This window comes from Cyprinus carpio, chromosome A4 (assembly GCF_018340385.1).
Source record: "Cyprinus carpio isolate SPL01 chromosome A4, ASM1834038v1, whole genome shotgun sequence".
NCBI lineage: Eukaryota > Metazoa > Chordata > Actinopteri > Cypriniformes > Cyprinidae > Cyprinus > Cyprinus carpio.
Genome location: NC_056575.1, coordinates 17,813,475 through 17,885,563, shown reverse-complemented (window position 1 = coordinate 17,885,563; position 72,089 = coordinate 17,813,475). Strand labels below are relative to the sequence as shown.

Genomic DNA, 72,089 nt, shown 5'->3' with positions numbered 1-72,089 from the left:
ATTTTATTGTATTATTATAAGATGATAATGTCATAAAATTTTTATAATTGCAGTAGGGATATGGTCCGGTATCAAATTTTCCTGGTTGCGATTAATTACTCATGTCTTTTGTCACGGTATAAGGTATTATCACGGTATTCAAATTTAGTGTTTAAAAATAGTGTCATCATAATACAGTATAACAGGTTAAATACTTTTTTCTCTTATAACAAAAATAACTTAACATTTAAATACAATAAAGCAATACAGAAAAATATATAAAGTTAAAAAGTTTTTTAATTTAAGTTCATGTTAGCTCATTAAATACACAGCTGCAACTTTAGATTTTTACGTGTTATTATATATTGGAATACCTAAGATTAATGAATGTTTAGAATTTTTTCATTGGCAGTTTATGTTAACAAATGATTAACTAATGAAGCCCTAACTTAAAGTATGAATTAACAAAAAATCAAAACACTTTCAAACAATATCTAGGGCATGTTGTAGTCCAGATTAAAATAAAAAGTTTGAAAATAAATAGCTATTAAGTTTAAATACTTAAGTATTTGATCTGAATGGCTATTTAAAATTATTTTAAATGTGTTTTAGAAAGTAGCGCAGCTGTTTTATTTATGGGGTTTTCCAGGCAGCATTTTCTACAGTTTAACGTGATCTGCTGTCAGAGAGTGAATGTGCTTTCATTCAGCAGGTCTCTCATGTGTTCCTCCCATGTGCTTCTCATGGCGTGCTTGTTTACATCAGAGCACACAGTCTTTCAAGCAGCATACAGCTGTGTTGTGCATTTTGAGCAGTTGATGGGAATAGTATTCTTAAAATGCATTTTAAAAGCTAAGTAATACCTTTACTTTTATAATAATTGTTATAATAGATATATATTTATATATAATAGCCATATATATATAATCTCTGAATTTGTGCTATTGCAGTTATCATATTGCACTGTAAAATAAAAATGCCAGTGTTTAATAATAATAATAATCAAATAATAATTAATTTATATTGTTTTATTATGACAATAATGTTATGATTTGCTGTAATCTTACCATACTGTACAAATAAAAAAGTGAGTGTTTATAATAACCAAATATTAAATTATGTTTATATTTTTTCTTATTTTCAATTATAAAAATATTACAATAATCAAAATATTACAATAATAAATTACAATAATCCTGTTGCACTGTACAATTAAAAAGTCAGTATTTATTATTATTTTGATCTTCTATTTACAGTACAATATGATTATTGTAACCATTTTTAATGATTTTGTTTAATTTATATAGTTACAGTTTTTTAAAATGCTTACAATGGCTCCATTTCTCAAAACTCTAACACACAAAACCACAAAATACACACACACACAACATGCAAAACATCACATATATCTTGCAAAAGCAAGCACGCACTAATTTAAAACTATTTTAACTCTTCTAAAATTTTTATTTTTGCATAGTAACTGTACACACACAAACATAAAATAATTAGCCACATACATGCCAAACTACACACAGATGTGAAAAATGTAAAACACTGTCTTGTGTGTCTTCTGCTTTTTTTCTTCTAGAGAAATGACAGATCAGGCTGAGTATCATATATTTGCAGCTAATGTAAGATGAGCCTTATGATAATTTACCATGGGTCAGACTAGTGATGTTTATAGGGATACCATGGTAAAGTCAAGGGATGTCAGAGTTTGCACTACAGTAGGCAGATCAGAGTAGTTAATTGACCCAGTATTATATTACTCTGATGGGGAATCACACCTGGGGTGACCGCAGAGAGGAACAGTCCTGAAACTGGAGTCTTTGTCCCGTGTGCTGCAGTGAGTCAAGCGATAGACGGCAGGCCACATACAAAGGCGCCATCTTGTCCATTACTGAGATAAATTTGACTCGTATAAATAAAGATCTTTGATATATTAAAACATCTGTGTAACATCTGGGCCAGTATTCATAAATTCTTAGTGCAAAGAGTTGCTCTAGTGACAAAATTCTAAGAAACTTCTTTAAAATGTGAGTTTCCTCTCAAGATTAAAGAAAATATCCTAGTAAAGAAGAAAGTAATTCAGAAAGCATTTAACTCTTAAAAGAGCTCTTAAGGTCCAAAATTGTTAGGAGTACTGTTGAGGCTTTTAAGAGGCTTAAGAGTTTCTTTAGCAGTGGGCAGAAGAAAATCAACGAAACATGAAGAGGGAGAAGAAATTTGAACTGTTAAACTAATATATATATATATATATATATATATATATTATATATATATATATTATTATATATATATATATATATATATATATATATAAAATGTGTGTGTGAGAGAGAGTACGATAAAACAGGAAAAATTACCTCCCTGCAATTTTCAAATTGAATAGTTATAATAAAAGTAATAAATAAAGTTATAATAAACCCTGAAGTTGCTCTTTTTTTTTTTTTTTTTTTGTTTGGACAACCAGCCAATCACATTAGGAGCTTTTTGAGAGGATTCTTGGAGGAATGCGTCAGTTCAAGGAGTCTCTGGTCACGCAGTGAACTTACAAGGCAAGTGTAAACAATACATTGAACACAAGATGGTGCTATAATCACGAAGCGTGTTCCGCTCCGAATCTTTAAGACCTAATTAAGATTAAGAAATACAAAACAAATGATAAACAAAAAAAATTGAGAACCAATTTAATAATGGAACAATAAATTAAAAAATAAAAATAACTAAAAAACAGGATATAAGAACTTCTTCACCATTAAGGTAGTCGCTTTATACTAGTCACTTTTCGGGGGAATTTCCCCACAAAAATTATTTAAATTGTGTAGATCCGAAGAGATTTTTTTTTTTTTATTGGTGGTCGGCGGGTCGGAGAGAAATTGCAAGCTCATAGACTGGAGTTCTTTTCCATGGACAACTTTTTCGCGATACATCAACAATTCTGAGGTAAGTTTGCTGCCAACGATGTAATGCTTTTAAAATGTCGCGAACTTAACCTTAAGTAAACTAGTTTTGCTAAAGTCTGGCTGCCAAATCAAGTTTAGTCTGTTTACCTTGTCAAACTTTACAAGCCTGTTAAGCTTGTTAGCACGTCCAGGGATGGGCAACTGGCAGTCCGTGGGCCTCATACAGACCACAGAGTCTTTAAAGAGTAACTGAACCCTAAAACCAACTTTTTTTAATTAAGTGATCTATAAGAATGGGGCTTTATTAGTGCTGTTCATTGATTAGAGTAACTTTTTTGACATTTGGGTATAAAGTGTTTTAATTTTACAATATATGGTGTAAAAACGTCTGAGTGGCTACTGCAGTTTTGATTTTTTCCTATTGGATGTTTGGGGGTGGTACGTGAGACGTAAGCAGTTTCCAGCTCACCACGCCCTTTGTATGAGCTACCACGCCTATGTGCAGTATAAAACCTATCTTGTTCCGTCAAAATCACTGTATCGGCTGCTTCACTAGCACCGTCGGATGCCGATCGCGATGCGGGAGTTAAGAGCCAGCGGCTCGAATTGATATGGCTCAGGCCCTGGCCCTGTGTCCACAGACACCGCCTCGACATCCTCCACTTCAAGGGGAGAAAAGTCCTCTACTTCAAAAATGAACGCTCTGTTGCAAAAGCTACTTGCGTCACTACAAGTCACTCTCCATTTTAGCGACTCTGACAGCAGCTGTCATTAATCCGTTACTGCGGGTTTCGGGTTTTGGTTTCGGGTTCATGCCCCACCCGCTCAGCCCCGCCCTCGGTTTCGTCCCCTCTATCTCCGCTGTGCTCTGCCCACTTTTCAGGATTTTTCAAATATTGCCAGTGGGTGGAGTCAGGCTCTGACAAATATGTTGGTGGATTTTGATGCCTTGTGCGACCTTAAATGGACATGTTTTGTCCTTTTCAGTTTTTTTTTTTTTTGATATAATTTTCCCAACTGCATAATGTTTTGCCACATGATGTGTATTTTTTATTGGAACTTTAATATTTAACCCTCATTTCCTTTAATGAATCTATTTTACACTAGGTAAGCAAAAAAATAGTTCCTCTCAGGACCTTAAGGACAAAAATGTTAGTAAAAATGCTATGTTTATACCCAGGGCCATTTACAACAATAAAATTATGTAATATTTGCTAATATGCTTTCATTCTATTGACAAGGCTTCAAAATTTAAAATTGTAACTTCTTTTTACTAGATGGTGCCATTTTTTTTTCAAGTTTGGCATATAAAGCAAATACTTACTTTATTCCTGTTTTTCTGCTTATGCATATAGTTTATTATAGAGTCAGTTGGATAAAATTATGCAGCTATAATTTTGTGGGTAGGTGGTATGGATGTCAGAGTGTGGGTTTGTATGTGTGTACTGAAAATTTTATGTGTGTGGATAGTTTGAAAGAAAGAAATTATAGTTGTATTGGAAATCCAAATCCCACGGCATGTATACGAGTCACAACCTTGGGAGGGTCATAGGGCCATGTGAAAACTATGAATAAGATCAAAGAACGGTTTCTGAGCTTTGAAGATTTTTTTTTTTTATTACTCAAACATCTTATCCTTGATTGCATTTTTTTTGTAAAATTGTTTTTTACAGAGATAAAAGGTGAGCTTGATTTTTGATGTAGAAGTTTCAGAAGCCCCTGAACACTATGTTTTTGTTTTTCACCACAAAAAAAAATGCTGATTGTTTTTAGTCTGGTAGATTTTAGACAAAGTCTGAGTTGTACACCTGTGTTTCTCCCAGCCAAACCTATAAATATGTGATACTTGAGGACCTGGTCATTCCATAGCTTGCAAGATAAAGAGACGATTTTCACAACAGAGGAAGGTTTGGAGCTATTTGCGCCCACTGACAGTGAGCACCTGGGTGCATAAGAAACTGACGATGAAGAGTTGAGTTCAGAGATGAAGTCAAGTTCGCACTGGAGTCTGACCCTTCCATTAGCTCTTCCTCCGATGACAGCACTGAGAGTGAGCAAACAGAGGAGACAGCACATTCTTTGGTCTTCCACTTACACTGAGACACTGCGCTACTCTCCTGACAAGGGTATGAGCACAGGTCCCACACGCTACGCCACTGCCAGCTTCACAACTGTCCAGTCCTGCTTTAAACCTCTTCATCACCGAAGACATCATTCAGCTTCTTCTGGAAAATACCAATTTACAAGGAAGGCGTTCTGTGAAAGACTGGACTGATTTCGATTCCACTGACATCCAGGAATACATTGGGCTGCTAATTCTGGCCGGCGTATATAGGTCCAGAAATGAATCATCAGGCAGCATGTGGGATGTGGAAAGTGGACAGGTCATATTTCCGAGCCACCATGTCTCACCATAAATTCAGGCTCCCCAGCTTCCCCCACAGCTGCTGCAGACAAGGCACGAGCATTCCTGTCCTCCCTCTTTGCTTTCACTAAGGTGCACACAGCGGTGTCTTATGTACCCAAACTGGGAAGAATGTGCTGCTCCTTAACAAACGAGAAAAAGAAAGAAGCCAGTGATCATCACAGACTACAGCCGCTGCAAAGGAGGTGTCGACAACCTGGACAAGGTATGTGCCGTTATGCATCAGTTATAAACACATTGATTCTTTACTCTATAGTGCTTTTATTATTTATTCAGTATTTCTAGCATTTATATAAAAACAATGTTATATTTTTTGTGAATGATGAGGAGAAAAAATATTTTGTTTATTTTATTTTTGTTTTTTTTTTTTTCTTTTGCAGGTTGTTGGCACCTACAGCTGTAGGAGAAGAACATGTCGGTGGCCAGTGGTTCACTTCTACAGGTCCATTTAAGAAAAAATTAGAATATCATGGAAAAGTTCTTTATTTTTTTTGTCATTTAATTCAAAAAAGCAAACTTTCTTATATTCTAGATTCATTGCACACAAACTGAAATATTTCAAGAGTTTTTTGTTTTCATTCTGATGGTTATGACCTACAGCTTAGGAAAATAAAAATTCAGTATCTCAAAAAATGAGAATATTCCATTTTGAGTTTAATTAGTTTGATTAATTTTGAGTATAAATACTGTGTATCTCCTGGGCTAGTTTAGAACATGCAACCACAATTATGGGAAAGACAACTGACTTGACAGTTGTCCAGAAGATGATAATCAGCACCCTCCACAAGGAGGGTAAGTCAGAAAAGGTCATTGCTGAAAGGGCTGGCTGTTCACAGAGTGCTGTAGTATAATAGTCATAGAAAGTTGACTGGAAGGAAAAAGTGTGGTAAGAAAAGGTGCACAAGCAACAGGGATGACCACAGCCTTATGAAGATTGCCAGGAAAAGCCGATTCAAGAACTTGGGAGAGCTTCATAAGGATTGGACTGAAGCCGGAGTCCGCGCGCATCAAGAGTCAACACACACTCAGACATCTTCAGGAAAAGAGCTACAGCTGTCACATTCAGAACCAAGCCACTCCTGAACCAGAAAAAACAAGTCAGAAGCATCTCACCCTGGGTTAAGAGGAAAAAGAACTGGACTGTTTGCTCAGTGGTCCAAAGTCCTCTTTTCAGATGAAAGTAAATTTAGCATTTCATTTGGAAATCAAGGTCTGGAGTCTGGAGGAAGACTGGGAGAGGCACAGAATCTAAAGTCCAGTGTGAAGTTTTCTGAATCAGTCAAGTGAATTCGTCGGGTGCCATTTCATCTGCTGGTGTTGGTCCATTGTGCTTTATCAAGTCCAAAGTCATGCATGCCATCTACCAGGAGATTTTGGAGAAACTTTATGCTTCCATCTGCTGACTAGCTTAATGGAGATGCTGATTTCATTCTGCAGCAGGACTTTTAGCACCTAGCCACAGTGACAAAAACTACTTCCAGTGGTTTGCTGACCATGATATATAAGTGACTCTTCATGGCAGACATTGATGTCTGTGAACAAGAAGCAAAGCACAGAGCAGTGAGCTAGAACGTCCGAACGGTAGCAAAGCCGGAAGCTTAGTCTGCCATGAAGAGTTAAAGACTCTTCATGGCAGACAATGATGTCTGTGAACACTGTTCTGAAAGAGCTTTTTTAGAACCTCTTTACTGGCAACACTATCTTTCTAAAATCTCGACTATATGGACCAACAGTTCATTCCTTGTTGCCCAATAATTGCATGTTTTTCTTGTACGTCTAGGTTAAATTATTTAGAAATACAAATGAAAAGTCTTCAGTTTCGTAAAAACTTACGCCCACAATTAACTCTCAGTAAAATAAGGAGTGGTCTTTCAATACACAAGAGGTCTATAGAATCAATCATGAATATACACAGAAGTATGAAAAATTATACATATAAAATTTTTATTTATATATTTTCAAACTAAGGGATACATAATGTGGTATAAATGACCTGCTATGCCAAACAACAATCTTACGATTGCGAGCGATTAAGCAAGAATGTACACAGTGTACCTTTTTGTAATAAAAAAGTATCTAAACATATAAACCTCTCATTTCTAAAGTTTTCTTAAGAAATGTTTCTATGTCTCGACTTACTAATTTGTCACTTTCAGTAGGCATCGACATCTAATGAACAGAAATCCATTTTCACAATAAAGAAAAAGTTCTTTTTTCTTATACAATAAAATTATTTCACAAAAAAAAACAATATAAACAAATATAATGTAAATATAAATTACCAAAATTTTACTGCAAGAAACACGCCAATGACATTTAAGCCTTTAATATGACATTTTGATTTGACTTAAAAACTGCAGATAGTAGGACAACACAGTGATAAGTTTTTTGAAGTTCATGTAGATATTTATTCACCCCTCCTTTTTGCCAGTGGGTTATTGATTTTACACGCTCAGGGTGGAAAAGATTCGGTTCCATAAGCTTCTTATTTCTGAAGCGATCACAAATCATAATACAAACTACAACTCTGCAAGTGCTTTCCAAAAAAATAAAAAAAAAAATAACCCCATAAATACATAGTATTTTAACCAAAGCATGCACATAACTTCTTAAATTTAAAACTGAATCCCTTTATAAATACATAGTATTTTAACCAAAGCATGCACATAACTTCTTAATATTGCATAAGTGTGCATAAATGTAAATCACATAATTCAGTTAATTCTCAGCACATAGAGACTCTTTCACCTAGATATCACACTATGGAGACTGTGTCTGTTCCCCGAACTAGAAAATACAAAAACGTCCAAACCAATTTAAGTCCTCACCAGAGGTATCAGGCTCAAAAACTCCTCCACATACTCCTCCAAAGACCTTTCCTCCTGCAGGATCTCAGACAAATGATCTTCAGCCCAGCTCATTCTGTTATGCCGTCGTTTGTTCTGTTATTGAGGTCCGGTCTTCTGTTACAACACAGATGGGTCGGAGATGGGAGATCACAGGTTGGATGGTTTATTGATACAAATAGAATGGATAGAGTACACAGGTGAGGCAAATGGCAGTGATACTGATGAGTGAGAGTTCAATGATACTGTCCTTGTAATGAGCAGAGTAAAGATCCTAGTGGCAGTAGAGGAGTGGAGACTTAGACAGGTGGAGACACACACACACTCACGATGAACACAGGAGGGAACTTGGAATCGTTGGAGACGGGTGGGTATCACAATGGAAGTCCTTGAAGTTAGCAGGTAGGTAAGTCCTAGATGCGAAAGAGACCAGACACCAGCTGTGTGTGTGTGAGTGTCTTTTATGTGCCAGTAGATTGGGGTGCTGACGAGGGGCAAGTGTGTGATGAGATGATTTGAAGGTGTACAGGTGCAGGAGATGAGTGCTTGAGTGAGGGAGTGCGCTGAGGGTGATGAACCTGACCAACTTGTGACAAGTGCATTCACGAGTATTTATGTGAAATTCCTTGTGGTGAAATGCTTATAATGCTATACATTGTGTTAGTGAATATTAACCTTATTAACGTTGTGTGTGCGCGTTATGTGACGGTTGTTGTTTGCACGTAGCGATCATCTGCTTAGTACATGTCCAGGCATGTTACCCTGCCCCTTGCTCCTTGTGCGAATAGTGCCCTCTTATGGACATTTAGAGCATAAATGCCCATGTTAAATAGTGTAATACAGCATTGTTTTGTATTGTTATATTTATATAGTGTGCTGTTCAGTGTTTTAATGTTTATTGTGGAACATTATATATTCATATCATAAAGTTTATTTCTCTTGTTTAATCCATTTCAGAAACCACACATATGTGTACCCACAAAGTCTTCAGTAAATCAAACATCAACCAACTACATTGTGTACTTCTCTTCAATTAAGAAATCATCTCACTCAGCCCTGACAGACTGCCTACAGTGTTTCACACCCCCATAATTAATACATCAACGAACCCCTACATTTCGATTACTGATCATAACCTAGATGTGCTCTGTTTGACAGAAACCTGGCTAAAACCAGATGATTACATTATTTTAAATGAGTCTACCCCCCAAGATTACTGTTATAAATATAAGCCACATCCAAAAGGTAAAGGGGGAGGTGTTGCTTCAATTTATAACAATGTTTTCAGTATTTCTCAGAGAGCAGGCTTCAAGTATAACTCATTTGAAGTATTGGTGCTTTATATAACATTATCCAGAGAAACAAATGTTAATGATATATTTCCCATGTTACAAAAACAGCATTCTTCCATCTTAAAAACATTGCCAAGCTACGAAACATGTTACCTGTTTCTGATGCAGAAAAGCTAGTTCATGCGTTCATGACCTCTAGACTGGACTATTGTAATGCACTGCTAGCTGGTTGTCCTGCATCTTCAATACACAAGAGTCCTTACCAGGTCAAGAAAATATGATCATATTACCCAAATTTTACAGTCTCTGCACTGGCTACCTATTAAGTTCTGTATCAGTTACAAAATATTATCACTTACTTATAAGACCCTTAATGGTTTAGCTCCTGGGTACCTAACTAGTCTTCTACCACGCTACAACCCATCACGCTCCCTAAGGTCACAAAACGCTGGACTTTTGATAGTACCTAGGATAGCAAAGTCCACTAAAGGAGGTAGAGCTTTTTCACATTTGGCTCCCAAACTCTGGAATAGCCTTCCTGATAATGTTCGGGGTTCAGACACACTCTGTTTAAATCTAGATTAAAAACACACTCTTTTGCCAAGCATTCAAATAATGCATCTCATAATTTTGGACTGCAGTTATATCTGATCTGATGATGATGTGCATTATTATTCTTTAGCTTGGGTTAAACTAATTAATTTTACTTGGCTGGAACAGCAGCTCCGCTAATTATGCCTCTATTTGTTTCTCTGCTTTGCCACGGGATTTACATCCCGTGGTAACTAGGATTTACACAAGCTCCAGTCTGGATCCAGAACACCTGAGAAGAGATGATGCCAACCCCTCAGAGGACCTCAGATGATGCTAACCCAGAGACAACATACAGAACTAACACATTTTGCTATAAGTTTGATTGCATAATTGCTGTTAATAGTGTTAATCTTCTGTTTGTTTACGTCTTTTATTTATTTTTCTGAACATTTCTGTCATATGCACATAAACTGACAGTCACCACTGATAAGCTACTACTAAATATTGTAGAAACTTAATTTTCTGTAAAGTTGCTTTGCAATGATTTGTATCGTAAAAAGCGCTATACAAATAAACTTGAATGATAAATCCCCTGTGATGTTTGTACTGGCTACTGTATACAGGCCACCAGGGCACCATACAGACTTTAATTAAGAGTTTGCTGACTGTCTGTGTTATTGCTGGCTGCAGATAATAATAATATTTTTTTTTTGTAATGTGCCTTTCTTAATACTCAAAGTGCATGTACAAACAAAATAAGTCAACCAAAATTACAATATCAAAAATAAAATCATAGTAATAGTCATGATTTAAAAGCTTCAGTAAAAAGGTACGTCCTAAGAAGTTTCTTAAAACAATCCAGGGAAGCAGCATTCCTAATAAACACAGGTGATGCATTCCATAACTTAGGCGCGTTACAGGAAAAAGCCCCCATCCCCCCACCCCCCATTGAGGCTGATACAAGGAAAAACAACCAGCAGAGTGGAGAGAGTGAGAAGGTGTGGAAAGAGTTACCAAGTTTACCACTGCTTTATATGTTAAAATCAGAGTTTTAAAATCAATATGTGATTGAACCGGGAGCCAGTGAAGTTCCTGGAGCACTGGGGTAATGTGATGGCGTGAGGCTGTATACGTCAAAACCCGGGCAGCTGAGTTTTGAATATATTGTAGTCTCTTAACAGAACTTGCTGGTAAACCCCCAAAGAGAGAATTGCAATAATCGAGCCGCGATGTGATGAGGCATGAATAAGCCTCTCAGCATCAGGCCTAGAAAGAAAGGGTCTAATGCAAGCTATGTTACGAAGATGGAAAAAAGCAACTTTAGTTATGTTTTTGAAGTGAGAATTTAAAGTCAACTGAGCATTAAAAATCACACCCAAATTACGGACCCAAGCAGAAGGAGATATTTGGGTATTGTCAGCTGAAAGTTTAAAATTACTAAACTTATTAACATTAGATGGAGTGCCAATTAATAAAATTTCAGTTTTAGAATAATTTAGTTTTTTGAAAGTTGTGTTTCATCCATGCCTTAATTTCCAGCAAACAGGCAGAAAGAGTTAAAGAGGAAGAAGTGGAATCAGGCTGAGTGCTAATATAAATCTGGGTATCGTCCACGTAACAGTGATGGCCCAGGCCATACTTCTGAATAATCTGCCCAAGAGGCAGCATGTAAATACTAAATAGAACAGGTCCCAAAACTGACCCCTGAGGGACACCCTGACATAAAGGCGCAGTCTGAGATCTATTAGTACCCAGTAGGGCTGTCACGATATTAGATTTTCATATCACGGTTATTGTGGCTATAATAACTCACAATATCGATATATCGTGATATCTATAGAAATCTTATAGAAACATGTTCATGTGTCCAGCTTAAGGTGGCGGCTTGCACTGCAGAACCTCCAGAGGTGGCGGTGTCTGCCTGTAAACACTCTGACTGTCCTGTCACAGCCATGGAGAACTCTCTGTGAACTCTCAATCTGTCCAACCACGACCAAAGAGGCCATTTATGAACCAGGGACAGATTAACGCACGGGCCTACTGGGCACGTACCCAGGGCACTAGACCAGGGGGGCCCAGTGAAATACTGCTCCTCCAGGAACGCGATTTCAATAGTGCCCCCTCAAGATTTAAAGCAAAGTGGATTTTGAAAGCAGCTTCCAAAAGACCAAAAATGGCTGAATAATATTTCTTATATATATTTGATACGATTAGAATGTTCAGTGCGTTACAGCATCAGCTGCCAAATTCAAATCTGCGTTCGTGCTTTAGCTGGTGCTGAGCCAGAAATGTTTTTACAGTGCTGCGTATTATAACAAGCAGTGATGGAGGTAACAAATTACAACTACTCAAGTTACTGTAATGAAGTAGTTTTTCGGGTACTTGTACTTTTTTGAGTATATTTTTAAAGCTGTACTTTTACTTGTACTTAAGTGACTTTCAGCCAATGGGGACATACTTCATTAGTTAACCCATCCGAAGTAAATCATAGTTTTATGCTGCGGCGCCCGGGGAGCATTTAACTAAGTAGTTATTGATAGTTCGTTTGAATTAAGTCCGACTCTCTAACAATTACTACACGACACCCAAGTGCACAAATTAAGCAAAATAATCTACTTCATTATTATTAAATCATAGTTAAATCATAGTTCGTTACTGAGTACGCCCATAATTTGAATTAATATTAAAACCTTTGACAGCACTTCAGTAAGCAAATAAAATAAAAGCGCTGATATCTGAACCGGGAATAGCGCCGCTGCAGCACGTGAAGAGCTGATCAGACAGTGAGGGAGTTCAGCGTAATTTATGGACTCAAAGTTTGGAGAAACAAACTACATGGTAGTGTATACTATATAATCTATACAATAACATAAATATCTATATTTTAATACCGATACTGAAATATCTGATACCGTTCCATTACTCATTTTCCACAGTATACACTGATACAAGCTGCGTCTCTCTTTCCTCTCTGACTGTGAGTTTGACACGCATCCGCCTCCCATCAATTACAGTCTGAATGTCCACGCGGTATTGCACGTATTCCGCATAGTTTTAATCATTCCCGTGCAATTGTGGCAAGTGCTTAGAAATGTTTAGGAATGGGATATTTGTATGATTTGTAGTATAAAAATATCATACTTTGTCTAAATGCATCACTACATTGTACAGTCATTACAGGTCGAAACTATCTGATGTTCATTTATCTAAACAAACAACATGGTATGGCTCTTAAAACACTGCCTATGAAAATTCTGTATTGTCATATTTCGAGTATCTCAACTGAATTGGGGTCATTTGTTTTATAATTTTACTGCTGACTGTGTACTTGTTCCTTTTTGTAAATTCAGTTCAGTTTGAAATCAAATTTGAAATCATGCTTGCTTTTGCTGTGAGCTTTTGCAACAAAGTCACCCTATTTTAAAGACACAAATACACAGAATGAGCAAATGTTTAAGACTGAGATTTTTGTAATGGTAATTGATCAATGTTTATATCAAGTACATAAAAAGGCTACATTAAAATCTGTTCATCATATAAAGCGAGCATGTCTTTTTAGAAGACCACTTAAAGCTTGATGAATGTTTGCCTTGAAAAAAAAAATGGATGAAAAAAAATTTGAGATATTAAAATATCTATATGGCAGTATACAGTATGTGGAAGCTTTGCCAATGGTATTGAAAATAATTTGTCAATCGTCATAAAAACCAAAAATGACCCTATACTTTTTTTGTGCATATTACTAGTCTTGTGGTGTACAATTAAACCGTGTAAGTCAATACACCAGAAAAAATTAAAATAAATAAAAAAAATTGTCTGACTTCCTAACCACTAATACAAAACTCAAAATAAATATTACACAATTAAATCTCTTTCCCGCTCTGATGAAATCAGTTTGATGGCTTTGGGGAGAATCCTCTTGTTAAGTCATGACGTAAGGACTGCTGTTTCTGGGTCCATGCCTCTGCTCATTTCACTTGAGAATACTATCTCAGCAGCCATTTATGAGCACTATTTAATTAATGTTACATATTTAAGCTAAGCATTTAAAAAACTGCTGTGCACACTACAGTCTCCGTGCTTACAGTGTCTCAGACACTAATATTTTAGCTGAATCACTGTCTGGCCATCTGGGATTTCAATATGAAGATAAAGGGGTTATAATTTTTCAGTATTACATGACATCGTTGGTGTATATTAGCACAGTTTGGTATTTTCTTGGGGCGTCTGGCAGAGCGTTAGGACCCAGAAGTGGTGAAGCATGATGTCAGACGTAACAACGTAGCAGATATTCTTAACCCATATCCAACTGTGATAAAAAAGCCTTGCCCTATATTCAATAATCTGTTTCACTTGGGTTAAGGCTAGAAGGGATACATATGGCCCTACTGGGCATGCTCACACTGTACAACAATAATTAATATTTTTTGCATTATTGTAAAGGGTAGGTTTAGGGTTGGGGTAGGTGTAGACATTAATAAAAAACAATCTAATAGGTAGAAAATTAAATTTCTAATAGGTAGAAAATTAGTTCCCTGTCAGAGCTTTATCCCTTCTAGTCACAATCTTTCACTTGGAAATGCATCATAACACTGAAGTCGGTTGCAACTTCCGATTCACTGGTACTTTACTATTGATATTTTTCAAGGTATTTAAGTTAGAAATGCTTTTATCATGACCACTAATTCACATAATTTGTCAATAAATTAAAAGTGGGTTTTGTCCAAAGCTATTATCCACAGATCTTTGATGTGAATGAATATTTTTTGGTAATTCATTAAATATTGCCAGCTAAAAAGTAACTAGTAACTAATACTCTGAATTAATAATATTCTGAATAGTTTTTGAGAGGAGTACTTTGTACTTTTACTTAAGTACTGTTTTGGCACCAGTACTTGTAATTGAGTATTATTTCAGCAATGTAACATTACTTTTACTTAAGTACAAATTGTCAGTACTCTTTCCACGACTAATAACAAATCACACAGGATTCTGTTGAGCTTATGAATGCAATGGCCAATCAGAGGCATTCAGATGAGTCATCGCTGAAAAGCCTGTGTTTTGTTCAGTGCGTGCGCTCGCTGACTGAATGCTGCTCTGACAAATTCTCTCATCATAAACAAAGTGCAGATGTGTGTACAGTCGTGGCCAAAAGTTTTGAGAATTACATAAATATTGGAAATTGGAAAAGTTGCTGCTTAAGTTTTTATAATAGCAATTTGCATATACTCCAGAATGTTATGAAGAGTGATCAGATGAATTGCATAGTCCTTCTTTGCCATGAAAATTAACTTAATCCCATAAAAAACCTTTCCACAGCATTTCATTGCTGTCATTAAAGGACCTGCTGAGATCATTTCAGTAATCCTCTTGTTAACTCAGGTGAGAATGTTGACGAGCACAAGGCTGGAGATCAGTATGTCAGGCTGATTGGGTTAAAATGGCAGACTTGACATGTTAAAAGGAGGGTGATGCTTGAAATCATTGTTCTTCCATCGTTAACCATGGTGACCTGCAAAGAAACGCATGCAGCCATCATTGTGTTGCATAAAAATGGCTTCACAGGCAAGGATATTGTGGCTACTAAGATTGCACCTAAATCAACAATTTATAGGTTCATCAAGAACTTCAAGGGAAGAGGTTCAATTCTTGTAAAGAAGGCTTCAGGGCGTCCAGAAAGTCCAGCAAGCGCCAGGATCGTCTCCTAAAGAGGATTCAGCTGCGGGATCGGAGTGCCACCAGTGCAGAGCTTGCTCAGGAATGGCAGCAGGCAGGTGTGAGCGCATCTGCACACACAGTGAGGCCAAGACTTGGTCTGGTGTCAAGAAGGGCAGCAAAGAAGCCACTTCTCTCCAAAAAAAAAAATAAGGGACAGATTGATCTTCTGCAGAAAGTATAGTGAATGGACTGCTGAGGACTGGGGCAAAGTCATATTCTCCGATGAAGCCCCTTTCCGATTGTTTGGGGCATCTGGAAAAAGGCTTGTCCGGAGAAGAAAAGGTGAGCGCTACCATCAGTCCTGTGTCATGCCAACAGTAAAGCATCCTGACACCATTCATGTGTGGGGTTGCTTCTCATCCAATGGAGTGGGCTCACTCACAATTCTGCCCAAAAACACAGCCATGAATAAAGAATGGTACCAAAACACCCTCCAACAGCAACTTCTTCCAACAACCCAACAACAGTTTGGTGAAGAACAATGCATTTTCCAGCACGATGGAGCACTGTGCCATAAGGCAAAAGTGATAACTAAGTGGCTCGGGGACCAGAATGTTGAAATTTTTGGTCCATGGCCTGGAAAATCCCCAGATCTTAATCCCATTGAGAACTTGTGGTCAATCCTCAAGAGGCGGGTGGACAAACAAAAACCCACTAATTCTGACAAACTCCAAGAAGTTATTATGAAAGAATGGGTTGCTATCAGTCAGGATTTGGCCCAGAAGTTGATTGAGAGCATGCCCAGTCGAATTGCAGAGGTCCTGAAGAAGAAGGGCCAACACTGCAAATACTGACTCTTTGCATAAATGTCATGTATTGTCGATAAAAGCCTTTGAAACGTTTGAAGTGCTTGTAATTATATTTAAGTACATCACAGAAACAACTGAAACAAAGATCTAAAAGCAGTTTAGCAGCAAACTTTTTGAAAACTAATATTTATGTAATTCTCAAAACTTTTGGCCACGACTGTACATATTTCCCTCTGGAAATCTGGGGGCAGCTGTAAAAAAAGTGCACACACAGGTTATATTAATTTGGCTTAGTTTCCCTTGCAATACACTACAGTCGACTCAAATGCAGCATCCATACTGCGAGCCAATCAGCACTACGTGCAGGATGCGCAAGTCAACGGTCCCGCCCACAGAACCGAGTTAGACCGATCGGGAAATCGGACAGATGCTAGCAGTACTGTAGCGATTTATCTTTGCTAAAGTTGTGTGCGTGCCTAAAAAGTGAGTAACAGTCTGTTCATCCATTGCTTTTTACATTGTTTGTGAACGTTTAACTGCTTCGAGTGTTTATAAGTTAATGTATGCGATTGAAAAAGAAGAACTAGCGTGTAAAGATGTTTGTGTGTATGTACATACTAGTTATCGCACATATATTACTGCTATGTTAAGAAGACATAATCTGTGTGCCATTTAATTATCATATGGTTTATTTAATATATATTTAATATGTATGACTCATTTCTAAGAGTTAAAGCACTCTTTTGGCGCATGCGCACTAATGTTCTAGACTGAGTGGCTCCATCTCTGTCCTCAGCGCTGAGAGGTGTCAGGTTTCAACTGTGCATTATTAGTAATTTCTAACAACGGAGCTTCCCATATAATGGCACATTTGTTTTCTTATTTGACTGTTAGATCACTGTATTTAATATATTCTCTGTGTAGATATTGTGTTGTTATTATACTTATTGTGACCACTGTTATTTGTTATTTGTATTTATACATTTTCTTATATCTTTATTTGTAGAAAACCACACACACATGCAAATTTTGTGGTGACAATAAATGGGTTAATCCCACATAAGTCTCTAACTCCGTTGTGGATCTGTTGCCAACCGGCAAATTCACTTTAAAAAAAAAGAAACACCAATAAAGAATAATTTCCACAGCATATTCAAACTCAATCACGTAAACAGACACTTCGATACAGAATAGTTTCCAGCAAATGCCTAGGACAAATCAAGTGAACTGTGCAGCAAAACAATAGTTTATTCAAAGAAAATTATGCTCTCTAAATTCCATGTTTTTTTTATTGTTGTTGTTTTCTAAAGTAAATTCTTCATTTTTTATGTGATTTATTACAGTTTTTATGTAGTGTATGTACAATCTCTAAGCAGTGAAATTTTACTTTTTGTCATTTTATATCAAAGTTTCTTGGCTGTTACACTTCTGTAAATTCTTGTGTTACGTCTTGAGACATATAGTGTGTGTGTGTGTGTGTGTGTCTTGCTTTGCTGGTCCTCTCTCAGTCTCTCTCTCTCTCAGCATTCTTTCTTTCACAGGATTGGATCTTACCAAAGTGATCTCCAGATCTGATTGGTACTGATGGGACCAAGGAGCAGCAATAAAAGGAACAGATGCTACACAACAAAAATCACTAATAAACAAGCGAATTTCCCATGTTCAATACTTCATGTGTGTGTTTGCTACAGGGTGTTGATGCTCTTAGCTTGCCTGTTGATCTGCCTATTGTGTGGATTTTGGTTTTGAGTTTATAAGGTGTTGTCAATCTCATTTTCCATTTTGTATATTTTTTAAAGTTTTGTAAATACTCTTTTCCACATGTGGAAGCTGTAGGGGGTGAGTGCCATTTTCTTTTGCAAATATTGTTTTCTCCTGTTTTTCATTAGACTGGGAGTTAGCGTAGCTATTGTGTTTTTATTTAGTTAATCTTTTCCGTTAGGAGCTGGCTTGATGTTTGTTTGTTGTTTTGGAACCAGCACACAACATAAATTCTGCTCTTACCCTGTGATTCTGTAAATAAATGTATAAAGGATCTTTGATTGTTGATTTCAGTTTATGTTTACAACTTAACCAATACATCTCCTTAACACATTTCCTAAACCAAGTTATTACTTATCAACTTATTACCCTGCTGTGTACAATTTAATGATTATTTCTCTTTCTCTGATTTCCTTAACCAGCAGCCAACATTCAGTCTGTGCTTCCTTCCAAAGCCATTAAAGTGAACCCAAAGGCTCTTTTAATTGGTAATTGTAATAGTTTTTTAATTTGTCTGCCTGATATACATTGTCTGTATTTGAAAAGTTACATACCCAAGGATTATGAAAGCAGAATGTGTAGTAGTTTTATAATAATGACAGTTAACTTACAGCATTTTCAAGCATGGCAGGCATAGTTGAACCCCAAAAAAATATGGTACATATACTGTAACGTTTATAAGATGTCAAAAATTAGGGTAAAAAGGCAGAAAAATAAATCAAAAAAATAAATTGTCATATAAGATCAAAAAGAAAACCAAGATTTTTATAAAATGCAATAAAAACATGATTTCTCTTAATTTTATTCTAGCATTCTTTAATTATGAGAGCTCTCAGGGAGAAACAAACGTAACAACCATTTTAAGTACAGTCAGAGATAATTCCTTTACAGCATTCATAAAACATTTATTTCACATCCATTACAGCTATCCTTTATCAGCTCTATCAGAGAAAACCTCCCTCACCAACAGAAACAAACCTGGAACAAAATTCCCTCCAAACAGCAAAACAAGATAATCAGCACAAAAGCCATTTCAGATGTTAGATATCAATAAGGTAAAAATTAGTCAAATGATTATCTAAAATACACCACAAACAATATATTATGAGTAATCAAGAATATGAATAAATGAATGAATCAAAAGATGAACAAAAGAATACCATAGTTTGGATCCACACGTTTATATGAATAAAGAAAATAAATGTCAAGAAAGTCAATAATAAATAGATTATAACACAAGCCTATGTGTGCTCTTTGAAGTTCTGCTTTCCTGGCATGAGCCAGACTGACAATCAGCTCTCAGATAAGATACATACGTGCACTGATTTAGGCTTTACAATGTAATATCCCTTAATTCCCAGCAATCAAACATCATTTCTAAAAAGTGTGTTTTACAATACATTATATTTTGACTAGAGCTGTTCTTCTCTCTTTCTATGTCCAGCATGCATTGGCTGTAAACACTATGGTTGCCCGGCAAAATGTTTCTGCAAATAATTTCTCAAATTGCAACACTGTTGGGGATTTTGTCTGGGGACAAATAGCAATAATGCAATGTTAATTTCTCATTCCGGCTCTTGATGATGTTGGTCACCTCATCTAGATTGTGCTGGAAAGTCTTTATGGCTTCCTTCGCTGGTTGCTCTGTGAAGTACATATCTGGATACGTACCCAAGTACAGCTGGGAAAAAAAGGAAAGTCTTCAGAAAACAGAACAATATCTTTCTTTCTTTTTACAAGTTAAATGGACTCTTCTCTAAGCTCCGCCCCTTGGTTTCTGCCAATCACTCAGACAAGCTTATAAAGAATGTGCTCATAACCAGTGTTGCAATGTGGCAAGTCTGTAGTTTTCCTGCGGAATCTGGCTACTTTAACACTGTTGCGCGTGTTGAAGTGACCCCAATCATATGATATTTTGCCCCTGGAATGGGAAATGTACCAGGGGAGCCCCGCCAAAAAATGTGTATTTTACCCCTGGAATGCAATTTTTAATGGGGGACCACCCTCGAAACGTGACTGGGCAAGTTTTGAGTAGGGATTGGGTGGGTTTTCTGGCAACTCTGCTCATAACATGGAAAAAAACTGAATGGATGTTATTCTTGGAAAGAAGTGTGACATTGCAAACCATTTATATTTGCTGTGTTTCTTTAAAGAACTTGTAAAACTATGTGGTAACATGATTAAGAACTACAGATCAGCAGACTACAAATCAGAATCAATGACGGAGACCAACATGATATACAGGGCAAAATGAAAGATAATGTGACCACGGTCCATGTAAAATGAGGGAACAAATGAATAAGTGTATATATATATATATATATATATATATATATATATATATATATATATATATATATATATATATATATATTAGGGCTGCACAAGTAATAGAATTTCTAATTGCGATAACAATTACCGATGCCACAATTACATAATCATTCATAACATCAATTAAATGTTCAAAGTCCACTTATGTTATTCTTTGTGCTTAAGATGCTTTTTTTCTTTCTACATGTTATCTTAAGGGTTTTTCCATTGTTTTAATTTTAGTTTTAGTATAACATTATAATACCATGCATATTTTTACCTTTTTAATTAAAGATGAAACCAATCCAATGTATTTTTGACATTTGAGGCTTAGTATTATAGAAAAGCAATAAAAGTTTTTCAGTTAGTGTTTAATTTCAGCTTGTTTATATTCATATAAAAATATGGAATGCAGTTGCTTTCAACGAAGGTTATGATTTGCATCAAAAAACATGCATGCATCAATATATATATATATATATATATATATATATATTAGGGGTGTGACGAGACACTTATCCCACGAAACGAGCTGAGACACGAGACTGGGTTCAAAAGAACGAGACGATTTTTTTACTTTTTTTTAAGAAATCCTTGATGAAATATATAGGGAAAAATAGTATTTTATTCAACTGAAAAACACAAAATGCAAAAAATGTAGGTGCATTTTAAAATCAACTTGTACTTTATGAAATTAAACATCTATTTTAATCATTTTTATGCAGTAATAAACAACATGTAAACACTGCAGAATGTTTTGCCACAAACTCAACTGACAGGCAAGTAATTGCACAAAAACCATAAATAGTATAAATAAAAAATATATAATAAACAAATATCCCTTTAAAGTGGAAGTGAAGCAATCAGTCAAGTTTATTATTTAGTAAACTGATTTCCACTTTAATAAAAAAAATGTATATAATAAACACAATTAATATAACCATTTAAAAGCATAAAGCAGTGGTTCCCAAACTGGGGGGGGGGGGCGCGCAATAGGGCCCTAAGAAATACATCCCAAAGAAATCCATTTTATTTTTTCCTTAATTTTGTTTTATTTTTTCAAAATTCAATTTTTTTTCTGTTTTAATTGTTCTGTATTGCTTTTTTCAGTTCCTTTTTAATAGTTAAATTAAATTTGATTAATTAAAAAGCATGTCTAAGTGTTAAGGAGATCTAACCAATCAGGGACCACTTTTGACGTTGGAAAAGGACGATAGTGGCGAGCTAGAAACTTAACCTCTCCTGTCAGCGATTAAGAGAATGAATGCGTGTTCCTTAGTTCCTGATATTAATCTTTGAAGTTTGCCTAATTTGTGTGCGTTTATGCAAAAATGTAAGTCTATATACTTCTTTGTGATATTTAATATAGTTATCCTGCCCTGTTACAGCTTTATTTTAATGAAAATTAGCGAGTTGTTTGTCTCCTCAGAGTCCTCAGAATTCACGCTGACGTAGTAACCAAAAACATAATAAACAACGCATATAAATAAAATAACTCAGTTAATAAGTGTATCATCACTTCAGAGCAAAACAACAAATTAAATAATCTCTTAGATATTGATTTCATCATATTCTCCGTAATCCCGTTCAGATACGATGATATAGCACTTTATAACAGACACGGAGAATTTGCAAATCACTGTTATACATGCTGATTGCGCCATCTAAAGGGCAATTTAAGTATTGTAGTTAACTAAGAATTGTATTAGATGTAAATTAATTTTTATGTTGTCATTATTTTTGTAATTGTTATTTTTTGTTTATTTCAGACCACACATTTACAACAGTAAAGTCAGAATGTTCTGAATCCTGTGCCGTGTTTTTACTGACACCCTGAGGCGAGCACAATCTCCTGATCAGCACAATAGTTCAAACTTCCCTACACTAATTATTTAAAATCATGAAACATACATTTTCACATCAATTTATTAAAAGTTAAACAAAAATGAAATGTTTAGGGCATTATAAAATATAAAATTTTTTAACATTATCTCATTATATATATATATATTTTTTTTTTTTATTTAAATGTATAAACAACTAATTAATTTCATTCCTAATAAATTGAATTTATAAAAAACTAATTAACTTACTACAACACAAAACTTATGTTGTGTATTTACATTTTTCTGGTTATCAAATGAAGGCATATAACATTAATTTCATTTATCATTTATCTTTTAATTATTGAAAATTAAGCAAACTTTATTTTATGGCATACAAAGAGGATAAACTAAAAAAATTAAAAAACGTAATAAAATTAATCCTAAAAAAAATAAAAAATTAACATTTTATTAATATCAGAAGTAACAAAAGGCTATGTATATGCTACAAAAAAATAAAATAAATAAAGGACCGGACTTTTATTTTGATAATACCTATAAAGTTCTGTGTATGTGATATGATGCTAGTTTTACTCGAATCAAACGGTAAAATGCTCATGAAGTGAAAATCACAGCAATCTCCAAGATCTCTACCATGTGTAGAAAATGAAACAGCCTGAAATCACCGCAAGCGCCACGCGCGCTACTGTGTGTAGAAAATGAAACAGCATGTCTGAGCCATTCATTAACAGAGACACGCAGAACATGCAGGATTCATTGTAAAACTTTTTCGGCACTATATTTACAGATAAGGTACATATCATGACTGCATTAAACTGTGAATTCTGTTTTTATAACTCCACTTGCCTGATGTGAACATAAAACATCCCACAAACACAAATGAATTCTGTTTTTATAACTGGATAAAGACTACACTGTGTCATTTTCCTGCTTATCATGAGTCCACTTGCCTGATGTGAACATAAAATATCTTACCAACACTGGTGAAAGGGCCAGTGTAGGGTGACCAGACGTCCCGAAAAATTCTAAACTGTTGTCCCGAATCCCGAATCTGGCCCTAATTGTCCAAAAAATGACACTAAAGCAAAATCTTGAGTAGTTATTGTCTGATAAACATTAAAAACTGTCTGCGCAGGTTGAGTCATCCTGCAACCAGCCCCTGCCGGCTGCTCATTGGCTGCAGCATCTTTTTTCTAAGTTCTAAAAAATACCATGGGCAGCTAGGCGCGAATTTAGATATGCATTGATAAGCTAATTTTCATTCATTCTGTTGGCATGGCTGGTGTAACGGAACCCCAACACGCTGCTAAAAAGCAAAAACGATGAAGAGAGTGCAAGTTGCTGCAGCCGCGAGGAGGACAGTGATGCACGCGTAAAGGAGTGACTGATTGTTCACAAACAAACTGTGTACAAAAAAATACTTCACAACACAATTATTTCGATATTTTCATTTAAGCTTATTAGTGTTAGGCTATACAGAAAGGTCTGATTTACGCACTGTTACTTACAACAGTCATTGTTTTTTTTGTTTTTTTTCACAATGATATTTGAGTGCATAATTTTAATGTTGTTTTTTTTGTGGCAGACTAAAGACTAATGACAGACTGTTAATCTTTGAATAAAAGTATGTTTGGTTCAGGTTTGAAATTCATTATCTTTTATTATAGCATATGTTGTTCTAGAAAACAGAAACCCCCCACACCATTAACCCAGACCTCACACACCCATATCCCGAATTTCAGCCAATCTCATCTGGTCACCCTAGGCCAGTGTAATGCAAATATATATGAAAGGTCTGGGCAAGACAAGGGGGCCTTCGACGAGATCTCGTCACACCCCAATATATATATAATATTATATATTATATATATATATATATATATATATATATATATATATATATATATATATATATATATAAATACAAACCTGATTCCAAAAAAGTTGGGACACTGTACAAATTGTGAATAAAACACAGAATGCAATGATGTGGAAGTTTCAAATTTCAATATTTTTTCAGAATACAACATAGATGACATATCAAATGTTTAAACTGAGAAAATGTATAATTTTAAGGGAAAAAATAAGTTGATTTTAAATTTCATGGCATCAACACATCTCAAAAAAGTTGGGACAAGGTCATGTTTACCACTGTGTGGCATCGCCTCTTCTTTTTATAACAGTCTGCAAGCGTCTGGGGACTGAGGAGACAAGTTGCTCAAGTTTAGGAATAGGAATGTTGTCCCATTCTTGTCTAATACAGGCTTCTAGTTGCTCAACTGTCTTAGGTCTTCTTTGTCGCATCTTCCTCTTTATGATGCGCCAAATGTTTTCTATGGGTGAAAGATCTGGACTGCAGGCTGGCCATTTCAGTACCCCCGGATCCTTCTTCTACGCAGCCATGATGTTGTAATTGATGCAGTATGTGGTCTGGCATTGTCATGTTGGAAAATGCAAGGTCTTCCCTGAAAGAGACGACGTCTGGATGGGAGCATATGTTGTTCTAGAACTTGGATATACCTTTCAGCATTGATGGTGCCTTTCCAGATGTGTAAGCTGCCCATGCCACACACACTCATGCAACCGCATACCATCAGAGATGCAGGCTTCTGAACTGAGCGCTGATAACAACTTGGGTTGTCCTTGTCCTCTTGAGTCCGGATGACATGGCGTCCCAGTTTTCCAAAAAGAACTTCAAATTTTGATTCATCTGACCACAGAACAGTTTTCCACTTTGCCACAGTCCATTTTAATGAGCCTTGGCCCAGAGAAAACACCTGCGCTTCTGGATCAGGTTTAGATATGGCTTCTTTTTTAACCTATAGAGTTTTAGCTGGCAACAGTGAATGGCACGGTGGATTGTGTTCACCGACAATGTTTTCTTGAAGTATTCCTGAGCCCATGTTGTGATTTCCATTACAGTAGCATTCCTGTATGTGATGCAGTGCCATCTAAGGGCCCGAAGATCACGGGCATCCAGTATGGTTTTACGGCCTTGACCCTTACGCACAGAGATTGTTCCAGATTCTCTGAATCTTTGGATGATATTATGCACTGTAGATGATGATAACTTCAAACTCTTTGCAATTTTTCTCTGAGAAACTCCTTTCTGATATTGCTCCACTATTTTTTTTTAACTTTTCCGGCCTCTTATTGCTACCTGTCCCAACTTTTTTGGAATGTGTAGCTCTCGTGAAATCCAAAATGAGCCAATATTTGGCATGACATTTCAAAATGTCTCACTTTCAACATTTGATATGTTATCTATATTCTATTGTGAATAAAATATAAGTTTATGAGATTTGTAAATGATTCCATTCCTTTTTTACTCACAATTTGTACAGTGTCCAAACTTTTTTGGAATCGTGTAACAGTTCTGAAAAGCTGTTTCATGTCATATGCTGTAATGGTTCTCCCCACCTCAAGGGGGATCTAGGGAAGTTTCTGAAGGGAAGGCTATCCTTTTAAGAGAGACGAGTAAAACTGTTTGGGAGAGGTACTGGCATTGAGTGTTTGCTCAACTTGGTAATTCATTAGACCCTATTGTGAGGAACATTTTTTGGTTCTACAGCTCAGTGTAAGTTCTATGTTTGTTTTTTGTGTTCAATTGCATATTTTGATTTTTGTTTTGCATATTTGTTCAGAGGGTTTTCTTTAGGCCTCCTTTGATGAACAAGGACACTGCATCTGGACTATATGATCTTTTTCTACACCTTTGCTTATTTGGACTGGCGTTTGGTTATGGTTTGGAACACTGTATGTTGAACTTTTGTGGATTTCCAATTGAACTGTCGGAATGTGGTGAGATACTCATTACTTACCTGACCATGTGGGAGTTGTGAGAAATGGACTTTATTTATGATTGAACTCAACATGTTGTGGTTGGGCTTAAATGCTCTAACAAGATGTGAATTTTCTTTTCTTTGAATGTTTTGTTGATATTGGTGCTGTTATGGGTGATTGCTCTTTAAACGTTTAAATATATTCTTCTCTACTCTTGGATGAATGGATCCCCTTCCTTTTATATATGTGACAAAACAAGAGTGTTACAAGAGGGTTTGTATATATATATATTAAATTCACTCACAGTTGCTTGCATGCGTTTTGCACATGTGCCACAAGCACTCCAAAATGAAATTGCTTAATCAACCATCGATAGCTTTAATAGATTACAACCCTTATCAACAATTAATCGATCCTCCCTAAACCCATGCTTTGATGCTCTGTACTCTCATTAACAGGTTAATTCCTTTTCACATTGATTTAGACATTAGTCAGCTACCATGTTACCTATAATTTCAAGTGAAAAGTTTATGCAAATCAGACATCAAACCTCATTTTTCTGGGTCTGACTGAGCGCCCAAACTGTTCCTAAAGCACTGCTGGAACATTCACGGTCAGGCAGACTCTCCATGATATACTTCAAATCCACCTGGCCCTTCTGTTGGGGAGGCGGCTTGCGCATGGTGGAAGGACTGTTGGGGATCCAGCCATACCAGTCAAACTGGAACATAAACTCTCAGATATTAGCTTATAGATATTATCCAGAATTTTGCCTATGAATTTTAAACATTCTTGCTGATGATATGAAAGTGTGTAACCTGACCTGTCCAAAGTTGACAGCAGCATGTTGTGCTGAAGCGGTGAATATCACAGCAGTCAGATACTCGACCAACTGCTCTCGAGAGCTAAGAGACTTTGGAAAGTCTGTAAACAGTGGCAGTATGCATTTAACTTGTGTACACATTTAAAAGTAACACAAAGATACATAAAGAATATACAAAGTTAAAAAAAAAAATCATGCATGATGTAAAGACAGACAAACATACACGGGCACTTTGATAAGTTGAACCTGTACTCACTGTCAGAATTATTCATGCCGAAGCAGGCAACATCCTTAACAAACTCTTGAATCTCCACATCTTTTTGAACCGCCTCATCGCTGTCATAGTAGATCTTGACCACAGCAGAAACAAAGCTACAGAAAGATAGAAAGAAAAAAATCCTTTGGATGCCAAACATTTCATTGGCACATACAGTATGTGGACTAATTTGTACTTTTTAACTACATGATCTGAACTGTTGCTACCACCTACCAGTGTATTGCCTCCCAGACCATCTTGCCATCATCTCTGTAATAGTATTTGGGCACATCTTCCATTCCTCGAGCTTTTATGTCCTCAGGGAAGCACAGAGACTCGTAGGTTAAAGTCTTCATGGCATTTTGTATCAGTTTCCCCATCCCAGCTCCATTGATGCTACTAACCTTTGGACACCAAAAATACAGTTAATATTTTGCATAATATTTTCAGAAATTAACTAAGCTGAAAGCATTTATTTAGACTACTCAAGTAATCAGCTTGAGGACAATGGGTGTTTTGCATTTGTAGATAATTAGGAAATACAGCACATAGGTCTGTCGGTTTACACAGTCTATTAAAGCGAACACCAGCTAACTAAATATAATGAAGCCTATGAAATACAATTAAGAGCTTTCAGCAAAAAGACAGAATATCACAAGCCAAAAAGTCAGTTGATTCTGTCATGATGAAGATTTGTTAACATCACATGCATTTTTAAATTGATATCACAGACAGAAAATATGGCTTTCAAGACAAATACAAAATAATCAAATATGAATAGAATTGCTTTGGATCCTAACAAGATGCCATTTATGTTTGGATATATTAAATTAACTTTAAATCTACCTTGATGAAGACCCCGTCTTCACCAATTAGCATTTCACGGGCCTCTGCATTGATTGCAATTGTGAAACGAACATGAGGCATCAGTAACTGTAAGAAGCAAATGATGGATTTAAAAATGTGCATTAAATCATAAAACATTGATTCAAAAAGCATCATGTGATACAGCAAAAGTTATTTCTATGTCATGCTCAGGAAGTTTTTGGTTAACATTAAACCATGGTTGAAAAAAGGCAAGGTTATCAGAACCAGCAACCCTTCATTAGTACATTCACATACAGTATATGAAACCACAATCTTCAGTTTAACACTGAATCTAAAATTGATGACTATGTATTGAAATACAGGTACCTTGTATACTGGATGGACTGCAGAGAGCTGTCTGTACATGGCCATTTCAAAAACCTCTGACAACAGATGTGTCTTGAGAAGGTGTGTGACCAGCTGGTGTACAAGGATGTCAGAAGATCTCACCCACATCTTGGCCAGCATCCAGTCATATTTATTATCTCTTGGGAGAAAGATTGGGCTCATTTCCCCTGGGGTTTGACTGAGCTGATTCAGATATAATAAAGGCAAACAGGACATTATATATTTTTTTTTACTTCAATGAGTAAATTTACTGCAAAATAACTTTTTTTAATTAACCTCTTGATGCACAGAATGGGTCTAAAGTGACCCATTTGAGTTTTTTATTTTCTATATCTTCACAAGAAATCAATTTCATCATTCAGTATTACAGGTATTCCTCAATGAACTTGTTTTTGATCATCACAAAACCTCTTTTTCATTTTTCCTTTCTTTTTGAATATATGCATACTATATACTACATATTATTATGTACATACCACAGTAAATATCTGATATATTGTGAAAGATATTAGAAACCGTTATCCACGCATTCAACTCATCAAGACTGAACTACTGTAATTCACTGTATTTAGGGGTCACTGAATCTTGTTTGTCTTGCCTTCAGTTGGTCCAAAATGCTGCGGCCAGATTTTTACAAGGACTAGGAAGAGGAAAAATATTACACCCATTTTGGCTAGTTTGCACTGGCTCCCCATTGAGTATAGAATCCAGTTTAAAGTATTATTGTTTGTTTGTAAGTCTGACAGCCTTGGCACCAAACTACTTATCTGATCTCACGAGTTCACACTTACATATAATTAGCTTAATTACATAAAACACTCTGTTGCTGTCTGTAGCTCCCTCCAGCCAATGTCTCCCCTCTTCTAGAGCCAACTTGATACCAAGGAGTTCTCGATTGCTGATATAATAATTGCACTCCGCTGGGGACAGTTCCTTTGAGTACAAAGTACATGGATTGAGAACTGGAGGCTCACTGTGGGGCTGCGATAACACAGCTCCTGCCCCGGTGGTGAAAGCGTTAACCTCAATGATGAATCGTAACTCGGGATCTGGGTGGACAAGGGTAAGAGCTGTGAAAAAATCTTTTCAGATGTTGGAATGCTTCTGTAGCAGCAGAGTTCCAGGACAGAGACTTCTGGGTTTTTTTTTTAGAGTAACGAGGTAAGAGGAGCACAGATCTGACTGAAATTAAAAATCAATGTTCTATAGGAGTTGGCGAAGCCCAGGAAATGTTGCAAGAGAAGGGTTGTGGCCTGTCTTGGATGGCTTGAAGCTTCCTCTGGTCCAATTCGATGCTGTGCTCACTAATAACATAACCAAGGAAGTGAATAGACTTGCGGTGGAACTTACACTTATCCAGCTTCAGGTACAGCTGGTATTCCCTGAGATTCTGGAGGACCTGTGTGACGTTTGCGATGTTCGTACTGGTTCTGGGAGTAGATCAGAACGTTGTCGATATAGACAATGATGAAGTGATGGAGGAACTTCCGGAACACCTCATTCATGCATCCCTGAAATACAGAGGGTAATTTGGACAGTCCATACGGTATCACCTAATATTCATAGTGGCCTGATGGTGTAATGAAGGCAGTCTAACATTCAACGCCATGAGGCTGTATGCAGCCGGATTGAGGTTGTATGCACTTCGCAGGTCCAGCTTGGTGAGCACAATCTGAGATATCAGGTGAGTTGTAACGATCTTGAGAATGCAAGCAACACTTAACTGAATGGTAAGGGTCTTTGTCTTTTAGCAGGGTGAAGATACAGTAGAGTCCAAGACTAAAACCATTATTATTGCATAAATAATAAGCATTTCTTACTCACATAAACAGAAGCTGTTCTCAGTTAAGTATCTAGATTGGTCACAACACAAGTGTAAACAACAAGTCCGGACAGGAGTGAAGTGTGGAGTGACTGATTATATAGTCTTTGATTAGAGCGACAGGTACAAGTGATCAGAATTCAGGTGACTAGTAGTGAGTGGGGGAACTCAGAAGTCTGGTGTTGATAGTGTGGCTGACCTTGTGACAACATTATTATATACAACTATATATCAGTGCTGTCAGGCGGAAATCTTGTATCTCCATATTTGATTTAAATAAATGCTATGGATCACCCTTTATGTCTGTCAGTGTTCTTGAAAAGTAACAGATTTGGACATACAAGACAATATATATAATAAGTATATACACAATCAACTGATGTACATTTAAAAATATGTTTGTGCTTTTGATTTTCTTTATCCAGAGTGTTAGTATGACTGGTCCCAGTCATTCTATATGAATCTGAAATAGTTCTGGAGATACTGGATGAAGAACAGGATGAGGAAGATGAAACAATTCTTATTCCTGATTCAGAGTCTGAAATATCTGATGCTAATGACCTAGACTATGTGCCACAGGCTCAATCTGGAGTTGTGGGTGTAAATCCTGCTCTCCTAGATGAAGAAGACTCATTTGATGACATTGAAGATGAGAAAAACAGACCCAGTCCAGTAGATTGAGTAAAAACGGAGAACACCGAGGTGGCCCATGGTGCTATGGTACAATGTGCTGGATGTTACCACCCTCAATGCCTACAACAGGAGTGGCCAACGTCAGTCCTGGAAAGCCACAAGCTGTGTCCCAATTCAAAGGCTGCATCCTTCGAAGGACTTGGACTTGAAAGATCACACCTTTGGAGGCCGCAAAGTTTGGACCGAGGATTGGATCAGCAGTACTGGCTTGTTTTTCTTTTCTTTTTTTTTTTGTGAATTGGAACATTTACAAAGGATTGTGGGTGACTGAAGGTTGTGAAGGATACATACCATGTATCCTTCAAATTCAGCTAAATGAAGGATGCGAAATGAAGGCTTCTGATTGAGGTGGCATTCAGCGTCATTTAATGACGTGGCAGCTGAGATATGCAGCTTTCGTAGGATGCAGCCTTCCAATTGAGAAGTGCCCCATCTGTTGTACCCTTTATTCCCCAAGAAATGAAGGGCGCATTTGGAGGCTGCATTTGAAGGATCCTTCGAATTGGGACAGCCTTCGTCACACCACAGTGACGCTATCGCCCTTCAGAGGATCCAGCCTTTGAATTGTGATAGCTACAGGCAGGTGAGTTTTTATGAAAGTTGGAGCAATACTCTGCAGAACTGTGGCTCTCCAGAACCGATGTTGTCCACCTGGGAGGTGTGACCAATGCATGATGGCTATTCAACAAAAAGCTGGTGAAAGAGCCTGTCATGCCACATATGAAGAGGCACTTAGAGAACATGCCCCACCTTCAAAACCATATTGCAGAGGCAATGGGAAGATGTGGGACAAAAAAAAACAACAAAATGCAGCCACTACCCGGCCACAGGAAGACATCAGGCAGGAGGGCCAACTGAAGAGTAAGAGGTACAGGATCTGCCCAGCTGCCAAAGACAGACAAGTCAGCAGTGGGTGTTCTCAGTGCACCAGGCCTGTGTGCAAGGAGCACAAACATGTAGCTGTCATTTTTGCAAGTAAGCACTGAGATGGCACTGTACCCATGCGATTTTATTTTGTCAATTTTATTTTCTCTTATTCGGTCACATTCATTACAGTTGCACTGCAGATACACTACAGTTCATTTTAAGTGTCAATGGTTACCATTGATATGTGTGTGTGTTATGTGTGAAAAGTGGGAAATAAACATATTTCAAGTGTCTAAACAACTGCTAACATAATTATTTTAACAAAACGATTGTATTATTTTGTTTTACCACGCTTGCATAGATGGGTAATTTTTGATGTAGTAACAAAACCTATGGAAAAAAATTAAATATATTTGTCATTGAAAAAAGATTTTAAATATTTATTGATCATGGAATTCATAGATCAGGGAATCTTTAATGCTGAAATAAATAGATTTCAAAAGATAAAACAAACAAACAAAGCCCAGCCAAGCATGAAATAACAGAGAAAATTAATATGGGTCATTCCATACCTATGTTGTGCATTAGAAGGGGTTTGCATAGCTTGTGCATCAAAGGGTTAATTTATGTTTTCGTTTGATACTGATTCTATGTGAGACAGATACCTGAATGGCAATTGGCACAATTTGGTCCAATTCATTCTTGTACAGTAGGCAGATGGGTGCAGTCAAATGGCGCTCGCTGCTGGCTGCTGGCACTCCATTCAGTATTTCATAATCCACAATGTAGATGTTTCCTGCCTGCAAACGTGTACACAGGGGGATAGTTTAGAACAAATGATTTGTAGGTTAAAATAACACTGATCTGCATCTTTTATAGAAACTAAAATATGCAAAGGATGTCACAATACAGGCGAGTTTTTGATTTTATAACTGACCAGCTGTTGAAATGATTTATGTCTTATTGTTTCTGACCTGTAATTCCTCTTGTAGTGTGCTTCCTTTCTTCAGACAGCCCTTAACCATCTCATGTGTGACTGGAAATTTGTCTGGAAGTTTCATGCACTTCCTGATCATGACAGGATTGCAGCCGTTCAAAAACTGATAGCCAAACATGTAATCCTTATTCCAGTCTTGCATCACGTTATCTGTGCAGATTTCAAAGGGGAAACTTGAGTCAAATGTCAAAGGCTTTACAGGTATGAAAACTGTGTCTCCACATCGTTCGTTTCACACAACAATTGTGTTTGGCCATGTGAGGTCCCTGTTGGAATGTACTTCTGAGGTATGTGGAATTTTTTTTTTAGTTTCTTATTTTAGGATAGATCAGTGGTTGGAGCTGAGTCTCGGGAGCATGCTAAGGTTTGAGGGAATCATTACGGTATTAGGTGCATAAAAACCCACCATTGTATGCTTGAAGATTAGGGTCTACTTAGTTAGGTTTATTTATAGGTGTGGAGTTTAATCTTCAGGGCATTCATATTATTTTTTCTCCTTTTCCCTGTTTTGACAACTGTGAAGCTATGGATTTGGTTGTAAATAGTTTTGTATGGAATCGTTGATTGGTCTGCTTTCTTCTAACTTTCATGAGGAGGATGTGGACACTTTTTTCATATTATTCGAACGTGTTGCAGACAAACAGAATTGTCTCGAAGCTGAACGCTCTTTGATGTTACAATGTGGTATGACTGGTAAGGAGCAAAAAGCTTATTCTGCTTTAAATTGGGCTGATAGTCAGAATTATGATAAAGTTAAAAGTGCAGTTCTTAAGCCAAATTAATTGGTGTAGATGACGTATAATCATATAATGTTATGAGTTTCAGAATACGAAATGCACCAACCACATTCCAGCAGCTAATGAATTGTGTGGTAGCTGGCACTGAGGAGTGAGCCGGGTTTACTTGGACGATTTGGTAGTGTATAGTAATTCATGGGAGGAACACCTTGATGGAGGCTCAGCTCACAATGAATCTAGCGAAGTGTGAATTCGCTCGGGCCACAGTGACTTATTTAGGTAAGGTCGTTGGTCAAGGCATTGTCCATCCAGTGAATGCAAAAATTGAGGCGATCAATAAGTATTCTCCACCCTGTACAAAGGGGGAGTTGATGCGCTTCCTGGGGTGGATTGGGTACTATCGGAATTTTTTGCAGGAACTTTTCAGAAATTGTTGCCCCATTGACCGATTTGTTGAAAGTGTCTTGTTTGTTTGTAGTTCAACCTGCCAAAATGTTAAAGTGCTGCTCACTAGTGCTCCAGTCCAAGTGGGATAGACCGTTTAAAATGCATGTAGATGCTAGCGAGATAGGGGCAGGAGCTGTCATTTTACAGGATGCTGAGGAGGGAGTTGAACATCCAGTATGCTTATTTGATAGGAAATTTTTGTTTTATCAGTTAAACTATTCAGTTATTGAAAAAAAAGGTGTACTTTTAAGACATGCACCTGTGTCTTAAAAGTTGATGTGAGTATGGCTTTATGGTTGTGTCTACCATTGTTTCTCTTCCCTGGGCTGGGTTGGTGAGAAATGGTGCTATGGTTAAGGTGATGTGTTCTGATACAGCATTAGATTAACATTGATGATATGCTTGAACTTATTTTACATGTAGATTAAAGCTTGCAGTAACTTGTTGGGTTTTATTTTATTGGGGGAGGGTGTGACGTCCTTGTCGGTTGTTACTTGTTATGGGTGTGTGTGTTGCGTCTGTGTTCTCTGCAGTTGACCAGCTGATTGCTGTGCGATTGGGACGCTGACATGCATGTGGTTCTCTCGCTATGAAAACAGCTCCTTACTCTTAGTACGCCTATGCTTTTGTCCCATGTTGGATTCAGTATCGGCTCTCCAGTCTTCGTCTGTTCTTCCTGGATCGAGATGGGCTTAATAATAATTCATTTTATGCATGATTGTTGAAGGGGTCATATGATGTGATTTAAATTTTTTCTTTCTCTTTGGAGCTCTTGGTGCATAAAGCTCTTGGTGCATAAAGAAGATCTGTGAAGTTGCAAAGACTAAAGTCTCAAATCCAAAGAGATATTCTTTATAAAAGTTAAGAGTCAACCACGCCCTCCTAAAATGCCTTGTTCTAACACACCCCCACGTCTACATCACGATGTGGGAAGATTTGCATAACGACACCCAAATGTTCACGCAAAGAAAGAAGGCATAACACCGCAATGTTGTGGTGACACTGTGTGTTTTGTCATGAAAGCGAAAGTACTTTGTTTGGCCTTCCAAAAGAGGACACAACTAGAAATCAGTTGTTAAGTTGTATTTACAACACTGTTCCAGAACAGTTTAACCCCAATATTCAGATGTGTGCAGTGCATTTTATGGAGGACAAGGACTGTTTCCTGAACCAGTAGCCTGTGTAGTGTGTAGCCTGTGTAATACCTGTGTCTGTTTCTATGAAGTTGGGCAGTTCCAACTTTGCAAGGACAGTCTGGCACTTCTGACTCACAGCCTGTAAGTAACGTTTTTTTTTATATTTAAAGAAATTGCCACAGTTTTCAGCAGTGTAGAGTAGGCTTGTTGTCACAAATGCAGACATTGTGTTACGTTTATGCAGCGCGATACGCAACACGTAAAAAGACAGTATAAGTCAGTATTAATTATGTCCCCCCTGGATGCAACAAATGCCTCGTTTATAATGGGTTTTATTGGTTTTGTCTCATCGCGGAAGGACACGGCATCACAGTATGGTAAGGCGCATAATATTTCCGTCACACGCTTGAGGCATTCGGCCAATCACAACGCACTGGATAGCTGGTCAATCAGAGCGCACCTCGCTTTTCAGAATGATGAGCTTTGAAAAAAATGACTTGTTTCAGAAGGGCGAGGCATAGAGGAGCAACAATAATGTGTTTTTTGAACCTTAAAGCGCATAAACATAAACTGAAGTTCTTCTGATTGGCACCTCAACTGCTGTAAATAGATGTAATAAATTTAAACTTACAGTGGATGAGTGCCAAATTCTCCCTTCTGCACAGGAATTTGGGTGTGATTTTTGATGCACAGCTGACTTTTAACACTCATTTTAAGAATGTTACTAAAGTAGCTTTTTATCATCTTCGGAATATTGCACGGTTTCTCTCTGTGCCTGATGCAGAAAGGCTTTTTCATGCCTTCATAACATCCAGGCTTGATTGTTGTAATTTCTTTTTGCAGGGTTACCTTCAAATTTGATAAGAGGCTGCAATATGTGCAAAATTCAGCTGCTCATGTTTTAACTCATACACCATCCCGCAGTCATATCACTCCTGTGCTTTCTCAACTACACTGACTTCCAGTTCAATAACGCATTGATTTTAAAATATTATCTTAACTTATAAAGCAGTACATGGGCTGGCCCCAGATTATATTAGTATTTTGGTCACAGTGTCCACGCCATATCGGTCTCTCCGCTCTGCTGGTTCTCTTACTCTGTACCAGCCTCATTGTACACTCAAAACTATGGGTGGGAGGGCTTTCTCTTTTATTGTTCCTAGGTTGTGGAATTCTCTGTCTTTTCCTATTAGGAATGCTCCGTCTTTTGATTGTTTTAAGAAATTACTCAAAACATATCTCTTTAGTGAAGCTTTTGAGTTATAATTTTACAACTGTTGTTGCCATTGTTGTTATTGTGTTGTCATTGTGATTGTTATTATGGAGTAGTGTTGTTTCTTTTATTGTTGTCTTATACTGTTGTAGCGGCTTGAGTGTAAGAACGGCGCATTACAAATAAAATGTATAATTATTATTATTATAAACACATTGCATTACACCAACTACACAAAATAACGTTCCCCTTTAAATTACGTTCAGCTGTTTTTTCGATGTAATCTCATCATCTCCTTAGTTTTTGTTTAAATGAAGAAAACAAACAAACAAGTGTCTCAGGTTACGACTGTAACCATGGTTTCCTAAAAAAAGGAAACAAGATGCTGTGTGGACAGTTACAATGCTATTGGAACGCCTCTGTGTGATTTCTTACTGTTATACTCTCATCCAGCGATGGCTTGTTTTGGGCATGGGAAGCGGGTTTTTACTGCTTGATAAATTTAAGCAGTACAGTACAATGCTTTATGTAATTGTTGTCTCCCAGTTATAGAACCCAAAATAGATAAATAAGTCTGTTATTTAAAAAAAAAAAAAACAGCAATGATGGAGAATAGTATGTGCAGTAAATACTGTATATTAATGCAGTGTGCACGTTAAAAATCAACTCTGATTTAAAGCTTGTGGCATATAAATGCACCCATCAAAACGATCACTTTATTTTGCGTTCATGTAAACACATTCAGATTAATGGCACTTAAAGTCCCCTTGTAAATCTAGCCATTGTTTGGTTCAGGTGTGCTTTATAGCATCCTGGTCATGACCTCTATGAAGTTCTGTACTTGATTCACATCATTCAAGACTTTCATTCGAGTCTTTCAAGAGGCGTTCCTGAAGCATCATAACTTCAGACACAGTGTGAATTTCATTGAAAGGGAACAAACATTCTTGACAGAGGAAGAAATCATCCAAACCTAGTAGAGTGTTCTTGATATCGTAATGTGCCAGTATTTTTTTAAAATCTGAAATGTCTTTCCAGGAGTCAGAGCCACCATCAACTTTGTCAATATTTAAAGCCTGAATCCTGAAACAGAATGCATACAGTATAATTAGAAACATGAACACTATTTGCATGGTACTGCATTTATGATGAATTTCATTCTGTAACAAATTCTGTAACAAATCTGTGGCCATGACTCAGTCCCCCAAACTTACGCTTTAAAGAAATTCCCTTTAAAATCTGAATCTTTTTCTTCATCAAACTGAACATCTTTAGGAAGTTCACCCATTTTGGCATCTATGCTCTCAGGGAAGCCCGGGCTCCACTCATTCCATCTTCAACAAAAAAATGACAACATTTACTTGTACATTACACCAAGAATTACATTTACAGGTGAAGTGTTTTATTTTTTCCTTACGGACCAATTTAATGGCAAATTATAAGTAAGATATTTGTCAGTTGCCTTGCTTTTTTCACAAAATGTACAAATTGCAAAGAATCAGAGAGTGATTAGTCACATGGCATTTACAGCTCAAGTAACTTGCTAAAAAGTGCCTGAGAATTTGAATGGAAATCCTCCTTTTCTAAGCCCCAGATTACAAACTTCTTCTGGTCTTAAATGGTAATAGACAGATAGTGTGCTTAACCAATATACATTAACCTGCCATCTCAATTGGATGATGACCATGTCGCTCACTCCTGAGTATGCTAGTACTGTCACCTTCAAATCCCTTGATTTATTGTTACATCAAGACAAGACAGTTGTCTTGTATCTACATTTTATTTCTACCTAAATGTTTTGCATTTGAATGTTTGTTTTACCCCATTTTACTTTATATATATATATATATATATATATATATATATATATATATATATATATATATATATATATAGTGAAAATATTCCTTAAGTTTTCAGAAGACACATTAAACATATTTAACAGTGGTAATAATGTGACATATAATAACCATTGTTATAATCCAACATAAAAAGAACCACACCAATTGAATATTGTTCAAAACTGAAACTGTTTTATCAAACCTGAATGTTTTCTGTCTAGATTCCAGTTCGTTTTGTCTTTGCTTTATGATGTCATCTTGAGGCAATCGAGCTAAACGAAAACACAAAGAAATATATAGCACATATTTTACACATATAAAAGACAGTGTAAAATGAAAAAATAAAATAAAAAATAAATTATAAAAATAATAATAATGCTTTATTAAAAACTGGATAATGAACAAAGTGAGTTTGTACGTACCAGTGCCTTCTCGGATAATCACTTGATTGTCGTTTAGTAACCAGCAATAACAGGGGAATTCAAAGCATTTTCCAGAGGGTGTTTTCACTTTGATATCCTTACAAAACCATGGATTATTGACAAGATGATTCTTCTTTTCAAGTTTCACCTGGACAATGTCTCCAAGGTCCTTCTTCACAAGGATGTCGAAATAGATCTCCTTTAATGACAGTTTTCATTAGACAATCATGTTGTAGATGGCTCAAGGAAAACAATGCACAAAGAGCGCATGTATTTAAGAGGGTAAATAAAGCCTGTTGTAAATGACATAATTCCTGCTGCTAGTTGGTGGCACTATGACCATGACTCAAAACAGCCACATCCATATGATCCAAACATACAACACCAATTTGATCTGAATCAGACAATTAATGCATATAGAAGACACAAGACACTACCCATTTCCCTTTTTTTGTCATAAATGTATTCCTTCACAATGGCAACAGCTTTCATTTATCAAAAATCCTTTGGCAATTGAGCATCTTCGTCTTGTCTTGCTATAATGGTGAGAATTTAAAAATTCAGTCTGCAATTATGCACCCAAGGAATCTATAAAGACTAGTCTCACGACAATAGGCAAGTAATCAAAAGCTATTAACCTTTTTTATAAGTCATAAACGCCAGAAAACGTCTCAGGTTACGAATGTAACCATGGTTCCCTGAGTAGGGAACGAGACACTGCGTCCTCTAGGGGTCGCTATGGGGGAACACCTCATCGTGACCCGTGTCTGAAGCATACATTGAAAAAACACCAACGAGTTGGCCGGCAACAGCCTCTGACGTCACTACCGGCGCGACTATAAACAGGCACTGGGAGAACACGTCATTCACTTCTTCGTCTGAAGCTTGCGTCCGAAGCATGGCAGGGAGCTAGAGGATGCAGTGTCTCGTTCCCTACTTCAGGGAACCATGGTTACATTCGTAACCTGAGACGTTCCCTTTCAAGGGAACTTCAAACTGCGTTCTCTAGGGGTCGCTATGGTGAACAGTATACCCACGCCGCCATGCTGAGGGGAGTGCAGCCCAGAATCATGGCGAACACTAAGTACCAACTCTACCATTTCGATGGGAGTTGCCCCTGGGACGTTTAGACGGCTGTCTGTGACAGTACCCCTTACGGCCAAAGGCCTAAGCTACATACCCAACTTAATTGTTAGGGCCTCAGCCCGGGGTAGAGCTGAAGGCTTGGAATCAGGAAAGATTCCTTTAAAGGGATATGGCTAGGAACCTAGCATTTTATACTTGCCTGTCACACAGGGGCTACCGCTTGCTTCCGCAAAAGCTTGCTGAAGGAGCTGTCTCAACAGATCTCCAGTAGCAACACCCTGTTTAGATAGGTTTCCGAGGATACATAGGTGGAGTGGTGCCCAAGATGAACGGGGCTTTTACCAACTCAAGAAAGGTCATGAAGCAACCGCGCGAAGCCCTCACCATATAGGATTTTAGAAAGAACGCAGAGTACTAGGGTGCGAACTTACCACAGTGTGGATTTCAGAAAGTGTGCAAAGACTTCACGTGCACACTTACCATAGCATGGATTTTTCAAATACTGTTCTAAGGAAGGGCTCTTGTGGCACTCTGATAGAGCAGCTCATAGATGGAATGGTGCATCTCAAAACAGTATGTTTGAGAGTCATCAACTCGATCTGTGGAAATAATGCTGGAGCGCTCTGGGGAAAAACAGTGAACTCAGTGTCATATGAGAGGAGAACTCCTGAATCCAGAGTAGCGCGCTCATAGGCGACCCTTCTTGGAAAAGGGGAGCGCTGCTAAACTACCACGAGAATCGCCCGAATAGCCCCTCATGTTGAGGGAAGCGATGCTTGAAGTGTATAAACGAATACACATTGGCTGAATGGAGCCCAAGGAACCAAGGTCTAATCATCTCAAGAAAGGGAACAAGGCAGAGCGCGTAACCCTTACCATACAGGATTTCAGAAAGTGCGCAGAGTCTTGCATGCACATTTACCAATACGTGGATTTTTAGAAAGTGTGCAAAGTGTTCACATGCACACTGACCACCATGTGGTTTTCAGAAAGTACACAGAGCTTAGCGTGTGTACCTAAAGGTTCCTAAGCATCGCAGAGGCGCTGAACCCCACGGGAGAGGCAAGCTCAAATTTTACAAACCTCTAGCGAGGGGAGCATCACCTGAGGCAGCATACACAAGAAGACTTCTGTAACTGCCACCTTCACTTTCCGCTGGATGCGACAGCACCTGGGTGACCTGGCTGGACATCCATGAAATTCCCTGCAGTGCTGTGCCAGGCCTGATGATCAAGGAGGCTCCCGCAGAAACCTGTGATCTCAGCCGCCTAATACCGGAACAAGAAGCTGGGTGGCTGGTGCTGACGAGTGTTTAGTAAACACTGTAACTGAGCACTGCAAAGGAAACTCACAGAGTTCATTATTAGACATATAACCACCAGCAATTTACACATAAGTATATACAGAAAGGGTTATTTTCATACTTCCACCCTCCTGCGCTGAAGCCCCGCTCAAGGGGCGACTCCTTTTAGTCCGGACCATCAGTAAGGTGGTTGCTATGAACATAGAACCAGCCAAAAACATTATAGGTCCAGCATAGGAGACTGTTATGCGTTAGAGGTTTCCACCTAAACTCGATCAGGTGGAGAGCTGGTGGTTACAGGGGAATTAGGAAGGGTAGGAAGGGGAGGATAAAAGCAGAAGTTAAAAATCCCTAAAGGGAATGAGTAGATACCTCAGTATCACTCTGACTCAGATGAGAATGCTGCCTCGTCTGGATCACATCCCTTAGGTTCTGCTTACCTCCTTGTGACCCACAATTCCTCTTACCCCTGCCCGCAGGTGGGGGAGTAGCGCGAGTCATGACACTAGCCTTCTGTTCCCGTCTTTGATCCTCAGATCGAGACAGGCCAGGACCCCTATGTTGTTCAGGCTCAGACCTGGACCTTCATGGAACGAAGGATCTGAAAGCAGCGGAGTGCGCCTTTGTCTCCCCGAACTTCTTGATCACCGTCTCAACGGAAATACCGAAAAGTTCAGAAGGCGAAACCTGAGCATCGAGAAGAAAGCCTTTTCTTTCTTCCTGATGTCTGCTAGGTTCATCCACAGAAGTCTCTCCGCCACCACCATGGCCGCCCATAGTCCTGCGCTTGGGCAGAGGCAGCCTGCTTGGTAGCCCGGAGAGAGTCCTGTGGTGCGGCACAGCTCGGCTACCTGATCAGGAAAAAGGCCTTCGCCTCTATCCTGGTCTCTTAGCAGATCAGTCTGATATGCTTGAAGCACCACCATCATGTGTAATAAAGCCACAGCCTGACCTGCTGCTGCGTATGCCTCGCCATTTAAGCGAGATGTATTTCTTGAAGGGGCTTAGATGGCAAGGAGGGAGATAAAGAGAGGATGTCTCCCCCACAGAATGAAAGCTCTTTCTACAGGGGGGCATCCTCTCATAGCCGTTTTTCGCGCATCGCCTCGATGTCGGCAAAACTCTAATGCCGAAACCGATGGATGTGAGAAGAAAACGGCCTCTTTCATTTCCTTTCTATCTCTGTATGGAGGTCAGGCAGAAATGGAAGGCTCACCTGAGTTGGAGGGCTATGGTTGGAAAGATAACGCTCATCGAGGCGCGATCCATAAACTCCAACAGCTCTACATACGCAGGGCAGGAGAATTGAGAAGGCTCAGCCTCAGCTTCTTCACCATCCTCAAATATCTCCTGCTTCTCCTGGGTAAAAACCCAGCAGAGCACTAACCTCAGTATAAGAAAGTGTTAAAGATATGACATCATCCTCCCGAGGCTCTCTCTCGTCCGCCGCCATTTTGAGCGCGAAAGGGAAAGTCCCTCTTTAAATCATTCAGACAGATCCACCTGAAATTCTCACGGACGTCCGTGCCTCAGCAGCGGCAGGTCCTGAACCGCGGGAAGCAGATGGCTGCCTTTTATTTCCTCTGAAAGAGAGACGAACGAGAGCGGAGCTTTTTCCTTGAAAAAATGCTCCCAATGCACGCAGATCCCTCCTCAAAGACATTGCGTGCGTGCTCTTTACCCTAACAAATGACGCAAAGATCGTGTGTGTCATCGGGTGTCAAATAACGCAGACACGGATGCACACATTGTCTAAACGCTTGCTAGTAGTCGCCATGATAGACAGAGAAAGAGCGCTCTTACCGGTTCTTTCAGATGCACGCTTCGAACAAAACAGTCAGTGAAGACGAAGAAGAGAATGACGTGTTTTCCCGGTGCCTGTTTATAGTCGCGCCTGTAGTGACGTCAGAGGCTGTAGCCGGCCAACTCGTTGGTGTTTTTTCAATGTATGCTTCAGACACGGGTCACGGCGAGGTGTTCCCCATAGCGACCCCTAGAGGACGCAGTTCGAAGTTCCCTTGAAAGGGAACATCTTTTTTGTCACATCTTGTGAGCACTAGGTGTCACTGTTGCAAAACTATGCAGGTACCCTCAATGGCTATGACACAAACTAATTTTGGTCTGAACACGTTAAAGCATTAAGGAGATAGAGCCTCATACATTTCGACATGCTCAACAACAAATTTGCTCACATGTTATTTTTCAAAAGTCAGAAGAAGAACGGTCTTGGAGGAGTTCAAAAAGCAGGTCCTCAGTGTAATTCCAAATGTTAAACAGCCATTCATTCAAAATTATGGCACAGGGTGCATTTTCATATGGCACAATAATTTTGCTTCTAGAGTTCATGGTTCAAAATGTATCAGCTGTTAGTGATGCTAGAGGGTTTAACATAATGACTACAAATTTGCTAAAGCAACAGTTCAGATTGTCTTCTATGTGTCAAAATGCATACCTTTCCTATGTGTGGTTCTATGGGCAGCCATAGGCCTCAACAGAAGAATAAGAAGACTAAAAGGTACAATAGGTGCCTATGCAACTTCAGTGCTTGGACCCTAATAATAATCTTTAGTAGAACAATAGGGCATTTTAGAAAAAGTTTAACAAAATGCAAAGCATTTTTAAATTCAAGCTATAATATTGAGTGAAAGGATGTTTGGAGGTTGTCTGAGAAGTACTGTCTCACTGAAATTTATTTTAAACATGATATTTAAACACCAAAATTAAAATACAGTTATCTGAAAAAGACATTGTCCTAATGTTTAAGCACATGAACGATGATAAGAATAATAAAAGCTTAATACATCTATTTATTGGGAAACACCATATTCAAAAGCAGAAATGGGCGAATACTAAACCCAATAAATACCTAACTTTCATTCTCTGACAATATAATGTTTGTTATTTATCAGGAGACAAGCACTGAAGCTCCGTTAAAAACACTAACAATAATGAGATGCTACATTGTTCTTCCGCTCTTGAGTCCATGGCAGGTCATAGAAACACTTGCAGGAAAGTTATGAAATTTGGCAGACAGATAGAGGGCAGTCTCAACATTAGTCATAGAAATTAGCTGGAAGTGAATTACAACTTTAAATTTACAAGTGACCGTGCCTGTTCTTACAGGAAAAATTAAGTGGATTATAATTCTGAATTATGATGTTTTTGATGTCAAAATCTGGATAACATTATAAATGAAACTCAGAGAACAGTACAAAATAAAAAAGGCAGTTCATGACCCCTTTGAGGTAAAATATAGGATAGCATTTCTATTGGATATTTTCTTTTTCTAACATGTTGTCTTTTAAGACATGTGAGCATGTATTATTGTTCTGTGTATTTTATTATAATTTGGAAAAATATATTATATCCATTTGTCCATTCTTTTAACTGATAATTTCTACAGGATGAAATAATTTATTTTGACAGCAGCATGTATTGATAACCTGTTTCATGAAACCCAAACTACGCTCCATAAGGGCCATATGTTTGAGAGCCTTAGATTTTTGAGTCAAAGAGATTTTGAAAGCAGCTTTCAAAAGACAAAAATTAATACAATTTTGACATTTGATACGATCACACGTGCTATTAGATCGTTCAGTGCGGCACATCATCAACTGCTAAATTAAAATCTGCATACGGTATATGCATTAGCTGACGCTGAACTAGAGGCGGACCTGCTCACTTGCCATGCTTATCACAACCATAGATCACAACTGTTCAGTGTTTTCAAAATGTTTATTTTATGTTTAAATACACATTGTAATAGTGTGTGTGTGTGTGTGTGTGTGTGTGTGTGTGTGACTCTGAACCACAAAACCAGACTTAAGTGTCAGTTTTTTGAGATTGAGATTTATACATAATCTGAAATCTGAATAAATGAATTATTGGAAAGATGTGAAAAGGATGATAGAGAATATCCTTGGTGTATACATTACACATTCACCTTTACTCTGTTAATTTCATTTAGATTCTGTGGAGATCAAGTTCAAAAAGACAGAATATATTGTTTCTTTAAATTGGAAAATAATGTGCACCAAATATAGGACGTTGGCTGACAGAAATGGTAACAAATATGCCAATGGAAAAAATAACTTGAGATAAATCAATTTTAATGGAGTTTGGGAATGGTTCAAATTATTTGTTCTTAAAATGTGGTGGAGTTGGAAATGTGTTGATAGAAGACTAAGAAAATAGGTGATACTGTATATTAATGTAAAATACTGAGAAATTTTTCTCATTTTTGGAGATTTTCTTGTTGTCTATTACATTCACATGTGTATAGTTAAAATGCAATTAACTTTTTAAAAAAAAAATTAATTTAATTGAAAAAAATTGATGATCGTATAAGAGAAATTATCAGAGAGGGGAATTGTGGAGGAAATTTTCAAATTAATCATAAAATCAGTTGATCATCATACTTCCTTTTTCTGCAGGCCTAACATTTTAAGTACATTTTGGGGAACAGAAATGTTCTAACCGTGATTAGTGTTGCAATAATGAAACATGGACAGACGAGACTGCTAGACATCTGTCTGAAATTACTAATAACCATACGATCTCATGATTTGAGGAGCAAGATGAAGTAATCAGTAACAGAGAGTGGTTCCTGATTTGTTACATAAGTGAAACAATCATATTAAAGGAAAATGAAAATGTAATGTGACATTGTAGTAATCATCAGCAAGATGGAAACCCCCTTTCCACACAATATGTATAAAATTTTGTCCTGATGTGATCAGGCTTTGTGGACAATAAAGAATAGGGGTAACATTAACATAAAGTAACCCATGTTCAAGAGAGAGGGTACCGTCATTCCCTCCAAGCTGACCACAAACCTTGGAGACCTGGACATTAAAATGAGAGCTAAAATATAGTAACCCATGTTCAAAAACTGCTTTGTTCTCCCTCAAGCTTATCATTTGTGGAAGCAAAGAATGAGAGCTTCAGTATTTCCTTGATCAAAGACTGATTTAATCACCATTTGCTCTTTCACTGATCACAATCCTTCATTCTATAGACCTAAGTGTGAACGACCGCTGACTACCTCGGACTGACCAAACCGGTTTTGCCACAAGGGAAGGACACATCTTCACATGCAAAATGGACACAATATTGGTTAAACCTTCTTTATATCCATCTACAGAACTTTATTTACTGAAGTGCTGTTTGTGATACAACACTGTATGCAAGCTTACCTTTTAATGTATACTGTATATATGAATGCATGGGTCAGTGTGCAGCATTACCCATTGATGTTTGCTCTTTGTATTTTTGGCACAATGTGTAGGTTAATCTGGAATTGGTTTGGTAAGTGAATAATGCATGGGAAAAACCTTAAAGAAACATTTCTAAATATTGTTGGTTGATGATTATCTAATTTGCATTAGATTTTATATAGCCGCTGACTAACTATGTGTGTATTGTTGGTTGATGATTATCTAATTTGCATTAGATTTTATATAGCTTTTCCAAACCTCTTTCCAGAGACCGTTGGCATTTGTGTGTATTGTTGGTTGATGATTATCTAATTTGCATTAGATTTTATATAGCTGATGTCAGTTAATAACAAATAATCTCTTGATTTATTTGTTGAATCTAGAATAAGGTTTACCTTACTACTTTCAGGAAACTTCAGTTTATTTTTTCATAAGATAACGTGTAAAATCCATAGAAACATCCAATTCAGTCACTTGCTTCTATCAATCTTTTGCACTTTTTCCATTCATTGTACCCACTTAGTTGTTGTTAGTTACTCTTGTCTATATTTTCTTTTTAATAAAACACTTTTTATTACACTTGTGTCTTCCTTGTGTTGATAATACACTAAGATGCTCTACATTTTAACAATATCTCTAAAATCCTTCAGATTGGTCAAACTACAACTTCCTCCATCTATGTAATTCTTATTTATTCAACAATCTTCAATGAGAAGGAGAAATTCCTGGCTGGTGCCCCATAAAATAGTATGACCAAAACTTAATAATAATATTTAAATCCAGAGCTATTACACTGGTGGTGCTATTTAGATGTAAAACCACTACATTTAGTGGTGCCCTGTATGAGGCTATTGAACATTGAGATTGTTACAACATGATGGTACCTTTGCTATGTGCCTTTCCTATATAAACTTTTGTGTCCTTGTTGCTTTGTATTAGTTAGACTCTCAATGCTTAAAGTCAGGTAAGATCTTCTAGATGTATTGTCCTTCGTATCAGAATGTTCTGCTTTTTATTCCTCAAACAATTATAATGCTTCATACTATTTGTACCATAGTTTGGGTAAAACTGCACCAATCCTGCAGACCAGCAATAAACATGCAAATGGGAAATAAAACGGACACAAAGAAAGTTTCTTCCGCTCAAAATTCACGCCTCTGATTGGGCATTCCACCCAAAAGGTGGGTATGAATAGAAACTGTTAAAAGTTATTTTCTTGGGATAATCTGTGCTCAGAAACCCTTGCTTTTCGAGACGACCACTATCCAAGACTCCTCAAAACTCCAATCCCCAATCCCCCCCAGATCCCACATCCCCAGGTCCTTCCACCCCCTCCCACTAATCTGCCATGTGCCTTGCGCTGCTTTATTTAACTTTATTTTTATTTTTTATTATGTCTTTTTTTACATTCCCTTATTGTATAGTTGTATCTTATATTTTATATGTGATCTAGATTTTTAGGCTCTACTGTTAGTGTTATCTGTATGCACCGGGGGTCTGAGAGTAACGCAATTTCAATTCTCTGTATGTATGTACTGTACATGTGGAAGGACTGACAATAAAGCAGACTTGACTTGACTTGATTTGTCTCTGTGTGCTGCTCACAATTCGAAGTCACTGAATGTTTGATATCTTGCTACATGCTAAGTTAATACTAATACTGTATGAAGTAGGAAAGCTATTCTTTCTTGGCTAGGAAAATAATCTTTCCTAGAATTGATAAATGATTATACTGTCGGTGGATAAACAGATTAAATAATTGTAATATTGATTCTGCTACAGTTAATTCTGATATTTAATCTAAATATTTATAATGAATTATAACCTGTTATAAGTAATCATAAATATTTCCCCTTTAAGCTAATTTGCTACAAGCATTTGATCAGTGAGCATCATCAGCTTTTCAAAGTGTTGCTAATTTTCTAATAATTCAACAAACCAGAGTAGGACTGTGAATCGATTCGATTCACAATTCATAGGTTTTCGATTCAATTCAAGAATGATTTTTGCAAACTCAGAACTATTCAGTGTGATTCAATTTCCAATTAAATTCGATTTGATTACATTAACGATTCGATTCTGCATTCTTTAAGTGCATTCACAGGATTATTTAAATGCTTCCTCTAAATTCTTTAAATGCTTAGTCAGGGGGCAAATTACACAGCAGCGTTTAAGTGCTAAGTGACGTGACATACAGCCAAGTATGGTGATCCACACACACACACCGTGAACACACACCCGGAGCAGTGGGCAGCCATTTATGTTGCGGTGCCCGGGAAGCAATTCGGGGTTCGGTGCCTTTCTCAAGTGTACCTCAGTTGTGGTATTGCCGGCCCGAGACTCAAACCCACAACCTTAGGGTTAGGAGTCAAACTCTCTAACCACTAGGCCACGAATCCTCCCCGCCCCCCCCAAAGAACCATAGGTTAGCAAAAAGCGCTTTTGTACATTGTTAGATTACATTTACATTACATTTATGCATTTAGCAGATGCTTTGCGACTTACAGTGCATTCAGGCTAACAGTTTTTACCTAACGTGTGTTCTCTGGGAATCGAACCCACAACCTTTTGCGTTGCTAACGCAATGTTCTACTACTGACCCACGGGAACACTAGTGCCTGATGCTATTTTAAGATGCTAGTGGCATTTACCATGGCATATGTAGAAATTTTATGTAAAAAGAGCTTTAAAATGATTATGTATAGGCTAACATTCAGTCACCAGGGGCGCAGCCATCATTTCAGAAATGACAGAAATATCAAATATAATAATTTTATGTAGGCCTATGTATCTATAGCCCTATTTGGACGGGGCTAGTTTTACAGGGGGTCATTAGAGAAATTTGTATTTCAGACGTACTTGATGATTTTAATCCATCCGAATCTCTGTAATAATTCCAGAGCAAATTCTCTACTGTTTTTCAGAAAACTCAAACCTACCAAAAGATACCCACCAAAATAAATGATCCTCTGAGAAAACTAATCCCACCCGAATGCGAATGTCTGTGTTTGTCGGCGATATTCTATTTCACAACACATTTCCTTGTGTGTTTTGGCCAATGTGAATTACTGTAGATGCTCTTACTGCGCGCATGTTTGATTTATTTGCTTCCCGGCAAAAAACAAACAAACAAACAAACAAACAAAAAAAACAATAATAAAATCAAGATCCAGATCAGGCAAACTGTTAAGACTGGCTATTGTAATATCAGCGTCAGGTAAGATACTCACGTTTATTAATGCACTCAATTACATATTGATTTAATTACAGATGTAGCCTACCTTTATGAAAATTAAACATGGGTTTACTCCAAAAAAAAAAAAAAGTTCAACAAAAGTAACCACACATTAACATGGTTTTGCTATAGCCATTTAGCTTCACCATGGTATTTGTGTGATAATACTAATGGTAATCAATCCGGATGACTATACGCAATGCACACATACAGAGCGTGTGATCTCTGTGACGCCCATATGTACAAAACAGACCCTCCCACCTCTGTAATAAACATGGAGATGTTAGTCCCATCCGAACTGGTACATGAAAATCACAGACGTCAGGTGGTAAGAATCAAAACTCAAACGTAGTTTAGAAAACTAGTCCCGTCCAAATAGTGCTTATAATTATTATTATTATTATTATTATTATTTTATTATTATTCTATTATTATTATTATTTTTACAAGGAATTCTTTTCTTATCTCTTACTTTGAATTTGCTATAAGAACTCAAATTCACTGCTGGACAGTAATCAATCATTTGTAATCTATATTGTTTTCCTAATGGCAATTTTATGATTGTTTTATATACTACAAACAATTATTTAAAATTTCTTCACAGAATTAGGTATTAAATATACTTTCTAGTTTCTGTACTGTAATAAATGTCAGTTAGCCATGTATCATTCATATATTTTATTTATTTATTGTTTATTGCCTTAACGTTTCATCAGTTCATTCTGCTTTTTATTCAGCTTTTTATGCACGATAGATGTCTTTGTCCATATTAGGAATTTCCTGACACGTCTTAAAGTGATAGTTCACCCAAAAATTAAAATTACCCCATGATTTACTCACCCTCACGCCATCCTAGGTGTATATGACATTCTTCTTTCAGACAAATACAATAATCAATTTAATTATATTTAAAAGCATCCTGGCTCTTCCAAGCTGTATAATGGGAGTGAATGGTAGCCCAAATTGAATCAATCCATTATAAAAGAAGGCCACACGGCTCCGGGGGCTTAATAAAAGCTTTCTAAAGCGACGCAATGTGTTTGTGTAAGAAAAATATCCATATTAACAGCATAATAAATCTTACTCTCTAACTTCTGCTAACTGTCGTACGCACATTCATGAGAGAGTGGTGTCCACAGAATGATGTAAGACGTAGGCAAACGCGGTGATGAAAGTGGAAGTGACAAACGTGAAAGCGCAGAGGAGAGAGCAAAAAAAAAACACCGGTCATGAATTAGCATTACAAAACGAGGATTTGTAAAGAAAAAATGTTGGATGATTTCAATATAAGCCAAGAGGACACTGGTTTTCTTTTGCTGTAGACAAAACTTGTTTCTCGTGAGACTTACATATTCTCATAGGGACCTTACGCTATGCCTACGTCCTGCATCATCCACTGGATGCCACTCTCTCGTGAACGTGCATACGACAGTGAGTGGAAGCTAGAGATTAAGGTTTATAAAGCTGTAAATATAAATATTTTTCTTACAAAAATGCATCACTTCACTTCAGATGCCTTTATTAACCCCACAGAGCAGTGTGGACTTCTTTTATAATTGAGTTTTTTGGATTTGTTTGAAGCGTGCATTTTGAACATGGTAAGGCGATCTTTATTCTATCATGGCGAGCACTAGCAAAATGTTTAGAGGGTGTGTGCATTGTGTCATTGTTATTTGACACCTGATGACACACACGAGCTCTGCATTTTTTATTTGGTCGAAGAGCACACAAGCGATGCCCTTGAGTGGGCAATTTGCATGCATTGTGAGCATTTTCTGATGAAAAAGCTCTGCTCTCGTTTGTCTCTCTTTTCAAGGAAAAAGGGGGGAAGCCATCTGCTTCCCGCGGTTCAGGACCCGCCGCTGCTGAGGCACGGAGGAGAATGAGCTTGTGGGGATCAAAGGTGCATCTGGTTGATGAGTTTAGAGAGGGGCTTTACCTTTTGCGCTCTTCGGCTGTGGACGAGAAAGTGCTGCTGGAGGACGATGTTATTTCTTTAACATTGTCTGATCCTGAGGCTAGTGCGCTGCTGGGTTCGGCCCAGGAAAGGCAGATGTCTGAGGACGGTAAAGAAGCTGAGGCTTAGCCTTCACAATCCTCCTGCCCTGCGTATGACGAGCTGTTGGAGGTTATAGATTGTGCCACGGCAAGGCAAGGCAAGGCTGGACTTGCCATGAAAGCATGCTAAGAAGATGACACCGCGAGATCGTCTCGATGAGCGTTATCGTGATCCACACTCTCTCTCTCTCTCTCTCTCTATATATATATATATATATATATATATATATATATATATATATTATTGTGCTGCTGGTTATGTGTGTATAATCCTTCTTTGCAGTGTTCTTCCGGGACCAGTGGGTTTCTGTCCCTTCTAAGGTGGGTCCTCTGTGAGCAACGCCGCCCCTTGGCTGGATTCAGAAACCGGGTGCTCGACTTGCAGTGTTTCTTCACTCGTCAATATTAAGTACAGCCGGTATGATAGCCCTGGTTCCGGCTTCATGCTTCCTGGATCATGGGGCCAGGTCACAGGCTTCTGCGGGAACCTTCTTGATCATCAGGCCCCCGGCATGGCACTGCAAAGGTTTTCCTGGATGTCCGGCTAGGTCACCCTGAGGGGCTTCCTGGTCACCTGGATATCCCCCTTGCTGAGTCATCGAGCGGGAAGTATAGGTGGCATTTTTGAGAATCTTCTTGTGTAATGCTGTCTCGGGCAGAGCTCCCCTCACCTTAGAGGGTTGTATTTGAGCTTGCTTCTCCCATTCGGTTCAGCACTTCTGGCCATGCTTGGGAAGTTTTAAGCACACAAGCGGTTCTACTCTTACATGAGAGTTGAGTTCTCTGTTTTTCCAGTGCACCTGGAGCCAGCAGCATCATGTGAACTAGGCCCTTCCTCCACCTCTCTGATGCGCTGAGGTTTTTGGCTAGCTTGCAGTACGCTTACCCTTCTGATTCTAACGATCATGCTGTAGGTCAAGCCCCCTCTCTCGTTGAGAGCTGGGTTTATGCTCTGGGTGTCTTGTTCCCTCAGCTAAGTAAATTACTGCCAGCTGTTCAAGCCTTGGAACATCTAGTAGGTTGAGCTCCCCTCTCATCTGAGAGCTGTGTGTTTGCCCCTCCCCTCAGCTAGGTATTTACTGCTAGCCACTCCAGCATTATACCATAGATCAAGTTGATGACTCTCAAACATATAGGTTTTGGGATGCACCATTTCATCTATGAGCTGCTCTTTCAGAGTGCCACGAGAGCCCCTTAGAATGGTATCCTAAAATCCATATTATGATAAGTGTGCACTTGAAGCCTTTGCGCACTTTCTAAAATCCACACTGTGGTAAGTCTGCACGCTTGTACTCTGTGTTCTTTTCTAAAATCCATATGGTTTACATATGGTAAGGGCTGTGCATGGTTGCTTCGTGCCCTTTCTTGAGCTGGTAAAAGCCCCGTTCATCTTGGGTGCCACTCCGCCAATGTTTTCACAGGATACCTATTTAAACAGGGCGTTGCTACTAGGGATCTGTTGAGACAGTTCCTTCTGCAAGATAATGCGAGAGCAGGCGGAAGCCCCTGTATGACAGGCCAAGACTTAGTATGATGTTAGGCTCTTGGTCATATTCCATTATAGGAATCTATTCTTGATTCCAAGCCTTGAGCTTAACCCCGGGCACAGGAGTCTGGCCCTAACAGGTAAGTTTGGGTATGTAGCCTAGGCCTTTGGTCGCAAGGGATATTGTCACGGACAGCAATCTAACGTCCCAGAGGCAACTGCCATGAAAATGGTATAGTTGGTAGAGAATGGTACAGTGCTCACCATGGTTCTGGCCTGCAATTCCCTCAGCATGGTGGTGTGGGTATATCGTTTTCCATAGCGACCACTAGAGGACGCAGTTCAAAGTTCAATAGAATGGGAACGTCTCAGGTTACTTATGCAACCAACAGTTCCCTGAGACACTGCGTCCTCTAGGTTTCTTGCCATGCTTCGGACGCAAGCTTCAGACAAAGAAGTGAATGACATGTTCTCCTGGCGCCTATTTATACTGTAGTCGCACCGTTAGTGACGTCATAGGCTGTCGCCGGCCAACATGTTGTTGCTGTTTTTCAATGTACAGGTGTATCTCAATAAATTAGAATGTCGTGGAAAAATTTATTTATTTCAGTAATTCAACTCAAATTGTGAAACATGTGTATTAAATAAATTCAATGCACACAGACTGAAGTAGACGTGAAAGACATTGCGTTGTTTTCGTATGGATTACTTTATCACAGAATATTTGTTTTCGGTAAGACTTGCTCAATTTAAAAGAAGACATGTCAAGCTTTCTATAGATCTCTCTCTCATGTCTCTGTGTTGAGTATTTGCTGAGTTACAGTTCATTTTAAATGACACGTTTCTAAATGAAGATCACCGCAGACCAAGGCAGCAGACAGCGCACCCTGTTTGTTTTCTTTATTTTGTAAATGCACAAAGTTTTGTTGTTATTATGTGTGTATACAAATAAAAGTAAACCCTTTACAGATTCGATGGATGTATTGCTCTTATCTGTACAATCAAAACTGAAAGTGTAATTTAAGTTATTTCCGGTGTTATCAGGAGAAGATGCCCCAAAACACGTATCTGTGTTAATCGACTTCAGAGGGTTGGTGTGTGCCTACAAAACCTCCACTGGCTCTGCACCCCTTTACCTAAATTCATTACTTCACACTTATGTGCCTCTAGAAGTTTGCATTCTGCAAGTAAACTACGTATTATTGTTCATCCCAAAGACACTCCTGGTGGACCCTCCTGGTGGAATGACCTGCCCAACTCAATCCCATCTTCAAGAATCGGCTAAAAACACATCTCTTCTATCTGTATTTGACCCTCTAACTCTAGCACACTAATTCTAATTCTATTCTTACTACTTGTCTTCTTTTTTAAAAAAGAGAGCTTCTAACACTAGCATTCTCTATTCTTTTTTATTCTATCAACTTGTTTTCTTTTTATTTATCATAAAAATGACCCTCTAACACTAGCATTCTCTGTTCTTTTTCTATTCTATTCTTTTTATTTATTAAAAAAATACCTTGCTATGTGTACTTTGTTAGGCTAATTGAGTCTTATCACAGCACTTACATACTGTTGCTCTTTTGTTGATTTGATTGCTTCTATTGTCCTCATTTGTAAGTCACTTTGGATTAAAGCATATGCTAAATTACTAAATATAATGTAAATGTAAAAGTGCATCTCTAACTTATGTCTTTACATATACTGTTTTGATGCTGGCTTACTTTTACATGTTTAAAATTTCTCTTACTTGCTTAGTTAATTTTAATGTATTTTCTTTAAATTGTAATGTACTCCCAATTGAAGTAAGTGGGTATCCATTGTCAAAGGAATTTGTTTTCCCCACATTAAACAAATTTCTATGAGTTCAGAGCAACAGAATAAAATGGTTCTGAATAATTGCCTATGATTATTTTATGTTCTCTTACATATGGGCGCACAAACAAGAAACAAGCAGACAAGACAAAACCATAAAACACTTTCTTTACTCTTTTATTTATATATATATATATATATATATACAATATCATAATAATAATAACTGTTAAAATAAAAATAATTAACTGTTTAAAGTTCTTACCTTTTCAAAAGTAGAAATAAAGGATTGATCCACGAGGGTTTTTTTGCTGTTCTGATTTTTTGAGTTCAGCAGCATCAGATAAATGCTGTCCGTTGTCTCAGCACAAACCTGTCTACCAGTAGATACAGAAACCTTGTAGATCGACATTGTGTCTGCATGGAAGAATGTACAATCTCTGGATCCTCAGTTTTATTCCTAAGCAAATTTATAAGAAGCTCACTTCCGGCTCAACTATCATTTGCTCCGCCTCCTTTGACATAATGTGGGTGTGGTCAGTTCTACCTTGACTTACAAGAAAAACAGAACCAGAAACTCATGTAATTCGTTAGACAAACCAGAGAATGCAGTTATGGAAAGTTAACCACCTGAGTCACACCATCAGTGCTATTTTAAAACAGGGTCTACAGCTTATACTAAACCTCTGTATCGTTTAGTTAAATGTATGATACTTGCGTTGCCTTGGCCGTTGAATGAGTGTCCGGATGCAGTCTCAGATGAAAATCTTGAATTAGCACATTTGCTTAGCCCGAACCAAGTGGACCGCATGTGGAAAATATGTGGTAGAAAATGGTTTTACACACGGCTCACTGTGCACAGAGTCTGAGAGACAGATGTCGTCATGCTGATTTTACTTGATTTTAACCCTTAAATGCATGAATGTTTCGCCAATCATTATTACATATTCGGGTCTTTATCAGCCCAGACCTATATATCCAACATGACTGGATTTCTAACTGCTACAATAGCAAAAAACTCTCTTGATATTTTAAGAACAATTACAGAAGAATAAAATAAAGCAAATTTCATCACCCTTTGATCCTCAAAAGGGTTCAATTTGAGCAGATGATTTTACCATCGCTGTCATCATCAGAGCGCACTTCCACAATACATTCAGCATCTGGTTCATATTTGCGATCTTAACCATATTCTTATAACTATCATTTTCAATGACTTCATATTTAATATTTTCATCACTGACAGCTTATTCACCACATCCATCATCAAATGGCAGTGACATTTATATTTCATTGCTTATAGTAATTGCTGTGCAATAAAGCCATTCAAACCACTTATATTTTTGCTGATGATAATTGTTTGGTTTATGTCTGTGGAAATTATGAGTTAAACGTCACGTCATCATTGTGATCCACCTTGAGGAAAAAAGATGCATTGCACATATTAAGTCATCAGATATGTAAATATAGAGCAAGAAAAAATGCTTACACATTTTCATACCTTGGGTCTCTAGCGACCCTATAAACTTTTTACAAAAAAATAATCAGAAAACTGGCATTCTTTTATATTTTACTATTTTTTTTCTTGTTATATTGTTCATAATTAATAGATTGAGGAATACTAAGAAAGTTGATGTCTTAGGAGAGAGAGGGATGATGTCCCAGGTCGCTAAAGACACAAGGTATTCATTTAAGGGTTAATCAAATATATGCGTGTATGCGAATGTTTATGTACATGCATGAATTTATGTGTATATCTGTATATTTGTGTATGTGTGTATGTGCATGTACGCGTGTGTGTGTATATAAGTGTGTGTGCATGTGTACATGCATGTCTTTGTGTAAAATTAAGCTAATGGTCACTGCAATGTCCAGGAAGTGCTGGAAATTGTCCCTCACTTTTGGCAGATCCATCACACCCATGTAGAGAACGAGATGTAGATGGTCAAGTATACATCAGGCCATGTGAATTTCTTACTCCTCTCCAGATTTCTCACCACATTCTTGTTTGTGTTTGCACACAAGATGTATATGTATGTGTGTATACATGCGTTCATGTATGCAACCATGTGTATATCTGCATGTTTTTGTAAAGGTGTGTACGTACATGTATGTGTGTGTGTTTGTGTGCATATGCATGTGTTTGCGTGTGTGTGTGTAAGCAACTGCAGGCTTTATTTTTATTGTTATTTCATTGTTATTGTATTATTATAGTTACTTTTTTTTTTTTTTACAATTTTGCTCTTACTAATAATTCGCTTTATAATGAAAAGTATTTTTAGGAATTTATAATGAGTTTGTAACACATGCTTCTATTTTTTTCCCCCAATGTGGCTTCTCCAGTTAGCTACGAAGAAGCAAATGGGCCGTCCACATCAAACACAACACCATCTCAGAGGGGCCGTGGTCGCAGCTGTAGCTGTAAAATAAGTACATGGGAGGAGTTGACACCTCCAACAAGATGCTCGGAACAAAGTCGGTGCACCATAAAACACGGTAGTGGTACATAACAATTTTCCAGCACTTCCTGGACATTGCAGTGACCAACTGCTTAATTTTACACAAAGCGTTGTGTGCCATCCAGCATGACAAGCACATGACATGGCAAAACTTTCAGGAGCAGCTAGCTGCTCGGCTCACATGTGTTCCCCTGGATGGCAGCTCGAGAGAGAGATGCGATCATCTGCCTGTTCCTGTGAGTGACACTCAAAACCTTTCACAGAGTTGCATACGATGCAAAAGGAGCACCCAATGGAAGTGCCAGGAATGTGATGTGGGACTGTGCTTGCAGTTAGACAGGAACTGCTTCAGAGAGCACCACATTTAAATGACTGGATTGAAGGATCCAAAAACACCTGGAGAACTGGGGTAAAACAAATGGCTCCTGAGTGAAAACTGTGCAATCTAGTGTCCCAAAAAGACTTGTATATATGTATTATAGTTCTTTTTTCAATATAGAGGCATTAGATTTTTCATTCATGAGTTTTCAGATTTTTTTTAATAAAAAGCAGTAAAATTTCTTCACATTTTTTTTTTGTCTAATTAAATTATATTTACTAAAACACCACACACAATAATGTACAATGACTGTTACTTCCTGAAAGCCAATAATTTTCTGAAAAAAATGACACCCTGCACTTGAAGATACCACATTGTTGTTATAATTTTATACTCAAAAAAACAAAATGAGTGAAAACGGCCTATTTTAGCTTTAGGTTCTAAAGGCTTAAAGTTCATGGTATATATACTGAATTCCTTTTCAGCTCTTCCCAGACATTGCTGTTGATTTAACTGGGTTATACTGTTTAAGAATAAAGCAGAACGTTTAGATCAAAGTCCCATTGTTTCCACATGTTCACAGTACATTATGTGTAAAAACACCTTTTTAACGTTCATGTTCATATTCAGTCATTTCCACAATTATGCCATCATTGTTTAGTATAACATATTTTGTTATCAGAATTCACAAAGTGCTGTGACCAATGTTGGGGTCTGGTCTTTAGTTGAGGGGGCCACAAACATGATGAAGTCATGAGAAAATGCTTAGTTAATGATGCTTAGTAAATGATGGCTACTGTATTATGAAGATGTTAACAGAATTAGTTCTCATGATATGTGCTGTGATTGACCAAATATTCCTTTAATAAAAAAGGATTTTTTGAATCTGGTAGCACCACAATGTTAGTAAAGACCTTGGGAACACAAACATGATGAAATCATGAATCATGATGATTAATGCTTATTAAGTTTAAATGTTCATAATTCACGAATGAATTAGCTCATGTTAGTTTCTGCATTCATGAGTATTCATGCATAAGTTATGCATAATTCACACATTCATTTATGCATTACCGTACCGTAAAGTGTTACCATATAATTTGTAGATGTGAATAACATGATGATTAACCAATCACAACATAATCAAACCAACTACCAAAATAAACTCTAATCTCTAAACAAAAAAAAAAACATCATTTGGAGTGCTGACATATGGGGCAATGAGAACGAGATGGTCTCAGGCTATGAAAGTTGGATTGGGGTTCCTTTGGGGTGGCTTGTAAAGAGGGTGTACACTTAAAATTACCAGGTATGAAAACACCCAGAGATGGGCTGAAGTTCTTTAGCAGTGGTTTGGATTGGGGTTCCTTTGGGGTGGCTTGTAAAGAGGGTGTACAATGGCAGTTCAGCTGAATGTGGGTGGTGGATAGGTAGCGAAAGGGAAGAGGCAGGCCCTTTTGCGGTAGCAGTCTCACGCCAGGGCGCTTCTGAAATAAAGATTGTAGGAAAAAAGAGAGGTATGCAAATTTCAGTATGTAATTTTAAGTATATGTAGTGTTTCAAAAGCTCATAAAACATTTCACAAATACAATAAGTCCGCGCACAAATAAATGGCGAGCTGTTTGTAATTGTTCAGTTTTTTTTTAATTCAATTCAATTCAATTCAAGTTTATTTGTATAGCGCTTTTTACGATACAAATCATTGCAAAGCAACTTTACAGCAAATTAAGTTTCTACAATATTTAGTAGTAGCTTATCAGTGGTGACTGTCAGTTTATGTGCATACATCAGAAATGTTCAGAAAAATCAATAAAAGACGTAAACAAACAGACGATTAACACTATTAACAGCAATTATGCAATCAAAATTATAGCAAAATGTGGTAGTTCTGTATGTTGTCTCTGGGTTAGCATCATCTGAGGTCCTCTAAGGGGTTGGCATCATTATAAATTAAATATACATTTATAAAAAAAATATTAAAAATTATTTCTTAAATCTAAATAAATGTAGCAAGTGGCTGAATTGTAGTGATTGTGCTACCCCGAAATAACGGGAAAAACAACCTAAATAAAAGCACAGAAGTACAGTCCACTTAAAAAGAGGCCAAGAGGCGTGAAGTTCCATACAAAAATAATCTTTATTAGAGCTAAAAAGAATGGCCAGGAATCATTTAAAACTAAAAGTCAGCATCATCAAATGTCATTGGTCAAAATAGACAGAGAAAAGACAAAAAGAAAACAAATTTAACAACAGTCGTTTAGGAGGCTGAGGCTTCTGATGTAAGAAGCAGGTTAGTATTACAGTACCAGGCTTAAAGGGATACTCCATCCTAAAATGAAAATTTTGTCATTAATCACTAACTCCCATGTTGTTCCAAACCGTAAAAGCTCCATTTATCTTTGGAACGCAATTTATGATATTTTGGATGAAAACCTGGAGGCTTGAGACAGTCCCATAGACTGCCAAGTAAATAACAGTGTCAAGGTCCAGGAAAGGTATGAAAAGTCGTCGTCAGAATACTTCATCTGCCATCAGTGGCGTGGAGGACACAAAAGAGCATACACAGCACGGTGATGTGGAGTGACACAGATGAGGCCGTTGACAAAGGAATTATTGAATAAAGTCATTATTTTTGTTTTCTTTGCTTACAAAAAGTGTTCCTGTCGCTTCATATAACCCAGATTGCACATCTGATGGCAGATGGAGTATTCTGACGATGGAGCCAAGGATCTGCTGCACTGGAAGGGAGAGCCCCGTCCGATGCTGAATAGGCAAGGAGATTTGAGGTGCGGTTTGACGTGTCAGGTGGAAGGCTCCCACTGCGACCAAAGGGAGCCACCGCCGCCAAGCACGCAGCGCTACTCAAACCGACAGATGGAGGGTTCACACTGCGACCGAAGGGATCCGTGGCCCTGTTGACCTAGAAGGGAGAGCCCCGTCCGATGCTGAATAGGCATTGAGATTCGAAACGACGGCTGGAAGGCTCTTACTGTGACCAAAGGAGCTATGACTTACTGCATTGGAAAGGAAAGCCTCTGATTATCCGAGTAAACAACGTGATTTAAATCACCATAATTTTTTTTCCCAGTTGATCAGCTTTTTTAACTGATCAGGGCTACTTGGGCTGCCTTTATGTCGAGTTGATTATACCTGATGTAACTTTTAAAAGCATTTGATGACTACGACCGAGAGCCAGTATCTGTAACTGTGAGTGGCTCTTTTGAACTGCTGTAGTTGCTGCCCTGATGCGAAGTGAGTGGCTGGATAAATTTTCTGTGGGTAAGCATGATTGAGCAAGGATCAGTTTTAAGTGTTTTTGTATCCAAAAACGTGTAATGAGATGGTTAGAGCCGTCGAGGAAGAAAGGGTCTGGTGCGGATTTAGACTGAGCATTCCTGAGTTGGAAATAAGAAAAGAGAGCCTGATAAGGTTGAACTGGAGATGGGAGATTAAAAATGTATATGTAGTGACCTTTTCTTTCTTGGTCTGTCTTTGTTTAATGAAGTAAGCGATAGTTTCACTATCAAGTATGGACAAATCAGAGATTGTCAGGTGGAGTTTGGGGTTGAATTTAGAGGTTATTGCAATTTCAGAACATCTCAGAAAACTGATAAAAGCTAATAAAAAACATGGCATCTACGGTATGAGCAGTATGGATTGAATGGTACCCTGTGCTGAGATTTTGGATGCATTTTGTAAGGATGTCCAGGGTTAAAGGTTGTCTGGAATCCGGGCTTGATGGTCAAGACCCCTGAATTCCTTTGATTGTAAGAGAAGTTTAAGAATTATTTATTTTGGGGGAGGGGAAGCCGTAGATTACTTTATGAAAAAATTGAACGTCACTTAAGTAACCTTTAATAGGAGGTTCTTCATGGAATTGAGGTAGGAAATAAATGAAGTAATTATAAGGAGAGAAAAAAATGGAAAATGGCAGGTTATAGGTGTAGGTGTAGTTCATGACAGTGCCCCTCCCCAAGGAGCGGCTTCCAGATGCTCTACACATTACACAATCCAGGAGGGCAGTGGAGCGGAGGCGGAACAGGGGGAGGGACGGAGGGCCAGGTCCATGTAAAGGTGTAAGACCCTGGGAATAAGGCAGGACCAGCAAAACAAGGGACCATGATGGAGCCAGCAGAATGGATGGAGCTGAGGACCACCACAGCAGAGCCAACAGGTCCGAGGATCCCCCCGGCGGAGCAGAAGACTACCAGAGCAGGACAGAAGACCATCACGGTGGAGAAGATGGAGCAACAGACCACCACAGCGAAGCAGACGGAGCAGAAGCCCACCAGTGCGGAGCAGACAGAGCAGAAGACATACAACCAACAACACACAGAACACAAACCCACAAGGATTGATGCACAAAAACACCACAGCAGACCAAACAGGATAGACGACCACCACTGAGGAGCAGACGAAGCAGAAGACCACCACGCCAGAGCAACAGGCCACAGACCACAGAAGAGGAGAAGACGCAAGGAAGGAGTGTTGTCCCACCAGGGCGGAGCAGACGGAACTGGAGCCCACCAGGTTGGAGCAGAAGACTTCCACGGCAGAGCAGGAACCCACCAGGGCAGAACAGATGGGGCCGGGACCCATGGCAGAGACTGGGGCCTAGAGAAAGCAGAGACAGACAACACAGGCAGTGCATTCATGGTAAAAAGTACCCAGTCATAAACAGCACACATTTTATCAGTAGTCTCCCTGGTGACTATTGAACGGGCAGACAGTTCATAATTAGCATCTAGGCAGACAGTGAGTTCCTGAGCGGCCTCCATGGCCGTGACAGGACAGGCAGTGAGTTTGTGGATGGCCTCCGTGGCCATGACAGGACAGGATAAGGGTTCATAGGGGGCCTCCATAGCCATGATAGGACAGGACGAGAGTTCATAGACGGCCTCTATAGCCATGACAGGACAGAACAGAAGTTTAAGGACAGGACGAGAGTTCAAAAACGGCCTCCCTAGCCATGACAGGACAGGACAAGAGTTCATAGACGGCCTCCATAGCCGTGACAGGAGCATAGACAGGACAGGCGAGCCCTGCCGCTTCAGGAGCATCTGCAGCCGCCTCCTCTGGAGAAACTGCAGCGGGGCTTCAGGAGCATCTGCAGCCGCCTCCTCTGGAGAAACTGCAGCGGGAACCATCGTTTCAGGGAACACAGCAGCGAGCGCCACTACCTCAGGAGGTTCTGCAGCATCAGCCGCCACCTCTTTAGACACCAAAGTGGACACCGCCACCTCAGGAGGTTCTGTGGTGGTGTATGCAGTCCAAACACACCAAAAAGTGATCCCTATCATGGGAAGTACCTCAGACAGGGAAATCAGTTCAGGAACAGAATGGCTAGAGTGAGTGGGTTTAGGGATACCAGCCACGTGAGCAGACACCAGCTGTGTATCCCTCACACTGGACACCAGACTGGGGTACCGAAGGACTGACCTTGAATATCTGGGTGCAGCACACAGGATGAGACAAGACTCTGGATGATCAGCGGCGAGGCTCTAGCAGATCAGCTGTGATGTGACGAGGCTCTGGCAGATCAGCTGTGACTTGACGAGGTTCTGGCAGATCGGCTGTGACCTGACGAGTCTCTGGATGATCGGCTGAGTTGTGACAAGGCTCTGGACGATCAGCTGAGACCTGATGAGGCTCTGGAAGATCAGCAGGGGTGTGATGAGACTCTAGACCAGAAGCTGTGGCTTGCCTTGACTCATGAAGATCAAGCCTGACTTGACTGGCTTCAGGAAGATTGACCGTGACCCAACTGGAAGATCAGCTGTGACTTGACTTGACTCGTGAAGATCAGCGGTGACTTGACCTGACTCGTGACGGTCCACTGTAGCTGCAATTTTGCAATCGGGCTCTGCTGTTGCCACCATTTTGTGCTTGTGCTCTAGTGCAGCTGCCATTACATGAGTGAGTGCGGTGTCACGTTCCTCTTCCGCGACACCCACAGTAAATGAAGAGCCAAAACACAAAAAGGATAGTCCAAAAACTGAAAGAGTGATGAACGTGGACCCTCGCGTCTAATCTCAGACCGAAGGGGTTGATTTATGCCATCACAGAAAATCTCAATCAAAATAATGTCCAGTAAATCAGAATAGTCAGTGATGGCTAAAAACTCTATAATATGGTGATCGTGGGCCTTACTTAAGGGCAAACAATATTCTTGTTGTGTCCATACCTGACAAATGTTCCTCTGGAAAGCTGCTGGATCTTGTGGGGCTGTGTATTCTGTAATGGAGTGACAGAGACGTGAGACGTGCAGATCCATATGCAAGCTTTTATTCCTTGACATGGTCTAAACACAGACAGGGTCGAAACAGTAGCAAACAGGTATGGTATGGGCAAGACACAAGAATAATCCAAGGGCAAGCAAGGGTCTCCGATCAGCGAACAATATCCAGAGAGCTGGACAGAAAGAGATAATCCAGGCACAGATAATAGTGCAGGCAGTGGCAAACAGAGTCCAAACGGCAAGATGGCAAGGTAATCCAACAACAAAGACAGAGATCGATACATGGGAAAACAGGCAAGGAAATACTAGACTAAACTAGGAAAATAGACTGGCTCCCTATCGCAGCTAACACTGGGAGAGTGAGAAACGCAGAACAATACTCGGCAGTATGAGAGAGGAAGTCCAATCCTTATAAAGCGTGTCTGATTGATTGTAGCTGTGTAATTGGTCTCAGGTGCATGGTGTGATTATTGAAATAGCGGCTAGGAAATGTAGTCCAGGGTATACTGTGTGGTGTGAGAGTCTGTGTGGTGGATGATGACCTCTGGTGGTGAATTAACGTAAGTTCATAGACCGGATTTGTGACAATAGGAGAGGTGAAAAGCTTTTAAACATTTCCAAGCTGTTTGATATGAATGGATAGTTCTGGGTGAAACTGCTTGGAGGATAAGGTCGAGTGATGCGTCAAGGAGAGGCTTTAAAGGATGAGTCATGGGAATATGAGTTGCGAATATTGGGGTACTGTGGTTGGTGATGGGTCTGCCTCCAGAGCCAGCACTCTGAATTTCTGAAACATAAAACGAGAGAGAGAATCAGCAATTTGATTTCTGAATCCAGGAATATGTGGAATCTGAATCCAGATTAGACGTTTTAGTAGTTGCATGACAGCAAGGGAATGAGAACGGCCTTTATTTATGCAGTGCATGGTTGCTTCATTGTCGCAGTATACTAAGATGCTGCTTGACGTCCAATTTTTTCCCCATAAAAAGGCAGTGACGACTATAGGGTAGAGTTTGAACAGCGCAGAGGACTGGTGAGAGTCTAGCATCTGGGGGGGCATGGAGATATGAACGAATGCCCTTGTTAAAATGCCCTTAAACCGATGGATGGGGCTGCGTTGGTAAACAGTTGAATGTCATCAGGGAGAGAATCCAGATCACTTAATTTGTTCTTTTAAGGCATGCAGGGATGTGAGTGCAAGGATATGAGAGATGAAGGGGTGGCTTTGCTGGATTATGCGCATTGCAAAGTTAAGATGACTAGCAAGGATAGGAGATCGCGTTTGGATCAATTTCAGCACTCTGCCAAGGAAGAAGCCACTAGGATTATTCTATCAATTTTTTTCCTTTGGCAGAGAAGCCTGGAATTTGACTGAATCCAGGTTAATGCCCAAAAACTCGATGAATTGGGTTGGTCCTAAACAGTGTTAATTTCATTAACGAAGACGACAACGGAAAATATTCATTAACGAACATTTTTCTGTGACTAAGATGAGACGTTGATGAGCTAAAAATAATATCTAATGACGAAGTTATGACGAAATTTATGCTGCATTTTCGTAAACTAGACGAGACTGTACTATAATGTTATTTGAGGACTACCAGATATTCAAAATGCATCCTATAGGCTTTTGTCTTTCAAAATGTGCGTCCCTGTCATTGGATTGCAGTCGGATAAGGGCCGGTTGCATATCTAGTCAGTATAGCAGCCACAGTGGATGGATAGACTAATAAAACACGAACTAGCGATCTGAAACAATGGCCTTAGCACCCGAAGGGGTAGGGATAAGGTAATCAGATGTCCTGTTTTTCCCGGGAGTCACAATTCGTTGTCGATTAACTTAAAGTTAGTGAAGGCGGGATAGGTGAAATCACGCTGATAGAAGTGCTCTCTCTCGCGCGCGCGTTCCAATCCTCTGTTCTCATATACAGCACGCGATCAGTTCTCAGTGCTCAAATACACACACAACAGTCCAAATGTTTATCGTGTAGAGTATCTCACGTAAATTTAGTAGATTATGGATTAAGTGAACGTGAACAGGTGGGTGAAAACTGAACGTGTGTCAGTTTTTAATGCATGCCTTCCGTCTTAAAAGGACAGCATTCCAAATTAAATACCTATCTGTCATTAATGTTAACCAACAAAAGATGTTAAATAAATGTATACATGTTAAGTAAAACCTACAGTATCTGAAAAGTTTAATCTGTATCTCTGTTGTATTTGTCTTATATATATATATTCCAAATTCAGTCCTTGATTCAAATTTCTCATAAGCTTAATTGATTTGGTCTAAAGAGAGAAGAATTAATGATTATTTTAATTTGAAAACTACATATAAAATAGCTACCAAAATAAATTTTGGTAACTACAGTTTGGCTAAAACTATTGACTAAAAGTAATGACTAAAAGTTGACTAAAATGCAATGACATTTCATCGACTAAAACTGGACTAAAACTATGAAAGACTCAAATGACTAAAATGTGACTAAGACTATTAAGCATTTTCGTCTCAAGACTAAGACTAAGACTAAATCAAAAATGCCTGCCAAAATTAACACTGGTCCTAAAGACTTCTCCTGCATGATGGGAATTCCCAGATCCGTGAAAATTCTTTGATCAGTTGTGATATTTCTGGCTGGGATGGCATCGGGAGGAGATATGATAAGAAAGTCGTCGAGCAGGTGGATTTGGTGAGGAATTAATTGTTAGACAGAATCCAACAGATTGCTTCTGATAACATGTCGAAAATTTTTGGGCTACTTTTGCATCTAAAGGTTAGGTGTACAAAGAAATAAAACCTCCCACAACAGCGTATTCCAAATAAATGCCATGAATCATGGTGGATAGGCATCACTTTGAAGGCAGAAGTCATGTCTACTTTAGCCAGCCACGCACTGCGACCTACATTTTTGATCATGGTGATCACTTGATATATATCACGGTAGTGAAGAGAATATTCCTCAAGGGGTATGAGGCTGTTTATGCTGGAAATTGGGGAATTATGTGAAACTTATAGATTGATTATCAAATGCTTTTTTCCTGAAAATTTCCTTGTAGCTACTCTGATAGGACTGATGCAAAAAAATTTAAAGGGTGAGAGTATTGAAAGGCCCGATCATAAAACCTGACTTTTTTGATTAAATTATCTACTGTGTCTGGCTCTGCAAGTGCGGATTGGAGATTGTTGCAAATTATGTTCTGTGAGAGCCGGCATGTAGTGCGGGGATTAAAGCCCTGTTTGAGGCCAGACAATGGATAATTGGTAAAGTTAGTGTCTGGTTGATGTGAAAGTTTAGAGCAAAGATGAGAAATATAGAATATAGTCGAAAAGTAGTTTTTTTTATTTTTTTTATTGGTAGCTTTCATGACTGGGCATACTGTACGGGCATGAGCCCTAACACAATAAATACAGATATGGAGATGGGAAAATGGGTTCTGCCACAAGACATCGCGAGTTCCGCAACTATCGCCAAATAATCATTAAGTTTGTGCTGTCTATGGGGGAAAGCCAAGCAAACTATTTCCCAAGCGACAATCTCCCGCTCTATCTCATGAAGCCAACAAGGAAGTGACTAAAACTGCAATTTATCGACTGGCCGTTAGAGGCTGGCTCCAAAAGGGAGTCAATCCCAAAGGACCAACTTTACATCAGAAAAAAACATGTTTACAGCCTGGTACAAAATATTATTTTGGTCTATATAGCTGATTTGGCCCTTCATGACAAGTTTTGCATAATTAAGCGTGTGGTCACTTAAGTGACAGGTGGAATGCCGCTACTGACACTGCCATCGAGGTAGGTGGGCGTGGCTTCAGGAACCAGGTCCCGCCTTTTTGTCAATTTTTCGATAATCCGGGAGTGACGCGTGGTGACACGCTGCCAAGAAGGCGATGGCCTACTTTGAGCTTCAAAAACGTTTTTCAGGAACATACAGGTGATGACAAGGACACTACGTCCATGTTTTTATACAGTCTATGCTATTTCCATGCAGTGGCCGAATGCTATAGACCCTATTCCATCTAAGCTCCTAAAACAGGTGCTTCCAGAAGTCATAGATCCTCTTCTGACTATTATTAATTCGTCATTGTCATTAGGATTTGTCTCCAAAACCTTCAAACTGGCGTTATCAAGCCTCTCATCAAAAACCCACAACTTAACCCCAAAGAACTAGTAAATTACAGACCGATCTCAAATCTCCCTTTTCTGTCCAAGATACTAGAAAAGGTAGTATCCTTACAATTATTTTCCTTCTTAGAGAAAAATGGTATATGTGAGGATTTCCAGTCAGGATTTAGACTGTATCATACTATTGAGACTGCTCTCCTTAGAGTTACAAATGACCTGCTCTTATCATCTGATCGTGGTTGTATCTCTCTATTAGTGCTATTGGATCTTAGTGCTGCGTTCGACACTATTGACCACAACATTCTTTTGCATAGACTAGAAAACTTTGTTGGCATTAATGGAACTGCATCAATTCATAGCAGTGAATGAAGAGGTATCATATCGATCACAAGTGCAGTATGGAGTACCTCAAGGCTCAGTACTAGGGCCGTTACTCTTCACACTTTACATATTACCCTTGGGAGATATCATCAGGAAACACGGTGTTAGCATTCACTGTTATGCTGATGATACTCAGCTCTATATTTCTTCGGTGAAGGTCGGTGAAACATACCAATTTGAAAAAACTAATGGAATGCATAGTCGATATAAAAAACTGGATGACAAGTAATTTCATACTGCTAAATTCTGAAAAAACCAGAGGTGTTAATTATAGGACCTAAAAACTCTGCATGTAATAACCCAGAACGCTGTCTAAGACTTGATGGCTGCTCTGTCAATTCTTCGTCATCAGTTAGGAACCAAGGTGTGCTATTTAATAGCAATCTTTCCTTTGAAAGCCATGTTTCTAGCATTTGTAAAACTGCATTTTTCCATCTCAAAAATATATCTAAATTACAACCTATGCTCTCAATGTCAAATGCAGAAATGTTAATCCATGCGTGTATGACCTCAAGATTAGATTATTGTAATGCTTTATTGGGTGGTTGTTCTGCACACTTAATAAACAAACTCCAGCTAGTCCAAAATGCAGCAGCTAGAGTTCTTACTAGAACCAGGAAGAATGACCATATTAGCCTGGTTCTGTCAACACTGCACTGGCTCCCAATCAAACATCGTATAGATTTTAAAATCGTGCTTAATACTTATTAAGCACTAATGGTTTAGCACCTCAGTATTTGAACGAGCTCTTGTTACATTATAGTCCTCCACGTCCGCTGCGTTCTCAAAACTCTGGCAATTTTATAATACCTAGAATATCAAAATCCTTTTCCTATTTAGCGCCTAAACTCTGGAATAACCCACCTAACATTGTTCGGGGGGCAGACACACTCTTGCAGTTTAAATCTAGATTAAAGACCCATCTCTTTAACCTGGCTTACACATAACACACTAATACGCTTCTAATATCCAAATCCGTTAAAGGATTTTTAGGCTACATTAATTAGGTCAACCGGAACCGGGAACACTTCCCATAACACCTGATGTACTTGCTACATCGTTAGAAGAATGTCATCTACACTTATATTAGTCTGTTTCTCTCTTATTCCAAGGTCACCGTAGCCACCAGATCCAGTCTGTATCCACATCAGAGGGTCACTGCAGTCACCTGGATCCAGTACATATCCAGCCCAGATGGTGGATCATCACCTAGAAAGGACCTCTACAGCCCAGAAAGACAGCGGAGACCAGGACAACTAGATGAGTCCCAGATACAGATCCCCTGTAAGGACCTTGTCTCAGACGACCACCGGGACAAGACCACAGGAAACAGATGATTCTTTTGCACAATCTGACTTTGCTGCAGCCTGGAATTGAACTGCTGGTCTTGGTTTTGTCTTGGCCAGAGGAGAACTGGCCCCCCGACTGAGCCTGGTTTCTCCCAAGGTTTTTTCTCCATTCTGTCACCGATGGAGTTTTGGTTCCCTGCCGCTGTCGCCTCTGGCTTGCTTAGTTGGGGACACTTTTTTTTTTACAGTGATATCGTTGACTTGATTGCAAATGATTGCACAGATACTATTTAAAGGGGTCATGACATGGTTTTTTTATTTTATTATTATGGTCCCCTAGGTGCAATTATAGTATTACTATAGTTTTTTTTAAAAAAAAACTTTTAAAATGTAGTGAATTATGACATTTTCCCACCCTGTTTCTCATCCTTTGATTCAAACAGTCTGTTTTTGGGTTGTTTCCCCTTTAAGAGTTCAGTGTTAACGCCCACTGTTATGATTGGCTAACAACAGTGCCTATGGATCAATTATTAACACCCCCAGCCAGAACATTTGCGGATTGAGTGTAACTGTTTAGTAGCGGGTGATGCATTCGAAGTGATGGCTCTTGCAATGATAAAACCTTATATGTTTGAGCACATCTGCGTGGCATTGTAATTTTCCTGGTACACAGACCCACTCGCTGTCCGTCGACTGAACACTTGTGAGGCGCGCGGCACGACAACGATATGAAATGAGCGTAGTTGTCTATGGAGCGTAGTTGTTATGCAAATGGTTGGAACGTCACTTCGCACCGTGACGTCACTTCTTACCATGGATCCAGAACGAGCTGTATTTAGAGCTTGATTAAATAAATGGCTCGTTTATAATGGGGAGGACGTCTTAAGCTATGAAACTTGCAGGACGTTTTAATGGTACAAAGACCTCTTATATTCCAAAAGATCAAGGAAAATTTGGTTTCTCATTTCATGACCCCTTTAAACTGAACTGAGCTGAATGATGACATCACTGAATTCAATGATGAATTGCCTTTAACTGTCATTTTGCATTATTGACACAGTTTTCCTAATTAATGTTGTTCAGTTGCTTTGACACAATCTGTTTTGTTTAAAGTGCTATATAAATAAAGGTGATTTGACTTGACTTGACTTGAGTTGACTTGACTTTGAGCTGGAGGTTTGAGAAGCAGGTGCTTTTGAGTCTGAGGCTTGATCAAGATGTGCTTTAGAACGAGTGGTTTCCGATGGAGTGTCCAGCTTGTTGTCAGACGGGAAGAGCTTGAGATCTGACATTTTTTGGCAGTGGAATAAAGGCGGAAGCCGGAAAACTGTTGCAGGACAGAGGTAGGTAGGCTGTATATATACATATTGTGCTAGTTTGGATGGTTAGCTAAACGAGTTGCACCTGTGCCAAATTGGTTGATTATCTGATTGTGCTCCTCCCGAAACTTGTAAATAAAACATCATAAAGTCACGTGAGAGGAGGCAATGCCTCCATCGCGCTATAACTGCATATGATTGGTTGTGATTAAATGTGTTTCGTTAATGTGATAAATCCCGCCTCTTGTTTTCATGCAAGCTCTCGGTCTGAATTAAGAAAATGATGGTGTTACTGACTAATTATAAAGTAAACAACTTTCCCGCTTCGATACCACTACTTTGCTCCACATCAAAATAAAACTTGAAATGGTCTGAAAACGTGATGACTGCATCAGTTTTTAGTGAGTATTCAGCGTGATGAAATGAAAGATATATCTTGGAGTCTGTGGCAGTGTTTACAGAGTCAACTTATTTCAGGTCATCATCATTAAAGCTATCAAAAAGAACAACTGAACATCAAATATATTGGTAACATTTTACAATAAGGTGCCATTTAATGAATTTATTAACATGAAAAACAGTGAACATTTATTACAGATTTATTATTTTTTTATATATTAGTTAATACAAATACAGTTGTTCATTGTTAAAAAGTGAAAGTGATGTGACATACAGCCAAGTATGGTGACCCATACTCGGAATTCGTGCTCTGCTTTTAACCCATCCAAAGTGCACACACACACACACAGCAGTGAACACACACACCCCGTGAACACACACCCGGAGCAGTGGGCAGCCATTTATGCTGCGGCGCCCGGGGAGCAGTTGGGGGTTCGGTGCCTTGCTCAAGGACACCTGAGTCGTGGTGTTGAAGGTGGAGAGAGCGCTGTACATTCACTCCCCCCACCTATAATTCCTACCGGCCCGAGACTCGAACTCACAACCCTTGGATTGCAAGTCAGACTCTCTAACCATTAGGCCACGACTTCCCCCTTAGTTCATGTTAGTTCACAGTGCATACACTACTGTTAACAAACAACTTTTGATTTTAATAATGCATTAGTAAATGCTGAAATTAATATTAACTAAGATTAATAAATGCTGTAGAAGTAGGCTATTTTTTATTCTTAATTCATGTTGACTAAAGTA

At 38.5% G+C, this 72,089-nt stretch overlaps 1 protein-coding gene across 1 annotated transcript; it reads right to left on the bottom strand.

Moving 5' to 3' along the window:
- Window positions 1–19,020: 19,020 nt before the first annotated feature.
- Window positions 19,021–55,251, bottom strand: LOC109065355 (polyunsaturated fatty acid 5-lipoxygenase-like). The gene is made up of 14 exons (XM_042743537.1): window positions 55,078–55,251; window positions 38,617–38,815; window positions 38,397–38,466; window positions 37,568–37,687; window positions 37,327–37,436; window positions 32,798–32,970; window positions 32,489–32,623; window positions 28,421–28,624; window positions 28,073–28,159; window positions 27,461–27,630; window positions 27,227–27,342; window positions 26,971–27,071; window positions 26,698–26,868; window positions 19,021–19,891 (listed from the first exon to the last, which is right to left on the bottom strand). The coding sequence occupies exons 1-14, from the start codon at window positions 55,222–55,224 to the stop codon at window positions 19,712–19,714; spliced, it is 1,983 nt and encodes a 660-aa protein (XP_042599471.1). The 5' UTR covers window positions 55,225–55,251; the 3' UTR covers window positions 19,021–19,711.
- Window positions 55,252–72,089: the final 16,838 nt, after the last annotated feature.

Excerpts from the sequence above, each read along its gene's own strand:
- LOC109065355 (XM_042743537.1), bottom strand. The coding sequence starts at position 55,224 with ATGTCGATCTACAAGGTTTCTGTATCTACTGGTAGACAGGTTTGTGCT. Across the intron at positions 37,688-38,396 it reads TCTAGACAGAAAACATTCAG|ATGGAATGAGTGGAGCCCGG; the intron begins GTTTGATAAAAC and ends TTTTTGTTGAAG. Across the intron at positions 32,624-32,797 it reads CACTACAAGAGGAATTACAG|GCAGGAAACATCTACATTGT; the intron begins GTCAGAAACAAT and ends ACACGTTTGCAG.